Below are 72,089 nucleotides of genomic sequence, written 5' to 3' on the forward strand. Positions count from 1 at the left end.
GTGTGTGTGTGTGTGTGTGTGTGTGTGTGTGGAGTAATTCCAATTTTCAATCTTTTCCAATTTTACTTCTATTCCACTACATCTCAAAGGCAAATATTGTACTTTTACTCCAATATTATTATTTGAAGTTACTTTGTAGATTTTGATTATTATTACAAAACCACTTCAGACCTATATATATATACACTTTGGCAATTTGAAAATAGCCGATTTACAAGCATGTGACACGTTGTGAGCTTGTGAGATTTGTATACATTTGAAAACTTGTGAAATGGGACCTTCTGCATAATGAGTACTTTTACTTTTGGTACTTTAAGTATATTTTGATGCAGATACTTTTGTACTTTTACGCAATGTACATTTTGAATACCGGACTTGTACTTGTAAAAGACTATTTCAGGGTATTGATACTTTTACTTAAGTAAAACACGTGAGTACTTCTTCCATCACTGTGTGTGTGACCCACAGCAGTGCTTATATCGCCACGTCACATGGTCTACCTGATCAATCCTGCTGCCGTGGCGGCTGGTCTGGAGGATACATCGCCGTGGTAACAGAGTTGTCTGTCTGCGCACTGGACGACAGCCGAGGGGAAAGAGTGACTCATCAAGGGCAATAAAACAAAGAGCAAACATGACTGCGTCAGTCAGGGACGGACGGACGGACGGACGGATGGACGGATCGGATGGATAGATGCTCTGCTGCTGCTGCTGCTATAAATGTAAAAAAAAAACATAATTTCCCACAGAGCGGGACAGTCCGGTCTGATCACAACAGAACAGTGGTGGAAAAAGTACTCGAATGTTTTACTTAAGTAAAAGTATCAATACTGCAATGTAGAAATACCCTTTTACAAGTAAAAGGCCTGTGTTCAAAATGTTACTTGAGTGAAAGTACAAAAGTATTGGTATCAAAATGTACTTAAAGTACCAAAAGTAAAAGAACTAAAATGTTTGAAAATAGCAGATCTACAAGCTCACAACGATTCGCGATGCGACATGTTGTGAGCTTGTAGATCGGCTATTTTCAAATAGGTATAAAATAGGGCTAAGTGGTTAATGTATGTTTTATAATGTAATAATTTATATCTGCAAAGTAACTAGTAACTAAAGTTTTCAAATAATTGTAGTGGAGTAAAAGTACATGACAATTAAATACCTAAAAAACACCACTGCAACAGAACAGAACCATCTAGGAGGCAGGTTCATGAAGACATGACATACATCATGTCCATTTCACCTGAAAACATGTCCATCCACTGGAGCAAGAGCAGGTGGATGGAAAGAGGATCTTGCCACTTACTAGTCTGTGTGCCACACAGTTTATATATCGCTGCTGTCGGCCAGAAACCGGGCAGAAACCTCCAGTTGCAACAATGTTTACCAAATTACCTATCAATTTCTTGACAACTTCATTATATCACTGCGTAGCCCTGGAGCAGTGAACCAAATAAACTGCTAATCTTCCAGAATAAACTTTGACAGATAAGTAAAATGGTCTAACCATCTTCAAAACCATTACATATATATATATATATATATATATATATATATATATATATATATATGTATATTATACATATAATAATTCATATTCACTGTGGCTGGATAGACTATCACTAGACATGTACATGTATCCATCCAGATACTCACTTTTGAAGGCCTGTTGACACTGTACAGTACATATCGTCTCTGTCGGGTGGAAACTTGTCCAAAACTGTTACTTTTCAGGATTCTAATAAAAAAAATCATACCCAGTGTGAAGTGAGTGGTGTCTTCGCTCCTGTTTGTGTTTAATTAGTGTAACTGGTTGCATCTTTGTGTTGCAATCAGCTGCAGCTGTTGAGGCCATGCTCAAACATACGGACACCCGGACGGACGGACCGACAGACACACACACAGTCAGTCCTCCAAAATAGCAGATCTGCTACTTTTGCTGCTTTTGTGTGACGCTGTAGTATGATCAAGTAGGGCGTTAATTTACGTAAAAATACACAAAAAGTATGGAGATGAGAGGTTTTTGCACCGACAGCGACGATATACTACATTCATTCTCATATTCACTGTTGATAATAATCCAGGACAGGAATTTCAAGGAGAATATGAAGGCAATGGCTGCCGTGCCTCTTCAGTTTGACCTTACGACTTTTTAAAAAAACGATCTCCCCTGAGGCCACGGTGGCCTTGATGCTCTGCCTGCACCGTCCCAGATGATTTAAACGTCTTATCCTCTGTACAGAATCCGGTTCAACTGGATCGTTTTCAGAGCATTGACTTACACCAGGGGTCTTCAACGTTTTTCAGCCCAAGGACCTCTTAGCTGACAGAGAGATGAAGCAGGGACCCCCCCCTCTACATATTGTATAAAGTTGTGTTGCAGATGAAACTTTTTCATAGATTTCATAGTTGGCTTCATAGACTTGTTTGACAGCACTGTCCTTGTGTAGCGTTGTGTTGGATTCATGTTTGTGTATTTTCAGACAGTTAACCACTTAAACCCTCAATACTTGTACTTCTCTGCTCTGCTCTTTCCTCTACACCGAACCTTTTTGCAGAAAATAGCCGATCTACAAGCTCACAACGCCTGGCAGCGCGAGGCGTTGTGAGCTTGTAGATCTGCTATTTTAGGCTAATGTTCCCCTCAGAAAAGGGATGTTAGGGTTCAAGTGGTTAATACAAAAGAAAGTCCCTATCGCAAAAAGATTTGGCGGCCCCCCTGTAGTAACGCTGAGGACCCCGTAGGAGTCCCGGACCCCCGGTTGAAGACCACTGGACTACACTGTTTGTAACAAGCACTAATATGGCACTGTGGAAAAATAACATAAACTAACCTCGAGGTTAATGTGCAGATGATCGTGTCAATAGGCCTATGTGAAAAATGGAGATAGCTTGTATTATGATTTTATTTTATTTATCTTGGTTTGGTTATTACAGTACCAGTTACCTCTCCTGTATTTCATTGGCTGTTGCTGCTACTGAATTTCCCCCCGGGGATCAGTAAAGGTGTATCTTATCTCATTCTAAGTCTGTTTAACTCTCTTAATGTGATCTCTTCCTTCCTCTTTTGGGTTTTGGTAGATAGAGGGAGCTGCTCTCCTGTTAGTGTAGCGTAGTAGTCTTTGAAATAAACCGTTTCACAAGTGACAGCAGCCTGGGTGAATTGTCACAGAGCCGCCCACATTAAAGGCTGGACAAACCTCACTCACCTTTGAACCGTGTGACACTGTAGGAGAAATGGTTTCTCGGTCTAGAGATCAGGGATCTTCAAAGTTTTTCAGGCCAAGGACCCCTATAGCTGAGAGAGAGATGAAGCAGGGACCCCCCACAACACTAAAATTGTGTTGCAGATTAAACAGTTTAATAGATTTCATAGATAGCTTCATAGACTTGTTTGACAGCACTGTCATCAGTGTATGTAAATGTGTATTTTCAGACATTTAACCATTTAAACCGTCAATAGTGTACTTAGTAACACACTCTACACCAAACCTCTGAAAATAGCCGATCTACAAGCTCACAAGTGCGAGGCGTTGTGAGCTTGTAGATCAGCTATTTTTGGCCAATGTTCTCCTCAGAATAGGGATGCTAGGGTTCAAGTATGTTTTATTTGTTTTCAAGATATCCTATCACACAAAGATTTGACGGCCCCCCTGTAGTAACTCTGACGACCCCTTAGGGGTCACAGACCCCCTGTGGAAGACCCCTGGTCTAGATTGCTCATTTAACACCCCTACATTACATTGGAAATACTGGCATTATTCCAGATGTCGAACTGGGTTTGATCATGCTCAATGATTTATCTTTAAAAAACAAAAAATCTATTTCAGGGATGTATAATGGCAGAGCATAGTGGGTGGGTGGGCAACCCCCAAGGTCTCGCGCAGCAGCCTCTCCAATTACTACAAGTTTACTCCTGTGCCCTGCATTCATACTGCAATGCCAGATGATCACAAGAGCTATCAGCTATCACACTCCCTTCCTTGGGCACCGCCATCATAACAACTATGACTCACGACCGCCACCAGTGTTACCGGGTTCACCACATACATGACTGGATGATGATGGTTCAAATTTATGTTTCTGCACTGCACTCTGAATGGCCATCTGGTCCACAACCTTGTTCCATTGACCATAAACAGGGCCCGGGCTCCGTCATGAAGAGAAAAAAAAAAGGGGAAAAAAAGGTCTTGGCCAAATATTTGCTGCTCTTCGACCCCATTTGGTTTAGTGTGTTCTGTGTTTGCGTATCAATGACCCGCGGTCAGTGTCAGCGCGGTGTGGCACGTGTGTCCCTGACGAGAGCCGTCCCAATCCTGATAAGGCGGAAGAGAAGAGAGAGAGGCGGCAAGGCCTTTTAGTGGGATAAGAGAACTAAGGTTGAAGGATGGAGCAGATGCACACAGAGTTGCCGGTTCACACACTCACCGACCTCCCCCCCCCTCCTCCCCCCTCTTCCGCTTCTCTGGTATCAATCTTCCACACACAGACACACCAACACATTCTCCTTCAAGTACAAAAAAAACAAACAACAAACAAACATTGCGTCACCTTGCTAAAATAATGGCCTGTGTTATTTAAAACAGAAAAAAATGAACCAAAACAAACTACAGTATATGATATTTCTTAATCATTTCACCCAAAAGGTTTATAACAATATATGACTATTGACATACAAATTACGCTGTCTGTCAGTTATGTAACATGAGAGGATTAAATGACAATTTGTGTTTTGACTTAAGCAATGGCTTTTTCTGGAGTAAGTGACTTTTTTTGTGCCTAAGTCACGTGTGTCTTTGATTAGGCAACATAAAATGGCCTAGGTTATTTAAGCAAAAATAACATTTCCACAAAAAATGACTGTCCATGCAAATCAACCATTGTGCTTCCCAGATTTTAACAGCTGGTATATACTCTGTTGGAGTTTCAAGGAAATTAGCTGGTGAACAGTTTATTGCTTTATTATCCAACGGCTGCTCTGTATTTAAAGCAATGCTTCCTGCTAGTCCTCTTCAGTAAAACATATTGCCCTTAACCTCCTAATTAGCCTCCAGAGATCAATGCCCTCACAGAATATTTATAGAGAGCGGGGGAGGGGTATTTGGGAGATGATGAGGGAGTGTGTAAAGTTTGTGTTTCGCCTAAATGTGGCATTGTAATGTACAGCGTGTGTGAGTGTGAGTGTGAGTGTGTGTGAGAGAGAGAGAGAGAGAGAGAGAGAGAGAGAGAGAGAGAGAGAGAGAGAGAGAGAGAGAGAGAGAGAGAGAGAGAGAGAATTGTGTCTGCTAAATGTGTCTGAGCCTCAGATCGTTGCTGTCAGGGAGAAACCGTGTATGTCCATATTTCAACTTTTAAATTTTTTTTCATAAATGAATGCCTTAAAAAAGGGTGGCAAAGTACTGTGCTGTCTCTGTAATAATGCTGTTACTTATACCCATATAGAGTACTGACTGAACTTACTGTATCATGAAGACATATGCCATGATTTTTTGAATGTAACCTTAACTGCACCTATAATATTTGTGTCCTTGTATGCTCTCCTTTATGTGGACATGAATAAATTGTTAAGTGTGTGTGTGTGTGTGTGTGTGTGTGTGTGTGTGTGTGTGTGTGTGTGTGTGTGTGTGTGTGTGTGTGGGGGTGTGTGTGTGTGTGTGTGTGTGTGTGTTTGCGTGCATAGTATACATGGCCTAGTGTCTGGGTTTGCTTTGACACAGTCTGGGTTGGCATTGACACTTTTCTGAATTTCTGCAGATATGGAATTAGTCGAGGCGGATGGGGACAGTGTGCATTAGAGCCCGGAGAGATGTAAGATCCTATAATGCGGACCCTGCTCCTATGTGTGTAATTCTCTTTGGTGTCCTTGAGAATGAGGTCTCTATACTGTGAGAAATTCACCAGCTGCACCGAAAGTCCCCAAATAGGCAGAAATCGGCATGCACAATCCTCCCCCTGGCTGTATATCTATGAAACAAGATTGCATGGGAGGTGGTGAGGAGTGTTATATTGTTGCTGTCGGCCAGAAACCTCTTATCTCCATATTTTAACTTGCTGTGTTTTTTTTGGGTAAATGAACGCCCTACAAGCTCAAAACGTGGTGCTAAGTGGCCCATTTTGAGATTGTAGATCTGATACTTTTGCCTTTTTTTTTTTGGAATCCTGAAAAGTAACAGTTTTGGACATATGAGGTTTCCACTCGACAGAGACGATATGCAGTGGCTTGTTGGGTGTTATAAATGTTGCTGCTACCCAAAATGATTGGGTATGTGGTTGGTAGGCTATACGTCAGGGTACGATATGTCCTCCATCCACCCCGGCTGCTCTCTCTCCTATAAAACTGTGTGAGTGTATTATAAAGCGCCGGTTCTCAAAGTGGGGTCCGGGGACCCCCAGGGGTCCTTGAAGCGGTTCCAGGGGGGTCCCCAGCAAAATTTGCATCACAATCAGTTTGACCAGTTTAACCCTATTTTATACTTTGGATATCATTTTTTTTTGCAAATCAACGACACGATGCAATGCGTTAGTGAGCTTGTAGATCAATCAATCAATCAAACAAACTGTAATAATAACTATACAGGTACATCTAAAAAAAACATTGTGGAAAAGTTCTGATATATAATGTGAAAAGTGAAACTTTTATACATTCTAGATTCAGTGTTCATAAAGTGAAATATTTCAATCCTTTTTTGTTTTAATCTTGATGATTACGGCATACAGCCCATGGAATCAGAGATTCAGTATCTCAAAATATTAGAATAGAACAAAAAAAAAAAGATTTATAATACAGAAATATCGACCATCTGAAAAGTATGTTAATTAATGCTACTCAATATTTGGCCTGGGCTACTTAGATTCTCTATGGGGTTCAGGTCTGGCCAGTAGGCTGCCTGCTCAGTCATGCACAGTAATACCATGGCCAGTACACCAGTTACTAGCAGTTTTGGCACTGTGGGCAGGTGCCAAATCCTGCTGGAAAAGGATATCAGCATCTCCATAAAGCTTGTCAACATACGGAAACTCAAAGTGCTCTATAATATCCCGGTAGATTGCTGTGTTGACTCTGGACTTGATAAAACACAGTGGACCGTGCACTACCAGCAGATGACATGGCACCCCATATCATCACTGACTGTGGAAACGTCACACTGGACTTCAAGCAGCTCTGACTCGGTGCCTCTCACTCGTCCTCCAGACACTCTGGGACCTGGATTTTCAAATGAAATGCAGAATCCAAGTAGCTTGCAGTTGTCATGGATGCCATCCATAATAACAGTTAAAACACAAGAAAACCTTTGATGAAACAAGGCTCATAGTGGCTCACTGTGTTAAGAGGCTCGCTACATGTTCCCAAGATCCCGGGTTGAAATCTCACCACGGGTAATCTTGGGGTATGTTCTAGGCATGGAGGGAGGGGGGAGGTGCGATGCCCCAATAAATGGCATGACTGCCCCACCAAGCCAACATTCAAACATTTCTAACTCCAAAAGGAACTATTTGAAATGCTACAACTACCGCACCAAACCGACATTGCTTCATCCCAAAATTCTGAGGAACATGCCTGTATGTATTTCAGTCCCGCCCCAGTGTGTGTGTGTGTGTGTGTGTGTGTGTGTGTGTGTGTGTGTGTGTGTGTGTGTGTGTGTGTGTGTGTGTGTGTGTGTGTGTGTCAGTAATGTAAGTCAACTACGGTAACTGAATTCTCAAGGTGGTGTAACCACCATTCAAGGAGCCATTTTTTATATTGTGCAAGAAGACCATGGTTGCGTCCGAAACCACATACTAACGTACTACATTGCTACACAGTACAGTATACTATTTTCGGCCTACAGTTTAGTATCTGTCAGGTGTCCATAAAACTGTTTGTACGCTTGTAAAGCATCCATGCACTGTAGTTAAAAAGTCAGGGTTCTGTTGCCTCCCAGCCCAAAGGCCGCAAGGAATTTCAGTAAACATTTTCTTCTCATACCTGGTACGGATTCTTGAGATCTTGACAGGTTGACATGGAGGGCCCCCTCTCTCTCACACACTCACTCACTCACACACTCACACAGTCACACACTCACACACTCACACACTCACACACAATGGTCTCAACCACTAAGCATTACAGAGGGTCGTGTGGATAGCTGAGTGCATCCTGGACACTTACAATGGACGGATATTTTCAGACCCCATTCTGAACATATTTTGTAACAGGGACCCCCATACAAGATTTGTGTAAAATTTAAAACAGATATATTCCACATTTTTCAAAACATTTCAAGATGTCATGCATATAGGGTTGTGGTTAACCAAATTTCACTGGGGACCGCCTGGAACCATGATACTGATACTGACAATGATACTGTCATGATACTGACCATGATACTGATACTGACAATGATACTGACCATGATACTGACAATGGTACTGTCACGATACTGACATGATACTGACCATGATACTGACACAATACTGACCATGATACTGACATCCTTAGTATCATGTCAGTATCGTGAGTTAGGATCAAATGAGGAAATGTGCACTTGAATATATTCAGCCCCCCCCGCCCCCCCAGTACCCTCCAAGCCTCTCTGTAAGCCTCCTGGGGGGCTGTACCACCCCCGTTGAGAATCGCTACAGTCTTAGACATGGAATTCTAGTGGGTTCAACAACCACTGTGAACATGGCATCCCTGTTTAGGGCATGTCATTATAGGAGAACTTTTTTTTACCCGCTTAGCGAAAGCTGCGGGTCTATGAAGAGGCAGACCTACGACTCATCATTCGACAAATTTGCATTCGACAGATTCATTTGCATTCGACAGATTTGTTCGACAGATTTGCGTCATTGGCTGTCGTTTAAGCCAATGGGATACTTTCCCATACTCTGAACGGGCGGCCTCGTCCTCCCAAGCTATGGGACTATGCAGTCCTCCGAGCGCTAGCCGAATTTGGCTAATAGTTAGCTTGTATTATGTTACTAACTAACTGTTTTTAGCCAAGCGCGCTAATGTCCGCTCCCCATTAGTTATCGACGCAATTCGCGTTATTACTCTCGTAATTTTCATGTATTGTACATCCCAAAATAAAATGTATTAACCATGTTATGGTGCTGTAATGACTTTATATTTTCTCAACATAATACTGTCTTTCACACGGGCCTTGTAAAAGAGGATCACTTCCGCCATTTTCTTCTTCGTTGGTCTAAACAATGACACGGTTGCCAGATTTTGAGAGAAAAATAAGCAACCAGGTCAATGAAAACAAGCCCAAAGACTTAAGTGACTATTAGGCTACATGAGCACTTTAAACCTATATGCATCGGCTATTTGATAATAGACGACTTGGCAATAGCCGATCTACAAGCTCACAACAAAATAATAACAAATAACAAGCAACTACCTACATTTACAAGCAACTTCACAGAAAACAAGGTCGCTTGTAATTAGTATACATGGCAACACTAGTACGAGTACTTTTCCCACCACTGTTGCTGTTTTTAACATGACTGCCCTGTTTACAAATGAATGAATACACACTACAACCAAGGTTACTGTAGCAACATTTTTCATGTAAGGTATGACGCTAAAATCAGCTGCATTTTATCAGAAAAAAGCAGATCTACAAGCTCACAACGCATCGCCGCCTTGTGAGCTTGTAGATCTGCTATTTTTTATTATGACGTTTTATTGAATACTTCATTTACAAAAGACATTAATGAAACCAAATGGACCCATTTGGGTTTTTCTTTCATGTAAGCCAGTAGTGAAAAGGGCAAACTTGCAGTTATGCATTACAACTCAAGCCTAGCTGTTTCAAACAGTGAAATCAAAAGACAAGTTGTGAGCTTCACTTTTATAAAGGGTTAGGGTTACATTACCGTATTGATACTTTCACTTAAGTAAAACATTACAGTACTTTTTCCACCACTGTTGATGTTTTTAACATGACTGCCCTTACGCTACCTGTATTCTATGGACTCACTTCGTTTATTGTGAAAATAGTTTATTTCTTTCATACATAAATGAATACTAACTGGTCACCACCGGTCTTTTGTCCAGGAACAATGCATACAACACTATCAACCAGTCCTCCTGGGTGTGTGTGTGTGTGTGTCTTCATTTTTGTTGTTCATATATTTCTAAGTGAAACACTGTAGTTTTGACTTGGGTAAGGGTAGGCTACATTATGAAGTAACTATATCAGCTGGTGAAAATAGCAGATCTGTGAGATTGTAGATCAATTATTTTCACTATCATTGAAATTGTACACACACACACACACACACACACACACACACACACACACACACACACACACACACACACACACACACACACACACACACACACACACACACACACACACACACTTTATATTGGTAGCCAACCAATGAACCTCTGTGGAGTTATTTTTGTTGCATTCGAATGGCTGAGATTTTATTTTAATGACAACTTTTACATTTTGTGCTGCAGATTGGGGCAAAAATAGCCTGCCGCAAGCGGGTATATTATGACTTTGTCATTTCTTGTTTTTTAATCAAAGAATGTCAATTTTGTATTTATTTTTATAAATAAATAAACGTTTTATTTAAAAAAGAATAGTGAAAACAGCAGATCTACAATCTCACAGCTCTTTTCACCATCATACGTTAACGTATAAAATAGTGGTTAATCAATAACGACAAAGCAATCACCTGTCTCACACCTGGGGGGAATGCGTTCTGTAATTTGTTCGAAAACGCCCACCAACCTGGACGTCAGTCACGCATCGTTCTGTTTTTGTGTGTGTGATAAAACTCAGCAGATGTCACAGCATAAAATACAGGATCAATTTAATAGCCATACCATAATACAATGACGCCAAGGGCCAGGAGTGAGCTCTCTGAGAAGCACAGTAAAACACTGATTGATTGCATTAGATGTTTTCTATTGTTGGGAGCAGTGGGTTTAGGAGGTTTAGTGTTGAGGTTATTAACTAATGGACGGGAGGATAATCCCAGGTGAGAGTCCGCACCCAGGGACCGCAATGTACAATGCCTTCACTTAACCTTAGCAAAACGCTGAGATCGCAAACCCCAGGCATTAGTCACTGGGTAGACTTCATTCCTAAGTGCCATCTGTGCTTAAAGGGGAAACGCATTTGCACGAAGGGTCGCGCTAAGTGTCTTCCTTCGTGCAAGCTGTTTCGGGGTCACAAGATCAAGGTGGGCCAATGAGGATGACGTTGGTTTTAACTTGTTGTGTTTGTGATTAGCAACACAGTAGCTGCGTACACAGTAGCTTTGTAGCTAGCTGTGGCTCATCAGTCACAAATAATCACCCGGAGAGTTGACTTACTTGACTACAATTACTTTGTCATATGTTGGAAAGCCGAAAGTGCCGATCTACAAACCCGTCGCAATGTGCTGAAAATTACGACTTAAATTTGTATTTTTATTATGAACATTTTATATTAACATTTTTCAACAGCCAGGTCTTAAAAGTGGTTAGTTTTAGTTAACAAAAAGCGAGGTGAGCTGACCACTGTGCTTCGCTGTGGTGCCGTGCCGTAGTATCCGACTGCAGGCCATGAATGGTACGGACGGAAGTCCAATAATGGCCAGAGGGCAACGCTTTATAACCAGCAGAGGAAGACCCCAGCGAGAGAACAACAAATGGCCGTGACGGCTTTATGGGACACCTTTGCTCGACACCATATGGTCCTTTGTCCCCTGGCGGGCTGTTTGTCAACGCAGTGACACCCAAATAGCCAAGGAATGACACCAAGCAATCTCAGCCAGCATGTCTGGAAGCTCCCGCCACCGCCCCCCATCCCCCCCTATCCCCGCCCCCCTGCCCCACAGTATAGAGAGGATTTGAACCTGTGACGTAATCACCCGTATAGCTGCGTAGTGATGGACTTCAGCATTCTCACTTGGTGGGTGGGGGGGTTGGGGGGCTGGGTGGGGGGCTGGGTGGGGGGTGGGGGTGTGAGGTCACCATGGGGTGAGACAGTGGGCTTGGACAGTGACATCATCAGGGTCTGTCCCATATAATCCTCTTACTGCACTCTGTACATTGTATATTATAATGGCCGCAGCCACGGTAGGCTTCGGTTACATGTCTGCCAGCTCACTGTAGGCCCTGTGGGGGGCTACAGTAAATGGATACGGGGGGTCTCCACTCCCCACAAAGACAAAAGAGGGATGGATGGAAGGGTTCGTATACCCCTGGTAGTAAGTAGCGCTCCAGAGTTTAAACACATCACGTCGTAGGCCATTTTTATGTCTTTATTGAATGGATGGCAGCAGCTGGTAGGTTTATGATCCCCTTCACCAAGCATGGCGGTCCACTCCGAGACACTTTGACTTATATGCCCGGTGCCATGCCTATCCATCTGGTTGTGTGTGTGTGTGTGTGTGTGTGTGTGTGTGTGTGTGTGTGTGTGTGTGTGTGTGTGTGTGTGTGTGTGTGTGTGTGTACTGTAGGCAGGCTTGTCACGATTGTGAAATTTGACATGTAATTGTCACACAAATAATTGTGATTCACAACGTGTTTTTATCGTTGAACACTGGAACATGAGAATAACAACAAAAAAATACATTTCTGTTTGTCTTTTATAGTTGCACAGGGCAGATATGACGAATAACCAAAATATACAAAGAAATTACAAATTAGAAATTACAAACTTTAAAAAAACTAAAACATTATAGTGGATATAGCCAATCTACAACAGCCGCAACGCGTTGTAGATCTGCTATTCCACAATTCTTTGAAAATGTTATTTATTTTTCAATTATGTCAATTATGCAAAATAATTGCGATTATCTCAAAAAATTGCACTAAGCCGATTATTATATATTATTATTATATATATTATATATACATATATATATATATATATATATATATATATATATATAAATATATATATATATATACATAAATATATATATATATATATATATATATATATATATATATATATATATATATATATATATATATATATAATTGACAAAAGCTCGGAAAGTTCGTCCGGGATTCGCAAGCACAGGATCACTCCACATGCCTCCAAGACCCGCCACAGACTGTTGATCAGAGCTATGGCTATGATTTAGGCATCTTACCCCACCTCGATCAGTTATCAGACTCTCGGCTTGATTGATTCTCTGATTTGCCTATCAGACCCTCAGCCTGATCTGGCAGGTTGCCATAGCAACCAGATACAGGAAATCTGACCTCTTTATCACATGACCGAGGTTGGGAGGTTGGGACTAGAGGTTAGGGGCCGCAAAGCAAAGCGGGGAGGGAGGAGATGAGAGGAGAGGAGAGGCCAGAGGGGCCGGACTTCGCATGACATGTGTGCAGAGTGACTAGGCCAGTGCTGTCTGGATCAACCTCGGATCGGGCCTAGATGTGAGGGCCGCGAAGCGGCCCTGACATCTAGCTATGTAATAATTGTGACAGGCCTGTGTGTGTGTGTGTGTGTGTGTGTGTGTGTGTGTGTGTGTGTGTGTGTGTGTGTGTGTGTGTGTGTGTGTGTGTGTGTGTGTGTGTGTGTGTGTGCTCAGGATTTAAGATTAAAGATTTGTATTGGTCTCGCTTGTGAATGACACCTCAGGTCTCAATGAGATTACATGTATAAATGGTCAGTATCATGGTCAGTATCATGTCAGTATCATGTCAGTATCATGTCAGTATCATGGTCAGTATCATGGTCAGTATCGTGTCAGTATCATGTCAGTATCATGGTCAGTATCATGGTCAGTATCATGTCAGTATCATGTCAGTATCATGTCAGTATCATGGTCAGTATCATGGTCAGTATCATGTCAGTATCATGGTCAGTATCATGGTCAGTATCATGTCAGTATCATGGTCAGTATCATGTCACAGGGCTGTCAGGCCCTGTCACAGTCATATCAGGTCCTGTCATGGCACTGTCATAGCCCTGTCACAGGAATATCAGTCCCTGTCACATCAGGCCCCTCTCACAACACTGTGTGACAGGGATGTCAGGCCCTTACATCCCTGTGACAGGGCTGGTAACACGTTACCATGTTACCATAGTAACATGATACCATGGTAACATGACAGGACTGGACCATGACAGTTTAACCACTTAAACCCCATATGGTTGAGCGGAGTCCCTCAGGGCTCTATGCTAGTGACTTTTCTGTTTTCTGTTACCTGTATATTGGGGAAAGGTTAAGTAATCCTGCTTCAACCAGCCATGACATATTGTCATTCGTTTTCACAACATCCAGGCCAGCTGGTCATACTGACCATTACTAGACAAACATTAGGGACAAATAATGACAGCAAAATTTTGGAAACTACCCATCACAGTGTGAGCTCATCTGATTGAGCAATATGATTATAAAGAACACTGTTCAAATACAGTGCTGGAAGAAGTACTCAGATTTTTACTTAAGTAAAAGTAGCAATACCACAATGTAGTACAAGACCTCTGTTAAAGTAAAAGTCTGGTGTTCAAAATTTACTTGAGTAAAAGTACAAAAGTATTGGCATCAAAATATACTTAAAGTACCAAAGTAAAATGCGCTGAATGTCCCATTTTTACAAAATGTATAGATTTTTTTGGAAAATAGCCGAAGTATATGCAGTGCTGAAGTGGTTAACGTATGTTTTGTAATAATACCGGTAATCAAAATCTGCAAAGTAACCAGTAACTTAAGTTTTCAAAGAAATGTAGTGGAGTACAATATTTGGATGTGAGATGTAGCCTATAGTAGTGGAGTAGAAGAAAAAAGTATTGAAAATTGGAAGTAGCCCTACTCCAGAAAAGTAAAAGAATACTTATAAAATGTACTTAAGTACAGTACTTGAGTAGATGTACTTAGTTACTTTCCACCACTGTTCAAATATTATGATAGGGTCACCGTAGCACTGACAGAAGACACGATAGCGGCACGGCTCAAAGGATGACATGATGTCAATCAATCCAACTGTTTGATCAGAAAACAAGATATCTCTAAATCTCTTGACTTGATTTGCTTTGTGCACATGCACCCAGGAAACTGAATCATGATTTAAGTGACCTTTCCTCTAGTGCCATCAGCCTTAGGCAAAATGTTCACATATTTTCAGTTTTTAAAGGCATTTTCAATGCTTTTTGCTGTTGCTTTTTGCTGTGTTAATCCTTCAGTGAATATACAACCCTAGGTGGGGTTGGCGAAAGGGCCTACTCTGTGTGGAGTTTGCATGTTCTCCCGTGTCTCCTAGGGTAGTTAATACCCTCACAAAAACATGTAGTAATCCTGGTCGCTATACCGCCTCCCCCATGACAGCCGGGGCGCCTGATGGAGGGGAAGGGAACTGGTTGGAATAACGTGTTCCTTCCACGCGCTACGTCCTACCAGGGAAACTCCCCCCTGTCAGGTGACAAGAAGGTCAGTTGGCTCTCATGCCTGAAGGAAGCATGAGCTCGGCCCTGTCCTCCCTACTGTGGGGCACTGGTGTAGTGCTGGTGTAGGGCTGGTGTAGCGCCCAAGATCACTTAGGAAATTGGCACCGGGTGAAAAAAATGGGTTACAAAAATCGTGGGATAAAAAAAATTTAGAAAAAAAAAGCATCAAAAGTAGCCACTCATGCTTTTGTGTGACGCTGTAGTATCAAGTGATCAATTTAAAAGTTTGAATATGGAGATAAGAGGTTTCTGCCCGACAGCAACGTTATATTATATTTAGATTGCAGGGCTCTAAGGTGTGGCAATGTCGGTTGATGCAAATACTTTATTCCTGTTGGATCTAAGGAGCAGCACTGGAGCTTTTAGTCCATGAGCCAGAGCCCCAAAATTGAGCATTTATTATCGAAAGAGTGGGCAAAACCAAACCTATATTAAATTGTTCAGAGGGTCAATACGAGTAAATAAATGTATGATAACCTCACCACAGGAGCAGCTTTTTCATGGTTATCACACATTCTGTAATTTTCCCCATACGTACATGACAGGTAAAAAAAATGACAAAATTTAAAAAATAGTTATCATAATGAAACTTCCTGAGTTGATTACTTACATGAAGACAATGATTTATCGTATTACAAGTTTTCTGAAATTGTAGATTTAAATATGCAAATTAGGCATTAGGAAAATATGCCCACATTTGCATAACTTTCCAGAATCAACATTGGAACATTGGACAAAGCCAGAGTCAACATACTTATTTAATTTTGTTAAGATGTTGGAGTCAAAGGTTTTTAACGAGGGAATATTCAATATCTGGCTCAATTTTGGGGCTCTGGCTCATGGACTAAATGCCTAATTTGCATATTTAAATATACAATTTGAGAAAACTTGTAATACGATAAATCATCGTCTTCATGTAAGTAATCAACTCAGAAAGTTTCATTATGATAACTCTTTTTTAAATTTTGTAATTTTTTGACCTGTCGTGTACGTATGGGGAAAATTACAAAATGTGTGATAACCATGAAAAAGCTGCTCCTGTGGTGAGGTTATCATACATTTATTTACTCGTATTGACCCTCCGAACAATTTAATATAGGTTTGGTTTTGCCCACTCTTTCGATAATAATTGCTCAATTTTGGGGCTCTGGCTCATGGACTATTTGAGAGACCATTTCCACAGAAAACATTTTAAATATTTTAGCTGCCATCACCTTTCTTCCATGCATAGAGGGCTCCTTTTTTTCCAGTGCTTCCCACATCTATATTTACTTTGTTTTCCACAGCAGATAGGTCATCCTATGTTAAAATTGCCTTGTGGGTGGACGGTGGGCATCACAAACGTAAGATGCCCATATATGGAGACTATTCTGGCACGCAGACAGTAATATAAACCTTGCCATTGTGTCACTGATGATGTCACGCTCTGACATCGCTTTGTGACATCACAAGCCCACAGATCGACTTCAAACTCGGGCGTGTTGCCGAGGACCCGAGGGAGTGCAGTGCCCGGCGTGAAGTCAGTCGGATCGACAGACACCCGCCCCCCCCCCCCCCCCCCACGACCGATATGGGCATTCCATATACTGGTGACATCAGGAATAACCATATATGCATAAAAGGGACAAGGACAGACAGACGGGTACAACAGGGACAATGGGTACAACGGGTATTGCACAACCGGGTGGCCATGCATTCCCTACTTGCATCATTCCCAACTTGCATGGTCCTTGCAAGTAGGCCGGTGCGGTCTAGTAATATGAGATGTACATTTTGTGTGACAGCACAGCACCACAAAAAACAAACAAACAAACAGTTGTAGTGTTAAAGCTGTAACTTTCCTCTTCTACCCCAGATTTGAACCCGGTTTCCTGCGCAAGTGCTGACATTTTTACCATTGAGCTAATAGAGCCGGCCTGCTTGCTCAGGGGATAAATTGAAACTTGACCATCAGGTAAAAATCCTTGTCAGATCCTGTGTCTAGGTGAGACATGACCTTTGACACGATCTAAATGTCTCAAGACCCTAACCCAATTGTAAAAGTTATATTGTATTAACATACTCTATCAAATAGATTGGACAACATTACATTTTATTAATTAAAAAAAGTTACATAGTGCCGCTTTAAATTGAACCAAAACACTTCCTGCTATAGAAACTCACTAAAGATTAAGAATCTGCTCCTGTTGGCACATTTTTATTTCCTCACTGTAGAGCCCCCCTCGCTCTCTCCCTCCTTCCCACCCTCCCACCCTAAGTGAGAAAAAACGAGCATTGGAGAGAGAACGTTAACCGTCTTTCTGTAAGAGCCATTCATAGCGCTGCTGCCTCTGGAAACGCTGGTGAGGAATTCGGGGAATGCGACTTCTCGGCAGAGATCAAAAGGATTGAACATTAACTGTGCTGAACTCCCCAGCCCCGGAGCGCGGCTCCCACAGAACCGCCTCTTAAGTTCAAGGGTCCCGCAGGAGCCAGTGAACGCTCTCCGTGTCAATAACAGGTACGTCACATGGAGCGGTTACACGTGAACGCATGGTGGGTCACCCTGCTCCCTGCTATACCCTCACTATCACCCCGTCCCACCACATGCCAACTACACGCACACGCACGCACGCACGCATGCACGCACGCACGCACGCACGCACACGCACACACACACCTGCCACTATGCAGTGTTTTTTAGCGGTAACTGTTGACACTCTCAGAGCCATAGAGGCAAATGCATGTGTACACAAACACAAACACACCCACGCACCTACCTGCGCACACGCACTCACACGCACGCACGCACGCACGCAGACACACAAACTAAAAGATGGCAGTGATTACAAATGTGAATTATCATGTACTACAGTTTAACGACTACACACTTTTTAGTTTTCGGGGATTTCCTAAACCTATTCACGCTGCAATCGCAGGAATTCTACAACAGGGCAGAGTCTATCCCGAGGTGACAACTGTTCCCCAGATGAGCCTCTCAACGTTCGCCTCAACACCTGCAGTATAGACACCCCAGGGGCCCGTGTGCCCTACTGGGCTTATTGGGTTGAAACATTCTGCCTCTTTTCCCATCATTTGCCTACACTCGACTCGGACGCTTGGGAAAAACCCCACGAGGGTGCCCCTCATATCTAAGAACTGTCAGTGCATGATGCAAACGAGCAGGTCTAAAGATAAATCATCCAGATATAGGAGCCATAAGTAGTGGTCTTTGTACCCAGATGCCCCCGGCCTTTTTTTTCCTCCTTTTCTTTCTGGTTCACCTGCCTCTGGCTGTAAAAGAGCCGTCATTCAATCATCATTAGTTAATGAGCAAATCAGCAGGGAAAAAAGCGGGTGACTGATTGATTGCGGTATAAGATAGTCTGAACTAAGTGGTGCATGTGCGTACAATGAACACGGCGGACTCACATGCATGTAAAACACGCACACGCATACACACACACACAAAGTGGTTCACAAACCTTTTCACTCCAGACCCAAAAGAGAAATCTGATGTCTCCCGGGGCCCAAACTAGCGGCACGTTGTGAGCTTGTAGATCAGCTATTTTCAGTCATTCTTAAACGTTTTTTTTGTGTTTATTTTGTATCGTTTTGAATTCATGAAATTCTCTTAACACATTCCATGCCAGAGTTTAATCTCATAATGTACTCACCAGTGCCAGCGTTTTATTGTTGTTTTTTTGTTTTTATCATGTCGCCACAGACCTCGCTAAATAAGTTAAAAGTGCGCGTTCATTTGGTTCTAAACACACAGCGGATCCGTGAGAAACGTCCAGCGAAAACAGTTTCCAAATGCGAGCCGCCATCTTGAAGCTACAGCCGATACACGCTAAACAGTGATCAGCGAGGAGAAAAACAACAACCAGAGAAAATCGAGTTTTAAACAGGATCCCAGACAGGAAGCGGATACGATCGAAAAAACCGGAACCCGAATAATTCCGTTTCCGACCGAAAACCGGAAACGGAAATGGATCAAAAAAAATCGGAAAGTGCACCTTGGGCGATTAACATGGGAATCGGCGGTTCGCGTAGATCTACGCGACTGGCACGCTGCGGCTTTAAATAGGTTCGCGTAGATCTACGCGATTGGCATTCAATGTGTTAATCTTTGAAATTTCTTTACATTTCTGAAAATGTTGCATTTTTGTATTTTTTTTATTACTTTTTGAAGTAAATCAAATAAAAAATATTTTAAAAATATATTTTCTCGTGACCACTGCGACCACATACCGTATCTCTTAGCTGATGCCTTGGCAGACAGCCCAGGTAGTGGTGGTGGTACTCAGCTACCACTGAGCGGGGGGTGGGGGGGGGGCGGGGGGGTTGGGTGGGTGCCATGTTTTGACAGTGAGGGATGGGGACAACCAAGCAGCAGCTGTGGGTCTCTGTCACAGGGATGCAATGGGAGGTAAAAGAGTTCAAGGGGTGGTGGTGTTGCCAGTGCAGTGGGGGCAGCAGCCACCCCCTTTTCCTTGTAAGAGGCTGAACCGGCTTCCTGACCTGCTGGGGGTCCGGGCAGATTTATGAACCGGCAATGAAATGCAGCAAAGACCCCATGCCAGGATGTTCCCAGAAACCGGAAGAACGAATAGGTCTGGGGTGTCATGTCTCAGCGTGCATGTGTGTGTGCGTGTGCGTGCATAATGTATGTATATCGTTACCTACTTGATCATACTACAGCGTCACACAAAATCATCAAAAATAGCAGATCTACAAGCGAAGCGACACGTTTTGATCTGCTACTTTTGCTAGTTTTGAGTTTTAATCCTGAGAAGTAACAGTTTTGGACATATGAGGTTTCCACCCGACAGAGACAATATGTGAGTAGCCTACAGTATGTAAAAGTTTTCCTCCATCTGTATGTCCACTTGATAACAGGTTAAATGCCCCATAATGCTGATGCTGCAGAAACATTTGAAAGTCAGCTGTAGTCAGATGTGTTCTGTGATCAGATGAAAATATAAAAACCTTTACTGATCCCCAGGAAATTCAGGTGTCGTGGTGGCAACAGCAGATGAATGAAACAGGAGGTACAGCCTGGTGAAAGTCAAGAACCAAACCAAGATAGATAAGAATAAAAAGTAAAACATAAAATACATAGATAACTGCACTGGATCCCTGAATGATTGAATGACTGAACCTATGTAGTCTATCAAGAAATGTAAATGTACAGTAATATATTAATATACATCTATCAACACTGAGAATCTTAATGAATATATAGCCTATCAACAAGGAATATATGAACAGTGAATATGAGCATAATATACTGTGTATGTACTGTATAATTCATATTTACATTATATAAAGTTCAAGTTGTGTGTGCGTCTTTTTTTCTCCTTTTATTGAGTGGATCTGTGAGGTTGCGGTATACATGCATAGGACCCTGGATCCCTTTACTATGTATCTTTAACAATTCCCTGCCACCAAAATGTGGAATGCCCTGACACCATCCATTCAAAGATGTGAATCACTGGTTGTCCTATCTATCAGGAAACCTCAAGGGGAGGTAAATGTATATTCCCATCGAAAGGAGGGGTCATTTACTGCCACCTTTTCCCCTTTTTCTCCTTTGTACATATAGTGTTTGTATTGGTTGATGACATGTATTATTGTGTTAATTTGTTATGCTATGTTGATGAATTGAATACATAGGACCACAATGGAAACAAAGTCCCCAGGACTTTTTTGTGTTATCCTTTTAGCCTTAATGTTTGACTGTACCACATTACATTTCCGACTAATAAAGTATTCAATCAATCAATCAATTCCATTTGTGACTTACTCCTTATAAACAGGTTAATTATAAGGTTAGGGTTTGAAGAAGGGGATCCACACAATGGGGCGGTCATAGCTGAATCAGCGGGGAATCAGATCCCCGGTTCGCCCCATAGGCCCCTGTAGTGTCGAAATAGTCTCTGGGCAATACACTTAACGCCTTACTGCACCCCGGGTGCTGTATTAATAGCGCCAACTGCTCCTAATAGTTAGGATGGGTGGATGCAGAGGACAAATTTGATGTATGAGTGAATGTACTGTGATACAATTACCCCAAAGGAGTGGGGATCATGTTATTATTATTATTACTGTTACTAGACTGATGCCCTTTGGGCACCGGCCTATACTCGGGGACGATTCGGTGCATCCTCCACAGACAATGCAAGGGTCTTTCGATTCTGGACAACCACTTTGTACGACCAAATTCCCACTCTGCACGAACCGTCCCCGCCGGGTCATCGGCGACACACGCGCCAAGTTTGAAGTCGGCCCGACCGATTTCACATCATAACCCTGTCCTCTTGTGCTACAGTGTATGCATGTCATACAAGACAATAGGACAATTTGCTAGGACTATATGGCTTCCCATGTACTCACCACCTCTAGGGTTTTTAATTTCTTTATTCTCAAGCACCTGACATTTTGCCAAATAGTGGACATACTGTATGATGTTTCAGTTTTTACGGCGTGATGACAGGGTGTGTGTGTGTGTGTGTGTGTGTGTGTGTGTGTGTGTGTGTGTGTGTGTGTGTGTGTGTGTGTGTGTGTGTGTGTGTGTGTGTGCGTGGGTGTGTGTCCAGAACTAATCTCACAAACCGCTGGAGTGATTACCACCAAACTTCTTGTGCACACTGCCACTAAGCAAACCACATTGTTATTGCTCCCAGTTATTGTTTCGCACTGTAGCGCTCAAGGGCAGGATTGGTCCGTCTGTACTCTGAGACCCCACCATATTGCAAATGCCTGGTCCCATTATTTCTTCTTGGGTGCATTTGGTGTGTTGAATTTGAAATTGATAATGTCTCCATCCTCCACAGTGTAGTTCCTGCCCTGTTGTCTGTATTTCCCAGCAGCCTTCACCGCATTCTCACCGCCCTCCTCTTTGAAGTCGTCGTACTTCATCACCTCGGCCATGATGAAGCCTTTCTCAAAGTCGGTGTGGATCTTTCCTGCAGCCTGGGGGGCCTTGCTGCCTGTCCTGACGGTCCACGCTCGCACTTCATCTGGTCCTGCTGTGAAGAAGTATTCCAGCTGCAACGCTGCATAGCCGGCCTTTATGATCTTAGTCAGCATGCTCGCTGTCTTCTGCTCCTCGCAGTATTCGTTCCTCTCCTCCTCGGACATGTCCTGCAGTTTAGACTCCACCGCTCCACTCAGAGGAATGACCAGTGCGCCGGGGTCGTGGGCATCTACCCACTCCTTGATCTTCACCAGCCACTTGTTCTTTTTCCGGACAAAGTCTTTCTCAGAGAGATTGACCAGGTAGACCATGGGCTTTGAGGTCAAGAACAGATATTTGTTCAAAACGTCAATCTCTTTCTCGTTCCAGTCGTGGTTAAATCGGACGTGTTTCTTTTCCTCTGTCACCCAGTTCTTTATCTTCGACATGACCTCGTGTTCGGGGTTGAGTTTCTTGTCCGATCCCCTGACGGCCTTCTCCAGTTTGTCCATGATGGGAGCGATCGCCTCCTTGTCCTTCAGCCTCAACTCCTCGTGGATGATCTCGATGTCCCTCACCGGGTCGACGTGACCCTCCACGTGCTCAATGTCCTCGTCGTCGAACGCGCGGGTCATGTGAAAGATGCCGTCGCAGGCGCTGATGTGAGAGAGGAAGGAGTTTCCCAGTCCCTGTCCCGCGTGGGCTCCCTTCACCAGGCCAGCGATGTCCACAACATTTAGAAAGGCTGGCACCTTACTGAGCGGTTTGTGGAACTGGCATAAATAGTCGTAGCGCTCATCGGGGATGGGCACCCTGCTCTCATTTGGATCGATTGTGCAGAATGGGTAATTCTCCGCGGCAGCCTGGCTCTTGGTGAGCACATTGAAGAATGTGGATTTCCCAACATTAGGCAATCCCACGATTCCTATTTTGAGAGAAGTTCCAAACCGTCCGATTGGTGGAGGTTGTTTTGGTGCTTCTACCTTCTTTGGAGGCATCTTTGTATCGCTTGGTGTCTGTGATCTACGTGGTCGACGTTTACTCACCGGTGGTACTGTTTCTCTGCGGCAGGCGGACGGATTATGGCCAAATATATGGACATGCTCGATGCTAGCACAAATCGGTGGTCGGAATATGCCCAAATATGGACATGCCAAACTCAGCACAAATTGGGGTTGTAAGGAAACGGGGCGTTCATTCAGCAAGAGAAAGTCAGAGGACAAAGTACAGTCTTTCAACAGTTATCCTTAAAGGGGAATTTCGCCCCACGTTATTCTTACCGTATGACATTATGATATCCTAGGACGAGTGGTACAGTACAGAAATTCCATAACTCCGTAACGGATCCACCACAGTTAAAAACACGTGCCTATTGTTCTTGCTTTTAATTGCGTATTTTAATAGCTTTTTCTTTTGTTTTTTCTGCAGAGATCTGATGTTTACAGTGAGAGAACACTATGCAACTCGTTGTTCTTGAACACTCCGAGCTTTCACGACACTTCCGGTCAGGCGCCGGAAGTGTCATGAAAGCTCGGCTTAAAAAATACGCCTTTAATTCATGTCAGTATCATGGTCCATATACATGTCAGTATCATAGTCCGTATACTGTACATGTCAATATCATGGTCAGTATCATGTCAGTATTATGGTCAGTATCATGTCAGAATCATGGTTAGTATCATGTCAGTTATGGTCAGTATCATGTCAGTTATGGTCAGTATCATGTCAGTTATGGTCAGTATCATGTCAGTTATGGTCAGTATCATGTCCACCCTTTTCCGCTTACAGATGGTTCAAAATGTAGCCGCTAGACTGTTAACTGGATCAAAGAAAAGACAACACATCAATCCTGTTTTGGCTCAATTGCTTTGGCTACCAGTGAAATATATAGAATTTATTCTAAAATGTTATTTTTTGTTTTTAAATCCCTAAATGGATTAGCCACACATAAAATAAATCTGCTAACTCCACATTCTGCCCCCAGGTCACTGAGGTCATCCTCTCAACAGCTCCTTTCAGTTACCCTAACTCGTCTAAAAGCAAAGGTGACCGGGCACTAATAGTCTCCCATATCTCCCATATCTCCCACATCAAGTTCTGCCCCTTTTAAATCAAATCTAAAGACCCGTATTATTTCTCTTGCTTTTAGCTCAATTTGAAGATGCCCCATGGTTTATGTTTCTGTCAAATCCACTACATGCATTTAATTAATTTTAATATCCATTACTGCTTCCCTTAACGTTATGATTTTATAGCTTTACTGTGATTTATTTGTTTTAAACTTGCTTTTGTGGATTATTGATTATAATGGCCACTATGTCCCTTGACAAGATGACTCCACAGCCACCTCCAGATTGTCCATTTCAACTCCAACTGTGGAGCTAGCAGCTTGTTCAGTTTGTTGGTATCGCCTGTGTTGATGTTTCCTTTTATGCAAACTGCAGGGTGTCCGGGGAGTCAGAGAGGAGAGATGTGATGAGTGGTGTGAATGGGGTGCAGGTGAGTGGGGACTCAGGCTGCCCTGCTGAGCATTTTAACAGCAGGTCCAGAGTCTTCTTACAGGTCACATACTGGGTGAAGTCCCTGAACATTTCCATTGAGCATCATTAATGTGTTGGGGTAGTATTACTACTACTACCATGTGGAGCCTAGCTCCTGTTTCTGTAGCGTGAGGCAGCTTTATGTACAAGCACACCGCTTGGCCATGGCGCTAGTATGTCACAGGGACTTACCCCCAATCTGACCCTTGATGCTGAGTGCCAAGCAGGGAGGCATTAGGTCCCATTTTTTAAATCTTTGGTATGACCCCGCCGGGGATTGAACCCCGACCTTTCAATCCCAGGACGGACACTCTAACCACAAGGCCACTGAGCTGGTTAATGTGTCTGGGTGCTTTGTCTGTAATCCTGTGACAGTGGAGTGGGATGATGTACGTCACAGCACGCGGTGGACACGTAAACAACAACAGCAATGGTGTGTGAGAAGTTTTATAGTATATCGTTGCTGTTGGGCAGAAACCTCTTATCTCCATATTCTAACTTTTTGTGTTTTTCTTTCGTAAATACTACTAATAATAATCTAATAATAGTAATACTACCCTACTTGATCATACTACAGCGTCACACAAAAGCATAAAAAGTAGCAGATCCGCAAGCTCGAAAAGCGTCTCGAAAAGCGTCTCGAAAAGCGGCTCGAAAAGCGGCTCGAAAAGCGGCGCGAAAAGCGGCGCGAAACGCAGCGTTTCGAGCTTGTTGATCTGCTGCTTTTGCAATTTTTTTCATTTGAATCCTGAAAAGTTACAGTTTTGGACATATGAGGTTTCCACCCGACAGAGACAATTTCCTAATGACCGTGGTTACATCATCTGGTGTTAACAAAGACCCTCACACCTTTCTTCTATTATACCCCCCCCCCCCCCCCCCCCGTTTATCCCTGTCGGCTCACACTACCGCGTTCACTACCGTGTTCTTGTTCAACTAAACAGTCTGGTGTTTATTCCCATTCAGCATACATACTGCACTCCCGCCTACTGTTGGGTCTTTCTCCATGGGGCTGCTGGCTTGTCTGTCTTGTTGGCCAACGATCTCACATTCCCCAGGACTAACAGAGAGGGCAGGTATAGGGAAACTTATTGACCAGTTTCTTTGACACTATCCAGAAAGAGGCCACCTCTGCACTCTGGATGGGCATTGGAAAAAACTGTCCAACATGATGGTGGAGGGTCAGGTTTACAGACAGGGGGGGGGGGGGGGTGTCAGTGCTCAGCTGAGGTGGCCTTAGGCTCTTGGAGTGAAAGAGTTATTTCGGGCCAAAAGTTTGTAATGAGATGCATACTTGCGTGCACGGCCAGAGACACAGAAGGGTCCTTCATGTACACAGCATCCATGGAGTCTCCTCCTCAATGAGCTAACAGAACCGTCCATTCAGGGCCGCAAGAGCCCCGGCATTCACTGTCTGTCCGTCACACTGTAGCACATGATTCTCACACCCCAGCAGCCCTCCCTAATCGGTCTATTTATGAACGCGGTGACATATAAAACAGACATTTTAATGTCAGGCGGTCTTTTTGACTCGCACACAAAGACAATAATTGATTTACACAGCTCTCAATAATAAGGAGCCTTTTCATGAGGTCAGTGAAGTCGTCATACCCCCACAAGTCATCATCATTCCGGAGGAAGTGGTTTTTCTAAAGCTCTCTCTGTTGAATCATCATCAGGCGAGCCCTCTTGTACTGGACTGTTTTTAGGACTACTGTACAGTACTGGTTGATGTTTCTCCATCGTCCCATCATGTGATAACAAAATGGTTACGGGGAATTGTACACTGTCATTGTAAAATACCACACTGAGGCAGAGCAGTGAATTGCTTTCTGGTCTCTGGCGGTGAGGTAAAACTGTCCTTGGTGAACTTTTGCAGAAGCGTGTGGTGGCTCTTTCTTTGAGTTATAACTATCATTTGTGGGATGCACATGATTCTACGCTACTCCTCCAAAAGTATACGCGTCCCAAACAACAGGCACCATATTAGATGGGAGATGCCTAACGCCAGCGCGCTGCAAATTATAAGCCTTGATCCAATTGTGTTTTTTCCGACTGTGAAAGAAAGGGTTTGAGGTGCAGGGAGCTGTTCTGGGGGGCTTGCGTAAAAAAAAAGGTCTCCCATAATGAACCCACACTGCTATGTCACTATACCCCACAGTGCACGGTGGGTGGGTGGAAAGTGCAGCTGGATTTTCTGTATACTTCTTGGCTCTGCAGTGCCTCGTACTCCCGGAGTCATACGGGAATGCCTCTTTTAATCCCAGAATAATCATATTTGACCCCCCCCCCCCACACACACACACACACACACACACACACACACACACACACACACACACACCCTGACAAGCACTTGGAATTGTAGGAATTGAGGTGTTACATTTAGTTTGACTCGGTTCCACAGATAGATATTGTGAAAATAGCCGATTTACACCTATTTTCACTCTTTCTTATATTATTTGACAATTGGGCCAATGTTTCACCAGTTTTTATAGTATAGTTTGTTGATTACTTTTGATTAGAGTACGTTAATAGAATATAACATATACAATTGGGGTCGTCGTATTTTGGCTCCCTGCTCTTCTATTGAGACATTTAGATCGTGTCAAAGGTCATGTCTCACCTAGACACAGGATCTGACACGGATTTTGACCTGAAAGATTCAATTTATCCCCTGAGCAAGCAGTCTGGCTCTATTAGCTCAATGGCAATCTGGGAACCCAAAGCCAAATGAGAATGAAAAACAGCGCCCTCTGCTGTTTGTACTATCTCATCTTGGCTCTGGGACAATGACAACGTAGCACCCGTGCGCAAAGGAAACCGGGGTTTTGGTCTGCCTTCAGCTTTCACTTCCGGTGGTGCCACTATGTTCTCATTCCCACTAACAATATTTCTACACGGAACACTAACACCACTTCTCCCAGAGAACATGGATCGTTTTGGTTATAAGCCCACTTGTTTCTATGATGAAAGAGTAAGTTAAAATGTGAATATCTTTCCGTGGTTTTGTCTGCTCCGCGGACGCTATTGTTAAATTAGTTTGGGTTTGTTTCGAAGGGGAAAGATCGACGGACACGTGAATCCCGCCCACTACATTTGATTGGGTAAAGCGCGGCCTGCTTCCTGATCTGAAGGCACGCCCACTTGTAGCCCAGTGCGTACATGTTATGACGAGCCTTCACGACAGATTCCAACGCAGAGCAGAATCTGTTCTTGAGAGATTAGCTCAATGGTAAAAAAAGATTCTGCGCTTAAGCAGGAAACTCGGTTCAAATCCAGAGTAGAAGAGGAAAGTTACATGCTGCTTTAAGTCATGGGCCATTTTTTTTTAATGGCCACGGATCTATCAGTGAATGATGGTATTATTGAATCAGGAAGCCATCATGTCGGCCGGAAAAAAGTTCTTTGAAAGGGGATGTCTATGAACGTCTGGCCTAGTCATTCAGCATTGTTGGGTCATGAATGCATGTTAAGAAACCTTAATAGATGGTTTATTAATTTAGTTTAGATATGCTGTGTGAATCACAGAAAAGCTCTTACTCAGAGGAGAAGTGAAGAATGTGTCATGGCCGTAGAGTCCACACACAGTGAGAAAAAGAAATGAAACAGAATGATGAGAAACAGGTTACTGATTTGCATTGAGGGAGAAGAAATCCCCTGAGGTGCTTATATAAACAACAAGCCAAAGAAAGGGGAAAAAAAGGAAAAAAAAGATAACAACAGCATTCAAGTCTAGTCAAGTCACCTCTATTTGTATAGCACGCTTAAAAACAACAGCAGTTGATCCAAAGTGCTTTCCAGTCAAGAGAAGACAACATCAATGACACATTACAGCGTTCAGACTCTGAGAGCTCAAAACATGATAAGACACAAATAGCCAAAAATATTATAAACAGAGAACACATTGATGGAAGCAAACACATTAACAGAAACAAATATCAAAAGCAAACAGATTAAAACAAAAATAAGTGTTTTTAAAAGAATTAAAAGAAAAATAAATACATTCAGGATGAACGTCAAATTAAATGAGCAGCAGGCATTGGGCATAAGAAAGATGTATAAACTGTACAAGGACATCATGCAACTGAAATGGCTCTGTGCACTGAAAACAAAATTGGGGTTCTCCCAAAACTCAACTCGCACCCTGTACATTCATCTGAAAAGTGAAGACTAAAATCTAAATGTCTTTGAAGCACAATATGTTGTCCAAGCTGTCCTAACACTGAAGTGAGGCTCACACAGCCTTAATAGTCCCATGTAAGTCTTTGAAGACAGCCCTTCCAGACAAATCTCATGCAGCTTGTCCATTAATAATTCTGATTTAGAAAGGTGTCCGTGGCGTATGCCATTTGTTATTCTAATAGCCAATAAAACTGAAGCAGTGATCAGGAGTTGAGTCCCCACTCCTTTGACATGAAAATGTTTGAGAACCACTGTGTTATATCACATGGTTAATGATCTCTCTAACCTTCGGCTTGTTAATTTAAGACTGGCTGATCTGGAGATATACAAGCAATGGTGTCTTCAAAACCTCCAAGCGTTAAAACAATTAAGTCAGAGGAAACCGTCAGTTTATTTTAGGAGCACTTCACAAAGCACATACTCTACATTCTATGAAGAGGTGACAGCCCCATCATTCCTAGAAACCTCAGTAAGGTGCTATACGTGCAACTGCAACAGGCTCTGACAAGCAGTGTTGCCATGTCCACTTATTATAAGCGACATTGGGCTTGTTTTTCTGTAAAGTTGCTTATAAATATTGGTAGTTGGTGGACATGTCACAACATTTTCATGTCAAGGACCCCCAAATGAATATGCAATTGTCCGCGTATCCCCATCTGAAAACATTGTGTGCCAGGGACCCCTGTACCAGATATGCGTTGTTAAAATGTTTTAAAAATATTCAAAATTTTGCATTTTTTCCCCCCCAAGATGTTTTTGAAAAAAGCAGCTCCGCAAGTTCACAACACGTTGCGACGCGTTGTGAGCTTGTAGATCTGCTATTTTCAAATAGCCGATGCGTATAGGTTTAAAGTGCTCATGTGTTAGTCGCTTCTTTCGGGCTTAATTGTTTTCATAGACCTGGTCGCTTATTATTTCCCTTGCAAAATCTGGCAACACTGATGAAAAAATGTGTCCATCATTGAAGCTGCAGACTTTTAAGGTTTGGTTTGGTTTACCACAATGCAGAGAGAACACACACAGGCTGATTTCCCTTACACTTCAATCTCTCATTGTGCAATTTTAACATCAAAGCTTGTCACACTTTGCTCTTTTTAGCGATAAACACAGAACAGAAAGCCAAGAATAGGATGTATGCACATTCTCTGTGATGGTACAGTAAGTGCTTTTCACGAAGGCTCATCAAGCTATACTTTTATGATTATTGTACATTTTCCATTGCTGCGTTCACACATGGCAGCTACAAAAAATACAAAGCTTGACAGCATTCTTTGTATCTTAAGTTGAAACCAGCTCAACTTTTTTGTAGCTTTGTAGCTGTCGTAGCTTTTGTAGCAGCTACAAACGTTGGATTTTATCTTCATGTTGCTGGCTGGCTTACATTGAAAATGAATGGTAGCCTGTTACTTTGTATATAGCAGTGTGAATGCAGCATCAGTGTACAAAATGCCATCATCTGCGCGTATGGTTTCAAAAGCCATGCACCTACGAGTGGTGTCACGTTTGCTTAACCAACGTTCACACACCGAGTGCTCGGTCATTAAAGGGGGAGACCCCTGGGGTGCAAAGAGCAACACAAACCCCGGTAGGCAAACCAAACGTACAGGGTGACAGGCCCTGCAACTCCTGTAGCCATTATACTGGCCTTGACGACACATTTTTTACTACAAACACAAGACAATTTCAGACATAAAGCTATAGGTTTCCCTGTTGAAACTTGATCTCCCTGTCTTGGCCCTTTCTCATGGCCCTGTCTAAATGTAAGCATCTGTGTAAATGGGAGGGCGTTTCACTTGTTGACTCTCCTCCTTGCTTTGGGAAGGAAGGGGACCATAGGGAGGGTGAAGCACTGATGTGATCGCACTCCTCCTGGGCATCAGGCAGCACTTCAAACTGGTTCTCTTCCTGTTTATCTCCACCAGGACGGAACGGCCGGAAGAACCTTCACCCAAAAGTTTTCAAATCGTCCTCATGGTGGCGCTATAACAGGCTGCTTCCAGGCAGAAAGGAAGCTCTGCTGGATTTGAAGCCCAGGAAGCGATTCTTTTAAGGGTGCAGTTCCCATTAATGGCCCAGCAGATGAATTCACCGAAAAAGTGTCTTTGTCTGTAGAAACCAATGGGTGACGTCATCGTTCCTTTTGTCCATATTTTCTACAGTCTATGCCTTCACCCAAAAGTTTTCAATGGTAGTGCTTTAACAGGTTGCTTCACACTGATACGAACTACCCCTAATTTTAATCACGCTTTGAGGTGCCTCTCTAAAAACAAAGCCAAATGCAATTTCACTTAGACCCATAGAGGGCACCACAAATGCAACATCACTGTTTGTTGCAGTTATTATTCATCTTAAAGCGGCACAATGTAACCCTGTTTGGGGTAAATTAATAAAATTATAATTATATAATTTTGTCCAATCTGTATGGTAGTGTGCTAAATATACAATATAACTTATACAATTGGGGTGGTGGTATTTTGTCTCCCTGCTATTCTATTGAGACATGGGATTGTGTCAAAGGTCATGTCTCACCTGACACAAATTTTTACCTGATATAGTCAAGATTAAATTTATCCCCTGAGCAAAAATGTCAGCATGTAAGCAGGAAACCAGTTTCAAATCGAAAGCTGCGTTAGTGTTGCTTTAAGTAAAGGTACCTGTGAAAAATAAACCATAACATTGATGGTTGGTTTGTGTGTACATTTTCGGCACACTTCAGCAGTCTGAGAATGAGATGTGAATGACAACTTCCCCTAAAGTAGTACAGGAAGTGCACTGAGGTTATAATGGTAAGATGGCGAGTAGATACAGTACGTGCTGTGCTGCTCAGCAGAAGTGAGAGTCCATCTGATGTGGGGACGCCCCCAAAAAGGAGAAAGTAATCGTTTTCACAAGCTGTCGGTATGCATATAGGGAGCACCAATTTCCCCTGACAAGTGACTCAGAATGAACACACCTACAAAAACACTTTCAGGTGAAATTTTTATCAAATACAAATAATGTCATGTACATTTTCCACTGGGGACAACCCTTTGTGATTCAAAAATAGCTTTGTTTCAGTAACAGAGTCATTGAGGGTTGTTTTGAAGTTCCACACAATTTTCACATACATTTGAGAGTTTATCTTTAAACTTGATTGATGGTCTCAAATGGGTTTGAGGTATGTGGGCAATCAAATATATAAAAAAAGAAATAAAAGCAAATAAAAATAAAGAAATATTCCATGAGATTCTGTTTGAACAGAACTAATAATTACAATCAATTTAGTCCGAGAAGGGAGAGAAGGATGATGCTGAGCCCACTGACACTGTGGGAGCCAACCCACCCCACGGTACAGCTAAGAGCGGAAGGGGGTGCACCACCGTCCTACATGGACACACAGTAGTAGAGGGTGTGGCGATCCAGGCGACCCGAGTTGGTATCGGCTAGTCCGCACCCTCATATTGCTTCGCACCGTATCGCATAGTCAGTGCAATCAATCATTAGTTTGGATGCAATGGACAACTATTGTATCATTTTACAGATAAAAAGTATGCTAAAGCAGGGGTCTTCAATGTTTTTCAGGCCAAGGACCCCCTACCTGAGAGAGAAATGAAGCAGGGACCCCTACTACTTATTGTACAAAACTGTGTTGAAGATTTTAAAAAGTACAATATTTCCTTCTGAGATGTAGTGGAGTAGAAGTAAAAGTATTGAAAATGGGAAATACTCCAGTAAAGTAAAAGTACCTCCAAATTGTACTTAAGTACAGTACTTGAGTAAATGTACTTAGTTACTTTCCACCACTGGAAGCGAGGGATGCAAGCAGATCCCTGAGGTCATCACTATGACATCATCATAGCACTGATGTCATAGACTAGCCTCCACATATACTATGGTAACTGGGTAACAGGGTGGGGTATATGCATTCCCAACTTGCACTATTCTTTACTTCCATGTAGCCTGGTCAACTCGCCATGATGTGTATCCATCATGTACCACGTGCTGCTCTCCATAGAAAATGAATCTGGATCTGTCTACTTGACATCTATATGCAGAGTTTCCTCATTCCAAACACGGTCTCACTCTGCAGAGAAAACCTCCCAAAAAGTTATTTTGCTATCACCACCGTACACAGTACATGCCGCTTTACTGGCAGTGCTCTGGGATAAATTCCATCTCATACTCCGTCATAATTCCAACGTTTAAATTCAACCTCACTGAAAACCTCAGCAGTCGGTTGGTGCAGAGCCAGAGAGCCTGATGTGTGTGGATGCCAGGAATGGCCTGGTGGCCAAAACAGCGAGGCCTTTTGATATATATCGTGCATTGAAAATGCACAGTGGCAACTGTCTATACAACCTCTGACAGCTCAGTACACTGTGGCCGCGTTGGCAGTATATAGGGTGCACTGGCAGAGCTGACATTACTTTAGGTTTGCATCATTATTTGGGACTCCAGAGCCAAGCCTTTGATTAAAGACTTTTGTCTAAATGTACATTGGAACTTTATAGCCTTTTACTGCGCCTTCCTTTATACAGAATGTTATTTTAAGGAATCTCTCTAACCCAAACAACGTGATGGGTTTAAATGAAATTAAAAAAAGTGCCTGACTGGCTGGGCTGGCAGAGAGGGAGAGCACTGGAGCGTGATTCCTGGAAAGTGCTTATCCACATGTGGGCGGTGCTTATCCACATGTGGGCGGGGCCAGCGGGAGGATCACTGGGACACCAGCAAGTTGCAGCCCGTGAGACCGTTTGACTCAGGAGAGGGCACACTACTACGGTATGCACCACTGCTAAGTACTGTCCCTGTAAAGCCTAATGTATACTTTGCTGCGCAACAGTGTAGCTCACCGTAAATAATGGATTTTCAAGCGATAAATGCGACGCATCAATTAGTCTTAAAAGACTTCTTACACCGGCCCTTTTTTTTATATGGTGACTCAAACCCTTCACCTCCAGGGTGAAGGGTTTGAGTATGGAAGATTTGGGACTGGGAATCAAACTAAAAAAAAAAAAAACGAAAAACAACAACATTTCAGTTGAGATAGTGTGTTGTATAATATTAACTACTTGATAATGGAAATACAGTATGTCTACAAATTCTGTGCACACACACACACACACCTGCACTTAATCCATTATTACATTACAGGAACAGTGATTTAAATTGAAGATTAGCTGATGAAAACACATTGAAGCTTAATGCTCCTCTTCTATTTATAATTCTCTGCATAACATAACCTCAGCGGCCATGAGTTCTAATTGTAGTAGACATGAAGCCTGACAGACCTGTCTAGCCTACCACTCCTTCAAATAACAACTACCTTAGGTTTAATTATTCCAAGTCATTTACTCACACACACACACACACACACACACACACACACACACACACACACACACACACACACACACACAAGCGCCTTCATCCAAAACTCTTTACTACGTGTATCACATTCACCCATTCTCACTCCAACAGTAGAGGCAACCATGCAAGGCAGTTAGGGGTTACGTGTCTTGCTCAAGGACACTTCGAAATTAACCAAGGGGGAGCCAGGGATCAAACGGGAACCTTCTGATTCCCAAGGGGAAAATTCTAAATAGATTGATTGATTGAATACTTTATTTTATTAACATGTTTGATAACAGTACAGCAGTCGGTACAGCATCTGCTTCCAAATGTACTTAATGATACAATTAACAACTTAACGTTCTATCATGCCCAACCCTCTTGGTTTCTGGACCATGTATGCATAATCACAGGCAATGTGTGCAATTGTGGGCAATTTGTGAGAGGGATAGTGTCTTTCGCAGTAAAAATGTTCTATCACACATTTTACAGCTCTGTTCTTCTTGACATTTACAGCGAGAGTCATAACAAACATTTGGTATGTGAATTATGCTAATCCTTGAGCAGCCTTCTCCAGATAAAAGGTCCCTTACTTTAGATAGGTCTCTGAGGGCAAATACATACTTTTATAGACACCATATTTGCTTTACCACCAGTTTTAAATGTTCTAATCACTCAATTACATCAGGTGATGAATAAAATATGTAGTAGTCTGTGTAGTGATCAAGTTGAATGGTGAGAAATAAGCTAATATTTAAGTATTTCTCTAGAGTCCTATGTCAGCCACTGTAGGTCATGTAATATGTATAAAACTATGTCTTTGGTAATAGAGTCCTATGTCAGCCACTGTAGGTCATGTAATATGTATAAAACTATGTCTTTGGTAATAGACCTATAGCACACATAGCAGCCACTGTAGGTCATGTAATGTGTGTGCAACTATGTCTTTTGTAATAGAGTCCTATTATAGCAGCCACTGTAGGTCATGTAATGTGTGTAAAACTATGTCTTTGGTAATAGAGTAGCAGCCACTGTAGGTCATGTAATGTGTGTAAAACTATGTCTTTGGTAATAGACCCATAGCAGCCACTGTAGGTCATGTAATGTGTGTAAAACTATGTCTTTGGTAACAGACCCATAGCAGCCACTGTAGGTCATGTAATGTGTGTAAAACTATGTCTTTGGTAACAGACCCATAGCAGCCACTGTAGGTCATGTAATGTGTGTAAAACTATGTCTTTGGTAAAAGAGTCCTATAGCAGCTACTGTGTAAAACAGTGGTTCTCCAACTTTTTCGTTCCAAGGACCCCCAAATTGATATATATTTGGCCGTGGACCCCCATCTGAAAAGGTTTTGTGCCAGGGACCCCCCCGAAGAGAAGATTTGTGTTTAAAAAAATCAAAATTATTAAAATGTTTCCGAACATTTTTGATATTTTTCAAATATCTTCAAAAATAGCAGGTATACAAGCTGTGAGCTTGTAGATCTGTTATTTTTGGATAGACAACGCATAAATGGATAGATGAATGGACTGACAGATACAGAGATATCCATATATGGACATAAAAAGGGTCAGGTAGACAGACATATATATATGTACACACACACACACATTTTTATATATATATATATATATATATATATATATATATATATATATATATATATATATATATATATATATATATATATATGTGTGTGTGTGTGTGTGTGTGTGTGTGTGTGTGTCTACACACACACACACACACACACACACACACACACACATATATATATATATACACACACACACACACACACACACACACACAATTCTTTACAAAAGCCCAACTCAGTATTTTCCTTTCCCATTCCTTATCCTGACTTGTACAGTGAAGTAGATAGAGAACATGCAGCACAAGCGCTCCGCCTCCCCTTGAAGACTCATGCATGCATGTCACTGACAGCGCCGTTTGCCATGCCCTTTTGAAGGGCTTCTGAAACAAGCATTTCAGCGGGTTCCGTGCCGTCTCAGGTTCAGAGTACAGATTTGTGAATGAAACCGCCTTCCATTTATGGTGTTAGAGCGGTGTTATCAAGGCGGGAGGAGGTACTGAAGTAAAGTGTTACTTTCCCCCTGGCCTGCACTTTCAGGACTAATTCAGAGTCATCATAGTGAAAATGTAAATCATTAGGTTGTATATCGCTTGGTTGAACTTCACCAAGTTGCTTGTTGTAGTGAAGGAAACAATTTTCTCTGTACATTTTTAATAATGACATTTTCAACTGAGGTGTTGCCATGGAGTCTGGCACCATTATAATAGAGTGATAAAACAATGCCACAGCTACAGTATCTACTGTTGTACCATTCACCAGTGATTCATGCGGGAGTCATTTTAGTTTTGGGCATTTTACTGACTGTTGTGTTGACTCTTAATCATTAGTCTACTTACGTTTCTAGAAGTGACTTGGTCATGCTGCACCACTTATCACGAAGCTGCGATAACTACAGCTTGTTTTGTTTTACTGTGAAGTGAATGATTTAAAAACTAGACCCAGTTGTAGTATTAGTTTATGAATCTCGGTTTCGGGTGGCAAGATGATGAAGCTTGGCAACGAACGGAGTGCTGGCTGGCTGGCTGTGTTATCGAAGAGAGAGAGAGAGAGAGAGAGAGAGAGAGAGAGAGAGGGCCGTGTCGAATCGCAGGTGTCAAGTCATACCTGCCTTTCTTGGTTTGAGCAGAATGGACCCCAGCAGCAGCAGCAGCAGCAGCAGGGGCTGTGGTTTGTGAGCTGTGAATGAGACTGCATGCTTTACACCTCCCTAGTGTAAAAAAGAAAAACGCAAACAATGGCACTGCAGCCAGGCCAGGGCTGAGGGATTTAGGCCGTGCTACGCTGCTGAATGGGAAAGAGCAGACCTCTGGCGCTGGTGAACAAACACATCAGCCACATCAAAAGGCAGAGGGCGTGAACCAGGCCTGGACCACTGGCTGGAAGGTCACACAAGTCATGCCCGCTTTTTGCCTGAACAGAGGCAGCTCCGCGCTAGTTTTTAGAGTATGTGGAAATGAACATTTAAGCTTGTTTTATACTTAGTTTGACGCTGGTGTTGCATGCAGTAAATAGCAGATATACATACTGTACACAACGCATTCGTGACGCGTTGTGAGCTTGTACATCTGCTATTTACTGAGCATGACACCGGCACACAACTAAGTATAACTGAGGCTTTAGACTCATTATAATGCACTTCAGCTGGGCTGCTTATCTAGTGTTAATACATTATTAAACATCCATTGTAAAATCCTTGGCTTTCTATTTTGTGTTTTTCCACTTGCTGTATACATTCAAATATGAACAAGACACTGCGATGTAACTGGAGACTGAATTTTCTTTTTGGCTCAAAGTAATTATATTTTAAGTCACAAAGTAATTTAATTTGAAGTTAACTGCCCACTTATGCAATTGCACTTACTGTACATAAGGGTCAGGAGATTGTCTATGCAAGAGGTCTTTGATGTTTTTATTGTTAAAAGGTTATTAAACTCTCTATTCTCTTCCTGACCGGGGAAAAGGCATTAAAGAAACATGAGATGTGAGAGGCCACTATTCATTCAGTCATGATGCCCAGCAGCAAACCCCATTGTAGGACAGTGCTAAAAGCATTAATGTACAGAAAGAACCGTACATAAAGAGAACATCCTACTATAGTTTGAAAAGAACAGCGGTGTATTCCATTGTGGCAAAGCTTTTTTCAGCAATTAGCTCTCTGCTGTACAACGCTAAGTGGTTGAAAAGGGACATTAAAACAGGTTATACGAGACTATAAAGCGTGGCTGCACAATTTAAGAGCAGCAAAGGATGCAACTGAACATTTCTTCAGGTTGCTTCCCCTCTACTACACCACATAAAGGGCATAAAGCATTTGGAATATTCAATTTCTTTTGATCTTACTTTAGTTTAAACCACTGCGTGGAAGAACAAGTGAGTCAGAAGCTCAAGGTTGTTTTCTACATTACCAATTATTAAAATGTACCATTGCTAGCTTGACACATGAGTATGATGACATGAACAAGATAAAATAATGATGAATAGATCAAATTTAACAGTGATGCATAAAAAAACTACTGAGGAATAGTTAGTTAAACAGAATAATGAATAGCCATGTCTTAATGATTGATAGATTGATTGTAATGATGAACAGATAAACTAATGATCAGTATCTAAACGGCAGCTATGTATAATGGTGCCAAAAGCAAGGCTCTCCTGGGGCTACAGAAAAGTCCCTGAAATCTATACCACTGTAACAAAGAATCAATGCTTTGCTACTGGATGCATTGCAGGGAGAATCTGCAGCATTTACAGTGCACTTCTAACCATGCTGTATATGCAAGCATGTGGGGCAGCCTGCCTGCGGTGTTATGTTTGTGTGTGTGTGTCAAACCATCTGTGGCTACCTCCGGAATGATGATACAGGACGATGGTGGGAAACTCAGTCATCCTTCACCAAATCGGGTGTCGGGTTCTCTAAGGTTTCCAGTTTTTTCTTTCTTTCTTTCTTTTTTTGTTTCCCGGTTTTGCTGGGTGGTGAACAGACAGACATGGCAGTTCATTCATTTACCCAAAAAGTCCCCGGCAAACGCTGAATGTGTGTGTGTGTGTGTGTGTGTGTGTGTGTGGGAGTGATGGCAACAAGTGATGCATGGCTGTACGGTGCATTCCTGTACTTCAGAGAAACAGGGAGTGGGAGTTGAAAAGAGGTTTTTTTCCTTCAAATGAGGTTTCTGTTTATTTAACCTTCAGAACTTAACCAAGCTTCAAATGAGAGTGAACATGAACAATGAGAGAATAAATGAGGCATCTTAGCCCGGTGTTATTTGTGGTCGCTCGCCAAGTGTTTGTTCGCTCTCACTGATAACGAGGTGCTCTTAAAAACCGCGCTGCGCCAACACTTTTTTAAGTGGAAGCGGAAACGGAGCAGGTGTAATGACAGATGGGAGGAACAAATATTGCGTTTTGTCAATGATTTGACAATGTTGTCATCAGAACATGTAACCACTGCACAGTAAAATCCTGAATTTTACTGTGCAGTGAAGTGCAGATTTTTTTTTTTGCCTCTTTCTTAGGTAATATTTGACAATTTGGCCAATGTTTGACAATTGTTTATAGTATGGGTTGTTGGTTACTTTTGACGTAGTAATGGTCTTATACATTTTTATTTTAGAGGTATTAAAAAGGTCTTAAAAGTCATTAAATTGTCACTTTAGAAATGTGTAGATACCCTGTATACACTTATACTGTATGTTGGTTTGTTTACTGTTGAGTGAGAAAACAATGTTGCACATTAAGCTAATCATCAGTGGTTCCCAGTTTGGGAACCACTGATCTAAAGGAGTCCCCCCTCAATCATAACACCCATCTGCACCAAGGCCTTGGGCTTGTGTGCTTCATCAGGACTTTGGTTGTGTGCAGATTAACCCATTCAACCCGGACATCTCAGTCATTTTATGTATTTGGCTATTCAAAAATAACAGATATACAAGCTCATAGTGCGGCACCGAGTGCCGCACTATGAGCGGCAACTCTGAACTTTGAATACATATTCTACAAAACCTAATCTTTTTTTTTTGAAAAAACATATGTACATCAGTGATTCTCAAACGTTTTCATATCAAGTATTCCCAAAATGATATGCATTTGGCCGCGGATCCCCCATCTCAAAATATTTAGTTCCAGGGACCCCCAGAATCAAAGATTTGAGTTAAAAATGTTCGCTTTAAAAATATATATATATTCAAATTTTCAATATTTTTCAATAATAGCAGATCTACAGTACAAGCTCATAGATATACAAGCCCATAGTGCGGCACTATGGGCTTGTATATCTGCTATTTTTGAATAGCCAAATAAATCTAAAATGACAGAGATGCGTACCCGGATTGAATGGGTTAAAGCAGGAGAGGCACTGAGGCAGAACACCAGCTCAGTTGGCGTTCGTTGTTGCGTGGGAGTGTAATGAACGCACTACACTTGACAAGAAAAAACCAACACATGCCAACATTGAACATAGATCTGCCAAAAACGAAACATATTGTGCAGCTTTTTCTGGGCACAGTCAATAGTGCAAAGTGCAAAAAGAAGTAAAATATGACCAGACGAACACATGTGTTCGTCTGGTCATTTCTGTACATGCATGTACAGAAAACACACACCCACCAAGTGTCCTCGAAATGCCAGACAGTGGCCCGGACGGTTGGCGTAACCGTCTGGGCACGTAGGCTGGTAATCCAGCCTCACAGCGTGTCGCGGGTTCGACTCCTGACGACCTTTGCTGCGTGTCATCCCCCCCCCCCCCTCCCACCCATCTCTCTCCCCATTTCCTGTCAGTCTACTGTTCCTATCAATAAAGGCAGAAAAAGTGAAAAAATGTAATGCCAGACAGTGACCTCCCTGTGGGTGGTACTGTAAGTCATGTGTACCTCTGAGAAAGGCAGTTCCAGCTATGCCAGTTTTGTGCCAGTCTTGTCAAAAAACGCTGTGCTGTTGACAAGAGGATGTCATATCATCTCTGTCGGACGGAAACCTCCATATCTCCATATTCAAACTAACTCCCAACCCTTTTTTCATAAATGAACGCCCTACTTGATCATACTACAGAAGTCACACAAAAGTATCAAAAGTGGCAGATCTAAAAGCTCGAAACACGGCGCGAAGCGACGCATTTCGAGCTTGTAGATCTGCTACTTTTTTATTTGAATCCTGAAAAGTAACAGTTTTGGACATAATGAGGTTTCCACCCGACAGAGACGATGTATTGTAATGTAAAGCCCCGCCAGAAGAATCAACATGGATCCAAGTAAATACAGTAAAGACCTTAGTCATCTATTAGATCATATCACTTATTGCTGAACTACCCCTAATATTTGCATGTTGATGATGTGCAAAGTACCATGTTAAGTCATCAACCTGTCCCATTCTGGGTTGTGTTAGCAGCATGTGTTACAACCTGTTCAGGCCGCGACCCCCCAAAAGAATCATATTTGAACTGGGGACCCCCCCCCCACCCTGACAAGCACTTGGAATTGTGGGCATTACATTTAGTTTGACTCAGTTCCACAGATAAATATTGTGAAAATAGTCGAACTACAAGCTGTAGTGCAGTGCGAGGCGTTGTGACTTGTGAGCTTGTAAATCAGCTATTTTCAAAATGTTTGCCTCTTTCTTACGTAATATTTGACAATTTGGTATTGAAAATGTTTTACTTTAGAAATGTGCAGCAGATACCCTGTATATACTTATACTGTATGTTGGTTTGTTTACTGTTGAGTGAGAAAACAATGTTGCACATTAAGCTAATCATCTGGGGACCCCACAAAATTATTTGGGGACCCCCCTGGAATCCCCAACCCTGAGTTTGGGAATCACTGGTGTAAGTAAGCCGTGTGTGTGTTGTGTGATCAGCATGCATACTGTAGTAGCATCAGTACTACTTTCACAATGTGTAAATGATACCAAGAGGCAGTGAGGCAGAACATCCAAGTTTGGGTTCAGACCGTGTTTGGCGGAGTGTTTGTCAGGTGACATGAAAACACACAGACACACTCCAACATCTGCCTGAATAAAACATTTATTCAGAACGCCTGACAGCTTACTGAGCACAATCACAACGGTGCGAAGTTCATGTTTGTATAGATTTGAGCCAAAATCAACATGGGACTGTCCAAGCAAGTGTAATACAGTAATAAGACCATTGTAATCATTGTAGACTAGAGCCTGCCTGACCGATGATGCCAGATTTTTTTTTGTTCTGTACGGATCCAAATTATTTGACCAATACTGATGTTTTGAACGATATTTTGTTGTTGGAATCATTAAAAAAAAATATATATATATATATATAGCCGATCTCCAAGCTCACACGTTGTGAGCTTGAGCATCATCTTTTTCAGCTTTATTTTTATTTTTTATTTTTTACTTTTGAAAAATGTCACCTATAGCGACCAAAATAGGGATGCCAGGTTGAAAATTGTTCGAATCGGGACACACAGGCTGCATAAATTGCAGATACCGATATTTGTCAGAGTCTAAAAATAATTAGCCGACATATTGGCTCATTAGTTCAACGCTGAAGAACATTTCTTTAAAGAAGGCAACACTGTACCTTTAAGTTGGTAGCATGACAGTTGTAACACTAGGTACTTCCCAACCACAGTGCACATCACCACCGGAGGCCCCTCTGAGAGAGAGAGGGGCTGTGTGTCCTTTCCAAGAAAAAAGGGAAGTATGTCAAATGCAAAGACCATTTGGGTTTGTACTGTATGTGGCTGGTGTTACAAAGGAGAACGTGCTTAATTGAAGACATTTCGCCTCACTTTTGTGCTATTACATTGGTTCAGGCCGCGACCCACAAAATAATCCTATTTGAACTGGGGACCCCCACCCTGACAAGCACTTGGAATTGTCACATTACATTGGCATTACATTTAGTTTGACTCAGTTCCACAGATAAATAGTGAAAATAGCCGAACTACAAGCTCACAACGCCTCACACTGCAAGGCATTGTGAGCTTGTAGGTCGGCTGTTTTCAATGTTTGCCTTCTTTCTTACGTAATATTTGACAATTTGGTATTAAAAAGGCCTTAAAAGTCATAAAATGTTTACTTTAGAAATGTGCAGATAGGATACCCTGTATATCACGTATACTGTATGTTGGTTTGTTTACTGTTCAGTGAGAAAACAATATTGCACATTAAGCAAATCATCTGGGGACCCCCTAAAATAATTTGGGGACCCCCTGGGGGTCCCGACCCCCAGTTTGGGAACCACTGGGTCAAAAATTAAGGTGAGTGCCAGGGATGGGAGAATGTAATAAATGGAACTCAATGGGCGGTGTGTGTGTGCATGTGTGCGTGTGTGTTCATTGAGGACATAAAATGTAAGTGGATCCAATGGCGTTTCCATCTTCCCATGCTTCCTGTCTAGATTAGATCCATATCTCCAATCTTCTACAGTTGCAGCAGGCGCCATCATGAGACCAGAACACAACACAACGTGAGGAGGGTCTTCAATGCCCCTGCAGACTGCAGAAGAGAAGAGGGGGGGGGGAGAAGAAAATGTGTCACAGTGCTGATATGACTGTTCACACATCATGCTCCACAGTGGGAAACCGTTTAACACAACTGCCTTGCTGTTTCATTCATACTCGAACGAGTTCTGGTGAATCCACTTCATAATCAGCTTCACACATATGAATCACTCCTTTCACTTCGATGTTAAGAGACATCGTAAAAATTAAGTTGTCACAAGCAGCGGAGATAAGCCTTTTTTTAAATCTTCCATTGAAATCCTGTTACATCCTTAAAGCCATTCAATCCGGGGAAGTGTCCGTTTCATTTTAGATTGTAGCTATATAAATGTATATAGCAACATAAGTTGCTATATACATATACATATATTATAAGATAATAACAGCTCACAGCGCGTCATCTGCTATTTTTGAATATTTTTGAAACACGGCGGCCATGTTGCTATTAAGTCAATGAAGTGCCACCCCGGTTGCCACGGCAACGGGTTGGCACTTTCAATGTTAAATTAAAAAATGGCCGCCGGGTGAAAATGGTCTATTCTAGGGGTCCCTGGCACAAAACATTTTCAGATGGGGGGGCCCACAGCCAAATATATATCAATTTGGGGGTCTTTGACACGAAAGCGTTTGAGAACTACTGACTTAGAAGGCATTTGTAGAATCGGCCTCAGGTCTTAATGGGTTAAATCATGTTCAGGTTTCCTGATCCAAGTCATGTGACAATTAATGACTGAAAAATGTTCAGCTCAAACACTAAACGTTTTTTTTATAAAGTGCCAAAGTAAGAGTGATGACATTCTTTGGTCTCTTTGAAGAGACAAGGACATCTGATCCGGAATGATCCTTAACTTTCTCTTTGACTGCTCAATTCCTTCATTTCCTTTTCATTTGACCTGATGCTGCTGAACAGCCAATGTACTGGCCTGAAGAAAAAAATGTTTTTCCCGCGCGTATTCTCATTGAAATACATTGACCAGACATCCCACTGTGGCCAGGTTTGGGCCCTAGTTTGGGCATTTCACTATAGTTGAATTTCTATTTATTTATGTTCCCCAAAATGTTCAAACATTTGTGAAAAGAATAGCTGATCTACAGCGTTGTGAGCTTGTAGCTCAGCTATTTTGGCAATTAAAACAGGTGTACCTTGAGATTTTGACTTGCCTTGGGCACAAGTACAGGGCAAACCGTTGCGCCCTTCTTTGTCCTTTGTTCAGGGTTGACTGCAGGTGCGATGGTCTCAAAAGCATAAAGGAAAACTTGCAGAAAAAGTCACAGGGCCTTCGTCAGTGCTGTATGAGTGGATCACAGACAGACACGTTGCTCTTATAGGGCTCTAGATCAGCTCAGGTGCTGAGGATCAGGGTCATCAAGGCCACTACTCAAAGACATCACCATAGCAATGGTTACCCTTCCTCTCTGCCTGACCTACTTGTTGTTAACTAGTTGTACGAACGCTTGTTTTCTATTGCTGTATTGTTTATTGGATTATTGGATTGTTTATTGGATCTTGTTTAGTCGATTCACTTATTTGTTTTAGCTCATGCTCATTTGATTTAGCTATTTTGTCTCATCTGTTTAAGGAAATAGGTAGCTGATATATTGCACTTTTACCTTAGCGCTAGGTATACTCTTGGTTGCTTGTTTTTGCAGATAATGCACTAAGGACTTCTGGTGATTAGTAGTTTTCGTTCCCTACCTATGTTGAATGCACTTATTGTAAGTCGCTTTGGATAAAAGCGTCTGCTAAATGACTGTAATGTAATGTTACACAGCATTACATAATGCTGTGTATAATGTATAATGTACATTGTACAGACACTGTCACATATAAACATTAAACATGTTAGCATTTTATTTATTTATTTTCTATTTATTTATTTTAATGATTTATGCCTTGGGCAAAAAAAGTAAAAAAAAAAAAAGATCTAAATGAAACCCTTCAGTGATGACAGCTCCCATCACATCGTTTTCCCGCCTGACGTATTGATTGCCTCCAATCATTGGAGGTGCTGTGTGCAGCCAGGGAATGGAGGTTCTGGAGAGTTCTGGGCAGCTGAGTAGTCAGTCAAAAATGTATTTCCAGGAGGGTGACACAGTATTGAAAGGAATGTGCTCGAGGAAGGGAGGGTCCTCCACTCGCGGAGAACAGGACCAAGCTGGCGTGGTGCCCCACGGGCAGCCTTCTCCTCACGTGATGTCACCCTATTTCTGGAGCGTTGGGTAACTGAGTGCGGCCGTGCTATAACTGGCTCTGAGGAGCTGAAATGTGCAAGGCAGCTCAAGGCTCAAGTCACATATCGCTGTTGTCGGGCAGAAACCTCCTATCTACCATATTCTAACGTTTTTTTTTTGCCGTAAATTAACGCCCTGCTTGATCATACAACAGCGTCACACACAAAAGTATCAAAAAGTAGCAGATCCGCAAGCTCGAAACGCGGCGCGAAGCGTCGCGTTTTGAGCTTGTCGGTCTGCTACTTTTGCTATTTTGGGAATTTGAATCCTGAAAAGTAACAGTTTTGGACATATGAGGTTTCCACCCGACAGGCGATATAGCAAGCATTAACACTCACAAGTGCATGACAGCAACAGGGCAGGCAGTGCACAGTCATATCCACACGCGTGGCATATTTCGCTCACTTGTATGCAGCATTACTACTACTACTCATTAAATATATCATACATTTCAACATCCCACTTCACACGCTCTGCCCGCAACTTTGCCCGCGTTCATTCACGCTCAGGGGCTCGGGTGTAACTTTGTCTGCTTGTCACTGGGCATTTAAAGTGCCATTCTCAAGGTTACCTCGACAGCATTTGATAAAAATAAACTTTACCCAGATTTTCCCCCTAGTCAGCCTGGACAAGGCTCACTGCTGACCTTGCAGTTACAAGCCCCCCTTCTCTAGCATCTAATGCAGGGGGCAGGAAACCTTAGGCACGGGTGCCACCATTGGCACAGGGGAGTGTGATCACTGGTATACATGGCATAAGTGTGTGAGAGAGGATTTTTATTTTAAAATAAAATATTTAAAAAATATTATATCCATCCAGCACATAATTCTACTACTCATTCAAACACTGAACTCTGACTGGGGAGGGAGTCTGGGAGGTAGGTGGGGTGGGTTATTGCTAATGATCATTATATCCTGATGTGAAAGAAAATATTTCAAAAGAAGAAGAAAAAAAAAAAAGTTGTATATGGACAATCACAATCTGTTGGAAATATTTTATTGTGATGTGGTGACATAATTAAACTAGAATTTAAACTAGAATTTTGCTATGGCTCAGCCGACAAGGTTTTTTTCCCCGTTTTTTTCACACAGAATCAGAGATAACGCGATCCGAAGATTTACTGCTCCATTCACTTCCTGGTTCATTTATTACTTAAAATCTTGTATCTCGGCTCCTGTGTACTTTTTTTTGGTGCGTTTTTTTTGCCGAAACATACTATTTTCAACGGCACATAACAAGCTAATGGGAGGTCGCGATGACATTTTCTTTTTTTTGCGAAAGCACAGTGAAACCCTCGTGATTAGCAACCATCAGGAGATCGATCATACTGGAGATAAATACTTGAAAAAGTAAAAAAATCGCAAAATCGCTGGCAGTGGGTGAGTTTTTTAATGTATACACTCTGGCAGTTAGAGTTAAAGGGATAGTTCACCCCCAAAATAGCTTTTTTTCTATGGATTAGTCACCTCATGGAGACTTGAATTCATTCATTCATATTTTTTGGTTTTTGTCCCATTCCTAAGCCAATAATTTGATGACCGGCAGCAGTTCCGGTAGGAGACACAAAGAGTCTCCTTTGTGTCTCCTACCGGAACCGCTGCCTACCGGTCCGCTGGTCATCAAATGATTGGCTTAGGAATGCGACAAAAACTAAAACATATCCATGAATTCAAGTCTCCATGGGGTGATAGAAACAAAAGTATGTTTTGGGGTGAACTATCCCTTTAATGTTGATATGGCGCACTGACTATCAAGAAAATAAAAACATGCCCTTCATGTCTTGCAGGCCCCTGATCAGCAACAGCACAGTCATTAGATTGTAATGCCTGTGCTGCCCACATTCCAAGCAGTGTGAATGTGGCCAAACTAACTAAGTCGCCAAACCATTAAGTTGCCAGTGATAAATGAGTGACTCTTCAAATCACTGTGGGAAATCCCATTTTGTGTGAAGTTGATTAAACCAGGTCAGTAACTGGATAACAACAATGCTGCAGGCAGAGTGTGTCGTACAGTAGGTCAGGGAACGGTTTAACTCTCAACTGTAAAGAGTGTGATATCTCCCTGTGGAGATCAGGCTTCCAGTGTCTGAGCCCTGGTTCAAATCTCTCCAGAAAACTCACTTTTATAAAGCTGCATTTATTCCCCAAATGGTTTAACTCATTGTATCCTACTGCATTTGCTGTGTCATGTTTTTTTTGGTTCCATTTCTTGTGTATCTTCTTCTTTTGTTGTGTAATTTTATATATATTTTTTATTATTTCATCTTGTGTGTTTTGATTATCTGTGAAGCACTTTGTGACTTTGTTTTGAAAGGTGCTATAAATAAAGCTTATAATAATAATTATTATATCTACAGGGCATCACAATATCCACTAGTGTGCAGGGGCATAAGGGAGACTGACCACCTGGTCTATCTTATCATATTGGTGATATTTAGCGATTAACATACAGTTGCAGTTCTGGGTTCTCAACCCAAGAGTGTCTGATCAGTGTTGTCTTGACAACGCTAGAACATAACTATTCTAAAAGCAGACTTTTCGATGACATGGGTATCTGCAGCCGATGTGCCCCAATATGTAACCACTTTCAATCTGGTGTCGCTATTTTGGACATTTGAGGAAATTCTCAAACGTTTTCAAAGATTTTCGAAAAATAGAGGAACTGTATGCTCACAATGCGTCGCAATGTGACGCATTGTTTGAATGCCAGAGTTATTTCAGATTTTTCAGCTGTTTTATGCCAGAGATTTTTCATTGAGAAAAAAAAAGTACTCAGGAGCCGAGATACAGAATTTTTAAGTTTTAAGTTAACAAGGAAGTGGATGGGAGTTTAAATCTTCAAAAAATCATATCTCCTTGGTCTTTGGGTCAAATTTTAAAAAGAAAATGTAAAAACGCATATATGCGTTCTTGGCACTCAAGTGATGGATTCAAAAGAACGCAAAGAACGCATATATGCGTTCTTGGCACTCAATGTTAACTTATAGATAGGCTATTTAAACACACAACAAATAATGTACAAATATATATATATATATATATACAAACCGTACAAAATAAGTTTGGACAAAATTATCAAAACATCTGTGGTGGTCTTGGACTCTCCAAAATTGGAATGAGCATCAGACCTAACAACCTGGCATCGATCAGGCTCTACATGTGAGCTAGGCTTCCAAGACAGTGTTAACATCACACTGTATATGGCGCAAGACACAGATTAATCATTTTCCGGGTTAATGCTAACTGTCTGCTACAAAAACCACCCCACTTACTCACAGGATTTATATTAAGGAAGGAATGCCACTTATTTCCCCTCTGGCCTAGCGTAACCTCACTCAGCGTCTAGTGGAGGAGATGGGCGTGGCATTGGTCGACAGCAATTGGCTCATAACTACTTTTAATAAAGCAACATCAGCTACTTTGTAAGTCATTGCTGACTAGGCTCGTCAAACTCCCAGGAGAATGGTATCTCTGTCGTAACATGATCCAGGTGGGTAGGTTAGGTATGTACAACACTGCAACAGTATCCAGTTAACAAGTGTGGGAAAACAGGCTGCTCCTAGAGGGGCGCCAGCACCACCCATGATCTGCTTCCCATCTTTCATCGATAACAAGCTCATTACCCTCAAGCCATTAGGCTAGATTAACACCCTTTGGGAGGAAGGGGGGGGGGGGTGATCCTGAGGGGAGGTTACAGGTCTGCCCAGTGCCCACCAACAACAAGCTGACCGCTGGGAAGTTATTTCATTTTAGTTCAGAGGATGAGGACCACAGAAGGAGATTTGATTTTAAGCATCAGTTTGCTCGGACAACATTAAAACAAATGTGTATTTCTGTTGCAGGTATAAAGTTATGGAATTCTGAAAGCAAGGAGTTGAAGAGTTTAAGAAGGTGTTTAAAAGGGGAAAATGTATAAATTATGAATTGGATAGTTAATTTCTTCCCCTCCCGTTTTATTTGATGAATCATGGTATGGCTTGTATGGTATACTGTATGTACAGTAGTGACAGAGACAGTATAGTCTCATCTACTGTGGCTCAGATGTAATTTGTACCGTGGCGTGAACGGTGAAGTGAGCAACGACCCCCAACTTCCAACTGCATTATTTCTAAAACGGCAAAAACCCAGGTCAAATTAACTCGTATAGTCTTTATGGAACTTAGACGTCAGCCCCAGCCCCCTCCCCTCCCCAGAAGCAGCGGGGGGAACCTCGTCAATTAGCACCGTTACGGAGGAGGGTTCAGAGCCAGGGTGTTCCTGAACAGCTCCGGACTAATTAGCGGCCTCTGTTTCAGGGATTAGCCGCTGACATGACTGACCAACAGCTGCTTCAGAGGAGAGAGAACCAGTGGGTTGAAGAGAGAAGATGCCGCTTGGGTTAATGGAGCACTTCCTTGAACCTGTGGTAACCCACCACCATGTTTTCTACACCATTGGTTCTCTAAGTGGGATACGGGGACCCCCAGGGGTCCTGGGGGGGGGGGGGGGGGGGGGTTCCAGGGGGTCCCTCCAGCAAAATGTGTTAATAGCCTCACAATCACTTTAACCATATTTTATACTTTGGCCATTCTTAAATTTAAAGTGGACATTTTTAACTGAAGTCTTTGCCTCTGGGGGTCCCTGGCACAATACATCTTCAGGTGGGGGTCCGCGGCCAAATAAATATAATTTTGGGGGTCCTTGACATGGAAAAAGTTTGAGAACCATTGTTCTACACCCACTGAGATGCAGTCAGTCTGTGTGTGTGTGTGTGTGTGTGTGTGTGTGTGTGTGTGTGTGTGTGTGTGTGTGTGTGTGTGTGTGTGTGTGTGTGTGTGTGTGTGTGTGTGTGTGTTACATTACATGGTCCTGTCAGTGCCAGACCAGAAAATAAATCGGCACAGAGGTTTCAGGCTACCCTTTGTAATGAGTCAGCGTTGCTAATGTTTCTCCTTCCACAGCTGCTAGCCTCATAAAAAAAACGATGCGAGGGACCACACATCTGAAGGACGCGGGGAGAATTTCAGCACTGTGCTTCACTATGACCGGGAAAACAATAGTTACGAGAACACAGGGCCATAAAAACAACAGCCCACAAGGAGAACCGAGATTCCGTCTGTTATTTTCTTTTGGAATCGACACGATCAGACAGAAAGAACACCAACAGCTGATGGAGGGAGCCGTGTCAAATCGAGCGGCTATCAAGTTCAAGGCACGGCGAGTTCCTAATCCTCCTCGACGTCTTTAACATCAGGGGCCGGTGGCGGTGACGGTACCACAGCTGTTGGAGCCATCCTACAGAGATAAGAGTGAAAGGTCGTCCCCCCGTCCAGCTGAGTGCCATAAATTCAAGAGAAGGACACACACTACTCTACTAAAAACAGGTGCAGATCCTAGAATGAATGGGTCACCCGTTTCTTTTTTTCCCCCCTTCGCCCCCTGAAGGAGTGACGTGAAAGAGGAGTAAGACAGGAGGCATTCAGCCTTGAGAACTTACGACGCTCAAATGGCTCTCAGCTGAATGTGGCGACCGCCGCTCCGCAAAAGAATACACGCTTTCTGAAAAGGCTTGCATGGGCTCAAGTCTCTGTTGTACAATACTCGCTTTTTAGTCGTTGCCGTCCACAAATATTATGCGATTATTAGGAGATGGTTCATGAGATAAGCAGTAAGTGGTACTATTTTGCTGGTCAGGTGAGAGGCATTTCGCTGCTGTCGGTGCAGAAACCTCTCATCTCCATATTGTAACTTTTTGTTTTTCGTAAATTAACACCCCTACTCGATCATACTACAGCATCACACAAAAGCATCAAGCAGATCCACAAGGTCGAAACACGTCTGATCTGTTACTTTTGCTAATTTTCCATTTGAATCCTGAAAAGTAACTGTTTTGGACATATGGAGGTTTCCACCCGACAAAGACGATATTATTAGACATTAATTATTATTAGACCGAAATTATTTGACGCTCTTTTGTCCAAAAGTTATATTTTACACACACTGCCTGGTTGCCCATTGGGCGGCACACTGAACTCCACCGATTGAGCAGAGGCTGTGAACAGTTTCTTTCAATCAGGCTGTCTGGAACTATATTCATGAACAACATTAAGTTACAAACATGCTTGAATTGGGTCGGTACTTACCAGTACAGTACCAGTTCTGCCGTATTCTGCCAACCTGAGCCCCCCCCCCCCCCCCAGTTATTATTTATAATGTGGGGAAGCCATGCACACCAGTGTGTGCAACGATGGCCATTGTTGCACTTTGACTGCCACAGTTACCTTTGACTGACAATAAAATCCCACAAAATTATCATGGACTTTATTTGGACCAAACTGTAACCCGAGTTTCAAAGTTGGATACGGTTATTAACTGACTTCTACATATGAGGACAAAAAGCATCACTAGAGGTATGCCCATATAGGGGATTATCGGTTGGATTGGCGGTGTGAGGTAGATATGTGATAGGAACATAATAAAAATGGATTGACCACTTGAACCCTAGCATCCCTATTCTGGGGGTACCATTTGCAGAAAATAGCAAGTTGTGAGCTTGTAGATCTAGCCTGGCATAGCCAGACTAATATCACTGCGTAGATATTAGTCTGGAATTTCTGTGTGGAACGTGCATTTCCAAGGGGTGGATTAAAAAAAATGCCTCTGGTGATAAACCCGCCCCACATTTGCATTCCGGGGCCTGATTGGTCCCTCACTACTTCGGAGGGAGTGAAATCCGATCACAACTGAGCGATACCAGACCAAATCTGCCGAGGGCAATAATTTTTTTGCAATGGCAGATTCGTCTGCTTTCCATAGATCGGCTATTTTTGGAGAAGAGGTTTGGCGTATACCTACTCTACAGGGGAAAAGAGTACAGAGCCAAAGGTCAAGTTATGTCTGATGAAAATACACATTAGCATGAATCCAACACTGATGGATGAAGCAAGTCTATGAAGCTATCTATGAAATCTATGAAAAAGGTTGAATCTGCAACACAATTTTATACAGTATGTATCTATTCATCTCTCTCTCTCAGCTAAGGGGTCTTTGGCCTGAAAAACTTTGAAGACCCCTGCTATACGGTATATATAGGTTTGTTAATGCAGTGACAGAGATTGCCCTCAGCACAACCACACAACCATTATTGTGTTCATTGGAGTGCCCGGCCAAGTTGGACGCACTGTGTGTGGAGGATTCAAACCCCAGTCTCCACAATGGTGGGCAGGAACTTAACCCCTGCGCCTCGCCCAGGCGCGTACAACACTAATTGTTCCCATTCTACTGCTCTGCCACCAAAATGTGGAATGCCCTGACCACCATCCATTAAAAGTATGTGTAACACTGGTTTCTTTAAAAATGTGCCTGAAAAAACATCTATCAGGAGACCACAAGGGGAGGTACATGCCATTTTCCCATCTCTTTTGTACATATAGTGTTTGCATGTGTTGATGACACGTATTATTCTGTTAATTGTGTATGCTATGTTGATGAATTGAATACATAGGACCACAATGGAAACAAGTCCCCAGGACTTGTCTGTGTAATCCTTTTAGCTTTAATGTCTTACTGTACCACGTGCTGTTTACATTTCTGACACAATCAATAAAAAAAAAGCAATAAAACAGGTTTGCGGAAATGTCAGCGCACGCTCATTTTAAGATCAAACTGGGTCATGAGCTTGCTTGATAAATGAGGGCCATTGTGCTCCGCCAAAATAGGCCAAGTCTGTCTTTGAGGAGTTTCTCTGAGAACCAATCAATTTATCTACTTTGGGTCATGTAATAAGCAAGGTATAAATAGTTAGGAAGAGGCGTATGATTTCTGTGTTTCCCGCTTAAGAGGCTCATTCATGTCGCGATGACATAATGTGTTCCTTTACCAGCGGTGGAAAAAGTACTCACATTTGTTACTTAAGTAAAAGTATCAATACTGCAATGTAGAAATACTGTTACAAGTGAAAGTCCGGTAATCAAAATGTAATTGAGTAAAAGTACAAAAGTATTGGCATCAAAATATACTTAAAGTACCAAGATTTTACCAATAAAGTACTCATTATGCAGAATGTCCCATTTCACAACTTATCATAAGTGTAATATTTATTACTTAGCTAAAGTTTTCATATAATTGCAGTGGAGTAAAAAGTACAATATTTGTCTCTGAGATGAAGTGGAGTAGAAGTAAAAGTATAGACAATTGTAAATACTCCAGTAACGTGAAAGTACCTCAAAATTGTACTTAATTACAGTACTTTGAGTACATGTACTTAGTTACTTTCCACCACTGTCCTTTACCAATTGTTCCATATCCAAAGGCAACATTAAAACCATTTTCTTCCTCGTTATGTTTCTTTCATCTTCACTTCCAGTCATTAAGATATCCCCCCACTCCTCGCATTACAATTTCAGTGGGAATGTTTTACTACTAGTTAAATGAATGACACTATTGTCAATCTCACAGAAGTGCACACTAACATTTTTATTACCATGTTTCCGTTTCTTATGCTTCTAACTTGAGAAAAGTATTGTAATGCTATTAAATATTGTGAAAAACTATTGTGTGTCATTCACTGTCTTCACATATCCATTATTGTGTTAATCTATTTTTATGGTGATGAATTGAAGTCCCCAGGACTGTTTTGTGTTACTGTTTTACATTTCTGTTTTACATTTCTGTTTTACATTTCTGAAGTATTCAATCAAGTTTTCAATCAATCGATCAAAAGGTTATTCTTCTCGTTTCACCCAGCGTTATAGAGAGAGAGAGTTGTGTCACTAGCATAGACTCCCATTGTAAGAATGGAACGCGGAAATGCTCAATGAGGAAGTTCCAATGTTTGGAACTACAGGAGGCAACATCCCGCTTTGCGGCGAGATCAAAGCGTGACGCAACTCTCTCTCTCTATATAACGCTGGGTTCACCTCCCCACATAACAGGCCCCCTGTAGGGGTCGCTATTGCAGCGACAGTGACCACCATCCCTGCCAAGCTTCCCTCCCTTTGAACACACAGCCAGTGGAGATAGAGAGCTGAGGAGGCAAGCTGGAGGCACTGTGGAGGCTTCGAACCAGAGATGCATCTATAGCATTTTTTCCTTCCCGATACCGATTCCGATACCCATAGCTTGCATAAAAGTCGATACAGAGTACCGATCCGAAAACAGAGTGTAATTTAAAAATAATCTAGGGCTGTGGCTCTCAAAGTGAGGTCCAGGCCCAGGGACCCTCAGGGTTCCTTGAGGGGGTTCCAAATGGACCCTTACAGGTCGGTAAATCAGAGCGTACAAATGAAACCAAATGGACCTGTGTACACTTTCAGAGTTGTGGGGGTCCTTGAAATTAAAAGCTTTGAGAACCACTGATCTAGGAATAAATCAAAAATCCATTAATAATAGTTAAAGTGCAGCTACAAGTTAGTAAAATAATAATGTAAATAGTACAGTAAGAGTATAAAACATGCAACATCAACTGAAGCATTCAAAATATGACTGTAAATGAAATACCATCATGTGATAAATGAATGGCACAGACTGGCATACTCCCCGATACCAATACCAATAACAGTATCGGCAGCTTTTCCGATACTGGTATCGGTAGCTTTTCCGATACTGGTATCGGTATCAGAACAACTCTAATTCGAACCCATTGACTCGAATAGTTTGACGTTTGAATAGGTTGAACATTTTCCCCGAGTTTCCCTTTCTCGTGATTAATGACCAGACAGTCGTCGTGATCCATCTACCACTGTAGACGATCATTATCGGCTCTGATTTATCAAAATGCCACAATTACTTGAATTTATTAATTCATAGATTCATTTAATTTATAAGCGGGCACCAGCTGTAATTCTGTGTATAGAAAGTCATGAGATGGAAACACTGTAGGTACAGTATGTGCGGTTCTATGCAACGCAGACATCAAGTGGACTTCTGTTGAATCTGTTCCATTAAGCGTGCATGCACGTAGACACACACACACACAATCTCCTCACACGGTTGCTGAACATCTAAGGATCACAAAGGTCTCGACAGGGTCAAGAACTTTATGACTGTGCCATTTGGATAGTAGACAGAAGTCAGCATCTGAACAACTGCATCGGGGCCCTGCGTGTCTGTCTGCCTTGACCTGTCCAGCCCCTGCAAGCCATGACCTCTCACACTGTGTGCCATATGTCTCCTCCAGCCATATCCCTTTCACTGAAACATACAAGCTTTTGTGCCTGTCATTTTGAGTAATCACCAATAACTAACCTACCTTTACGGGACAGTAGATCCTCTGGTTTAAATTTTAGGCCACAGCATTAATCAACAACTGCGGGTGGGTGCCGTCGTAGCTCAGGGGACAGACTACACTGGATGCTTCTGTGTGCCCTCTATTCTAACACTGAAGGCATGCGCTCCTGATTAATTGCCGCACTCTTCTTCACAATAGAACCGCGGCGAGTTAGGCAGAGAAATAAGTTCGGCACTTTAATGCCGAGGTGAAATTTTCCTCGCGGACATTCAATTGTGCCCCTTTTATCTGGGCTGAGATAAAAAAAAATAAAGTGGCACTGTAATGGGAAGTTGGAGAATGTCCCCCATTCATTTCTTCGGCCGCCTTTGAACTCTCTCAAACATGGAAAGGCTAAATATTTACACGTCGGGCCCTTGCTTGTTTAATGTTAAAGACACACTCACACAGTAGAGTAAATGAATGAAAAAGCTTTAGACAAAACACCTACAGCGACTGACAAGTACCAGGCCACTTTGGGGTTGTCGGTCCCCGCGGACTCAACCTCCTTTTCAGGGCATGATAGAGACAGGGACCGAGAGGGTCTTGCTAGGGGGCTCAGTGGAGAAGCACGGCCCTGCTGACATGGCTGTCTCTCTGAAAAGGGGAGATCAGTGCATTTAGAGTTGGCTTAGACCCAGAGAGATTAAAATGAGGTGGGCTGGAACACCATGTGAGGGCATTATGGACAAAGAAAACCATCCATCTGATCAGCTGCTGCAGCAGGCATACCATCCAGGACCACAATAGAATGAGGCGCTACAATATAGCATGTGCACGCAATAGTGAGTGTTTTAACCTGAACCGAGAGATGGATGAAGCGCTCCAAAGAACGCTCTTATCTTATCACACACACAATTATTGTTTGTCATGTTCAGTTTTATTTTCTTTTTCTTTTAATTCTTGGAAATGTTTCTATGTCCAACCACTTTCCAAACACATTACATTAAAGCAGCACAATGTAACTTTGTTTAATGAATAAAATGTAATTTTGTCTAATCTGTAATTCTGTATGGTAGAGTAGCCTACAGTATGTTAATACAATATAACTTAAACAATTCGGGTGGTTGTATTTTGTCTCCCTGCTCTTCTATTGAGACATTTTGTGTCAAAGGTCATGTGGTCACCTAGACACAGGATCTGACACGAATTTTGACCTGATGAGCAAGCAGGCAATGGTAAAAATGTCAGCACTTAAGCAAGAAACCAGGTTCAATCCGGGGTATATTAAGAGGAAAGTTACATAGTGCTGCTTGAACACAAATAAAAGCTGTTAAAATAGTGGTCTAGGTTAGAGATCTCCTGACCTAGACTATAGAAAGTCACCCTGTAGTAACATGAAGCAAGTTCATTCCTGTGACATTTTTCACCCTGTTCAACCTCTCAGACCAAAGAGTCCTGAGCTATAAGCCAGGTGGGACCAAGAGAGGAATGCCCTCTTAATTCAAATCCCCTGTAAAAGGAGCAGCACTGACAATACTGGCACGGTGGCCAATTAGCTCGTATACTTCATACACCGACAGGATGCTGGGAAAACCCTGCCCCACGCGAGTAGTATTGAGAGGCAAATAGCAAAGGATGAGGAGATTGATGTTATAGCTACTCTCTCACACTTAATCCATAAGCAGTTTACTTGCATTTCTAAATCTGGCTAATTCACCCAAATGGAGCATCTGTGTTGTTAGTGGCTAATGCTGAAAAGTGCCTACATCAGTACTCCCTTAAGCATACAAAGTGAAAGCCAGTTCAGCCTCCAGAGAAAATAATCTGACAATAAAATACGAATGTAATTTCAGCTGACCTTTCTTTTTTCTTTAGATACTATATTGAGGATGTTCTAGAATATATCTTAATTTATTACATCATACATAGTGTATGACCTTTACAGATGCATACGCGACAGTCTACAGTATTTCATTGGAATATAAAAAAGGCAAAAAGACATTTGTCATGTAGTGGCTAATATACTTCGTCACAGAACTGAACATTATGTAAAACTGAAAAGGGTTGAGTGACGACGTATAAAATGAAGCCTGATGTTGGAAGCCACTGATTAGACAGAAGTCTAATCAGTGGGTGGCAGGTATGGGCTTTATAAAAATGAATCAGCAGCAACTGAAACGGACCCCATTCCTGGCTGCATCCCTCTGATAATGAACAGAACAACGGCCAGCCGCTCACAAGAGGAGACATTGTCTAGTCACTACAGACTAGAAGATAAACAAGTATTTAACCCATTAAGACCTGAGGCCGATTCTACACAATGCCTTCTAAATCAATAGTTCTCAAACCTTTTCGTGCCACAAGGACCCTCAAAATGATATGTATTTGCCCCTCCCCACCCCCCCATTTGAAAATGTTTTTTTGCCAGGAATCCTCCAGAAGATAATATTTGTGTTAAAAAATGATATTCTCAAAAGTAGCAGATGTACACAAAGTGACGTGCTGTGAGCTTGTATAGCTGTTACTTTAGAGTAGCTAACGCTAAAATCTAAAATGACAGATGCTTTCCCGGTTTTAATGGGTTGACACACACACACACACACACACACACACACACACACACACACACACACACACACACACACACACACACACACACACACACACACACACACACACACACACACACACACACACACACACACACACACACACACACACACACGTCTGCAACGGTTATCATAAAACATGTCAGGATTGATGGAATAGTTTCAAGACCATCTTGATCCACAATGCTGAGTTTAACACAATACAATTCAAAGTCAATCTGATGCACGAATGAAGGGCTCATGACATGAGATTATCACTGCCAGTTCTGTCTTCATGGAATTTGTTTAAAATGACAGAACTGTATCAGATTCACAAGCAAAACTGTGTGAGTAATGCTAATGACTTTTGTTCCTTCCGGCTGAATCCTAAGTATAATAATAGATCATTCATTGTGATTCACACTCGACAATGACTGAAACAGAATAACCGTTAAACCTCCAGCCTGGGGGTTTTAGAATGGCACGAGAAAAACCCTCAGCTGCACTAAAAGTCTGGCCTTAAGGTCTGGTGTAGAATGTCCTATACAGTATGTTGCCTATAGTGTTCATAATAGCATAAAGCACGCTATTATCCACACTACCCAACTTACTGTAGGACATTCTACACTCTAAAACATGTCCCCTTTGTGGTCCTGAAACTTGATTTATTCTTTAAAGCATTGGTTCTCAAAGTGGGGTCTGGGGGTCCTTGAGGGTGGGGGGTTCCAGGGGGTCCCCAGCAAAAGTAGTTAACGTAGCATCACAATCAATTTAACCACTTTATCCATTTATACGTTGGCTATTCAAAAATAGCAGATCTACAAGCTCACAGCTTGTACATCTGCTATTTTTGAAAATATTTGAAAAATATCGAAAACTTTTGAATAATTTAGAAATTTCTAAAACATAAATCTTCTCTTCTGTTGTTCCACTCCCTGGCACAAAACCTTTTTGGATGGGGGTCCGCGGTCAAAAGTCTGTAAAGAGTATTGGTCAAAACCTTTTTCTCTGCAAGCAGCACTGTACTACTGTATAGTTTTGATGAGACATATTGTCCTAAATATGTCAACAGTGCCCTGATTATCTGGTGTGTGTGTGTGTGTGTGTGTGTGTGTGTGTGTGTGTGTGTGTGTGTGTGTGTGTGTGTGTGTGTGTGTGTGTGTGTGTGTGTGTGTGTGTGTGTGTGTGTGTGTGTGTGTGTGTGTGTGTGTATGTGTGTTGATATACTGCAGTAAACCACTGCACAAGCAGCAACACTGTAATGATACATTTGAGCGCCTGTGCTGTTGAAACACATCCTATGGGAGCGTACCAGAAACGTGTCACTCTAACCAGTTCCTACTGGGAGAAAGAGGAGAAAAGAGCACACACGCGCACACACACACACGCGCACACACACACACACAAACAAACAAAGGTGAAACGTGAAACAGTGTTTACCTGAGAATAAGCGGATAACAAGCCATCTATCTCAGGAGGATGTCGTCTAGCAAGTTGGGGAAGGTGTGTGCGTGTCGGTTAGAGGTGACCTAGGGGTCAGGCCACTGTGCTCATGGAACCTGTGCCGCTGATGAAGATGGAGGATGCTGAGTGCGGAAGGCAGGGGAGGTGCAAACGAGACAGAGGCCCCAGGGGGCCCATCTGTTGTGGGCAAATAAACGGGCCCTCCGTCAATGGGGGAAACAGCTCTGGCGCTTCTCCCCCTCAGAGGCATACCAGACAGCTCCATTAATCAGGGGCCAGGATGAGCCGGCTGGGCTCCTCACTGTGACAAGTCAGCAGTGGCTCAAACCCCCTCCTCTTCACACTGTATCTCCATTAGAGAGCTGAGGAGGTTGTCAGTGGGCTGGCACAGGCCTCCAGTCTGGTCCTATCGTCACCATGTTTTCACAACTGTTCGCCAAGGATAACAACAACAACAAAAACAAAAACAAAAAGGTGTTATAGGAGGAAGTGAGAAAATGATTCATGGGCTGTCATGGCTTTACATCACCAATAAACACTTGCTTGAGGTACAGTATGTTCTACTAAGAAATTACTTAGATTTAGATGTGGCCTGGGTTGCGTTATTAATTCAAATTCAAGTTTATTGTCAAGTTTACAACAGGTATATAAGAGGAGTGGATGAAATTATTTTGTGCAAGCCCATGAATTGCAGTTACATTGAATGAATATGAGAATAAGAGGCATTCTTTCAGAGGCAGTCTTAACATACCAGAGCAGTGAGAGCACAAAGAATTCAAATAGTGACTAGATCAAATTATTCAACTAATTGGTCGAAACTTAAGTCAGACAAAATTCATTTTGACTAACCAACTGTAACCCACTGGTATGAGGAGAACTCTAGAAAGACCAGACTGACCCTGGAGAGGTCATTCAGACAATGAGACCTGAATAACAGCAACACAGCTTCATCATACTGCACCACATCAGAAATGTGGTCCTAGTCTACGGGGACCTACCACGGGTCACAGACAAAGTCAGAGAGGGAAGAATGAGGCTGGCTGGGCACTGCGTCAGGCACCCGGAACTAGTGGTAAGCAAACTGACACTATGGTAGCCAACCCAGGGCAAAGCCAGGAAAGGCAAGATGCACTGTGGTGCTCAAGACCCTGATGCTAGATAGGAGAGAGTGTGGAGGGCGATGTGGTGTTGGCTAGACCGTGCTGTCGCATCGCATCATAATAGTAATCAAAGGAATAGCATAGGATAACCAACATAGCACATGCCAGTACCTTCAGCATAACACAAACTAAGTATCAAACTAAGTATGACTCTACTCCATAGTAAGAAGTAACAAATAATAGTGAAAAAACAAAACAACACATTCATTTAAAGACAATGCAATGTCAAGGACTGCAAATAATTCATATTTAAAAAATGACTTTAAAGCTGCACTATGTAACTTTCCTCTTCTACCCCGGATTTGAACCCGGGGTAGAAGAGCATTGAGCTAATAGAGCCTGCTGTGCTTGCTCAGGGGAAAGTTTTAATCTTGACCGTCAGCTCAAACTTGGTGTCAGATCCTGTGTCAATAGGTGAGACATGACCTTTAAAACTATCTAAATGTCTCAATAGAAGAGCAGGGAGACAAAATACAACCACCCCAATTGTATAAGTTACATTGTACTGTATTAACATACTCTACCATACAGATTGGACAAAATTACATTTGATTCATTAAAGAAAACCTCCAAAGTACCGCCTTAAATATTATTAGCCCCGTCAGTCGGCCAACATCTCCAACAGTGAGATAAGACTCTCCCACGTGAGAGCGTGGGTGCAGGGTGGGGTGGGGGGGGGGGGGGGGGGGGTGTTGGACAGGAAGATGGAGGATAACTAATAGTATGATTCAGCAGAGGTATCAATTCCCGCAGATGGCAGGCTCGCTCCTATTGCCTTACATAGGCGGGAGTAAAGAGGCGACCCCCCCCCCCCACTCCCCCCCCAGGGACACAGAGCCAGCAGTGAGCACATGAAAAGGGAAATAGATCGGTGTGTGCAGTGTTGCCATGTCTGCTTATAATAAGCTAATTCTTTGGGCTTGTTTTTTTGTAAAGTCGCTTGTAAATATATTGGTAGTTGTGGGTTGCGGTTTTTTGGACTTCTAAAAGTGTAGTTGCTTATTTGGGCTTGTTTCCATTTTTATGTATTGTTTTATTATGGTTGAAACCAGTGTGTCAAGGACCCCCAAATTAATATTTGTCCGCGGACCCCCCTTCTGAAAATATTTAGTTCCAGGGACCCTCATACCAGATATGTGTTGTCAAAAAGATTCCACACTTAGGAAATTGGCACCGGGTGAAAAAAATGGGTTACAAAAATCGCGGGATAAAAATGTAAGTAAAAAAAAAAAAAAAATCCACATTTTGCAGAGATTTTTTTTTTGCAAAATCTGGCAACACTGTCCACAGCTCTCCGTCACAGCCACACAGAGAGCATGGAGGTCGAGTATGTACATATATAGGCTCATCATGCTACTATCATGTGGATAGTCAAAGCGGGGTTCATTATCTGTGGGGGTTCGTCTGCCTCATAACCATCCAGACTCCTTCCCCTTCTGTTGGTTCAGTGTCCTGGATGGAGTCTACACAAGAATGCTACGAATGGCACTATAGGTGTCACATGGACGGAGAAGGATGAGGCTGGCAGGGCATTGCGTCAGGCACCCGGAACTAGTGGCAAGCAAACTGACACTATGGGAGCCAACCCAGGGCAAAGCCAGGAAAGGCAAGAAGCGCACCACCTACACCTGCACTGCGGCGCGACAGCTTAGCTAACAACACTGTAGAGCTCAAGACCCTGATGCTAGATAGGAGAGTGTGGAGGGCAGCGATTCAGGAGTCCCGAGTTCGTGTTTGCTAGACGGCGCTCTGGCATCGGTTCAGTGTCCAAGAGCAAAGGCAAACATGAAGAGTTTGATCGCAAAATATATGATATCCAACACATTACCTCTTCTTCTGGGCCATTACATTTTGCTCTCCTTTTTGTGTTTTGTTCATCAAGAAACAACATGAGACCTGAGTGAATTTACATTAGCAGCTCCCAAATTAACTTAGCCTGGCCACCCATTCTGAATATAGCCCAACATCTGGCATGAATTCAAGAATGCCTGACATCATAGAGTTAGCACAGGAGGAGGAAGGCACTCATTGGTTTTTGACCTGAGCCACTCAGAAGCACATGTACAGGTCATAGAGGAGGCCGTTTTTAACAACATGTCACAGTGACAGGCAACACAACTCTCTGACCTCAAACCTTTCACTGCCTGAGTCCCAGCCGGCCAGACGAGACAAGACAAATGACGACCCGAGGCTCCCTGGATGAAGACTGTGATAGGCTACAAGAAGAGTGGGCACCTCAATGTAAAATTGTCTGTTTTATTTTTCCCAAAATGTTTAAAAATATATATATTTGGAAAATGGCCTTAGGTAATATAAGGTATACATGATTTGAACATGCATGGTACATCATTATCAGACCTAAATTTTATCCTTCAACTTCTTGTTTGTGCCCAAAATGATTGATATACTGGTTTTGAAGCAATTGTAGAAATATTAGACCTTAATGGTCAAATGTCCAAGCAGTTTCTAATCATGTATACTTTACATTACTTGAGACCATTATCCAAATATTAACATTTTGAAAAAGAATGCCAATTTTACATCGAGGTGCCCACTCTTCCTTAGTGCCCACTCTTCCTGTTTCCCTGTGGGGACCGTGGCAGAGAGGAGACACCAAACAAGAGTCTATTCAACGTCTCTCTCTGCTGTGAGGGACCAATGGCTTCTATCACACTTGTTCGTCACTCCTTAAAAATAAACACAGAACAACTGAGGTTACAGGAAAGGAAAGATAAAGCTGTCTCTCCATAGTGGGAGTGGGGGGTGGGAGTGTGGGGTGGGAGTGTGGGGGGGGGGACGGGGGGGGGGGGGGGGACGGGGGGGGGGAGTAGTACAACAGCCGGCTGTGGCAATCCCATAATTTCATCATTTAACCTAAACGTTTCCTAGTTAAATGATCATTTGAAAAACACTGCCTAAGAGTCGACAGCGCCTTGATCTCGATCTCTCTCTCTGTCTCTCTCTCTCTCTCGCTCTCTCTCAAGCGACACCCCGGAGTGACACTGCATTAACCTTTCACGGAGACTGTTAATCAGTCTAATGAATTCTGCCAGACAGACAGCGGCCTGACCTCCGACCCCTGATGAGCGACTGATGGAGAGAGTTGCCACCGAGATGGGCGCTATTAATCTTTCATTAACATTGTTTTAATGATCATTAAATTGCACCATAAGCCGGGCCCCCCACACAGGGTGGCATGTGATCTCTCGCGGCGAAGGTTGAGTCGCTTGCACTCGCCCCGTTATACATCAGAAAATAATGGTAGCGGTCTTTCATTTGTGGGACCAACTGGCAAATGGCCTCGGTAGTCAAAAATCATTCCCGTCAAGTGCTAAGCGCCATTACGGAGCATACACTTCAATCGTGAGTCATCGTTCCTCAAAGCGAGGCTTTTAAATAGCTGAATTAGTCCTGTCATTGCTGTGTGCAAATATACATACACAGATGTCTATCCATCTCGCAGAGCCATGTCAGCACAACAATGGAATTCTAACACCACTCATTAAATGTTGTGGCCATGATGTTTCCTTTTAAACGCGACTCCTTGTGCTGCAGGAGTGGCAGGGCACTGTAAACACAGAATGTAGGTCAGTCAAAGCGTTCGCGTCTGCTCCCCCCCCCCCCCCCCTCTACGCCTGAGGTACTGACAGTAGAATCAAACACATTGTTTGTAGAGTGTGACTCATCTTATCCGCATGGGAAGTGGAACGAGATCTCCCTCCTGCCTCGTGTTGTCGTCCTCGACAACCAAACATTGCACATTGCCAATTCTGCTGGACACTTATCTGAAGTGCCTCACGGTGCAGAGAGTGTGTACACATTTTTTTTTTTAGCACAGGTCGGGTTGGTGGCGGCCACAACCGGAATGAAACTCAAACTTGTAATTACATTAACTACTCAAACTGTAATGACATTTCACTTACTTTTATCAAAGAATGTCATACATCAACGTTCACTTAAAGTTTCAAAATGAAAATAACTAATTAAGCACTGTGTGAGAGGTGTCTTCTGGATGAGGCAGATAATGAGTGCCGTGTTTGTTCCAATGGGAAATACCAGTGGTTCTTTTTCATGTACCCCCAAGGAAACACAAATTGATATGTATTTTGCAGAGAACCCCCATCTGAAAATGTTTTGTGCCAGGGACCCCCAGAAGACAAGATTTGTGTTAAAGAAATCTATATCTTTCCAACATTTGAGATTTTTCCTTTTTTTTCCTTCTAAAATAGCAGGTGTACAAGCCCGCAGCGCTGCACGAAGTGAAGAGCTGTGAGCTTGTATATCTGCTATTTTTAAATAGCCAACATATAAAAGACACAGGACTACTATCCACATGCCCTCACTCTAATGATCAGTATTCAAGATTGACACAAGAACCACAGTTAGTTTCTAGGGCAGGGGTGGGCAACTAGCGGCCCGGGGGCCACATGCGGCCCCCACCTTCACTTAATGCGGCCCACAGGTTAATATCGGAATACTGATATATTGATTCCAAACATGCAAACTTGACCCGCTTTAATTACTTCAGTCTATTAGTAGCTTAATGACTAGTATTGAAATTATATTGTCTTTTTTATGTCCAATGTTTTTGTATTTAAGTTCACAACATAAGTATATCTAAATGCATTTGAAATTAAATAAAAATGCGTTTTCAGGATTCCAATTCAAAAATAGCAAAAATAGCCGATCTACAAGCTCAAAACGCGACGTGCTTTGAGCTTGTAGATCTGCCATTTTTGCTACTTTTGTGTGACATAAAATGTCAGTATATGCAATGTGGCCCTCTGGAGTGAGTGAGGAAATATAGTGGCCCTCTCCATCCTCAAAGTTGCCCACCCCTGTTCTAGGGTAATCTGAGTTTCGCTCTCACATACGGGATCCTGGTACATTTTCCATACACATACTGTATGTATGAATGAATGAATGAATGATGATGAGAGACTGAGAACTGACATTCATGTCTTCAACTATAAGGAGAAAAAAAGTCAGTCTCTCATCATTCATTCATTCTTTCATTAATTCCTGTAGTAAATCCCCTCCTGCCCAGTCTTGGGTGGGAGGAGTCAGAGACTGGGCACTTGTCTAATGCAGTGGTTCTCAACCTGTGGGTCGGGACCCCCAGGGGGGTCCCCATATGATTTTGGGGTGTCCCCAGATGACAGTTAAGTGACAATATTAAGGACTTTTTAATACCTAAAAAAAAAGAAATGAAATGAAAAAATACTATTACTGCATCAAAAGTAATCAACAAACTATACTATAAAAACTGATCAAACATTGGTCAAATAATAATAATAATAATAATAATATTACTATTTGAAGATCCGGATCCAGTCCGGGTTTTCTTCCTAATAAAAATAGAGAAATCAACAGGAAGTTCACATTTTTATTAAAAGAACAAACAGTACTGGGTTTGGTGATGTTCTATATTGTCTGAATCAACTTTGTATACATTCGTTAACATGCTAAAAGAGTGACTTTGAGAGCTGTTTCACCGTATAATGTAAGTCAATGAGTGGCATATTTAGAATTATCAATTTCTAATCAATGGAGCATTTTTGGGGGGATTTCTTGTCCACCTTTGGACTTACATCATGGCAAGGTAACTACAGTACACAACCCAAACCTCTACCAAAGTGGTCTTGCCCTTTAAGTTGTCAATCATTACAACATCTGAACTATCTATCCATCTGGTCCACTGGTCTAACACTTTGACAGGTATCTGATGTCTGAGTATACTATTACCCAGCAAACGTAGTCAGCTATCTTTTACAATTCATTCAACATACTACGGTAGTTTGATATGATGTTACAGATCGGAAAACTGGGTGTCAAGTTTAAAAAATGTAACATAGAAGGGGGGGGACTTTTTTCTTATGTCCACACAACAGCTCTAAGGTGTATTAAAGACATAGTTCAATGTTGAAAACGAGTGGCATTCCCCTTTAAGGACTTTGCATTTGCTAAATAAATAAAGTAGGAATAAACACAGAGGCACCCGGGAGGAAGTAGACTAAGAAAGGGGAGGAGCCAAACCGAGTTCCTGTTTCTATACAAAAAAAGGAGGTGGTGCCCTCAGAGGCAAAAACAAAGGGGGGGGGGGGACCCATTCGGTAAAAGGAACCCATTCTTTTACCAAATGGGTTCCCAGATTGGTGTAGAACTGAAGTGAAGGGAGAGTCCGTCCGGGGACCAAGTGAGCCCCAAAGCTTTACACTGAAAGGTATTCCTCTTTAACATGTATACCCTGTCCCGTCCCGCCTGGCTGCCGGACGCAGTGAGTTCCTTTAACCTGAACACTACGCTATTGACTCAGTGGTACCGACAACAAGCCAATCTCACAGGAAAGCCAGTGTGCAGGGCACGCCGTATCCCGGGAAACTTATGCAAGAATTGCCTATATGCATAGCAGCCATATTGGAAAGAAATTGGTTCACTTCCTCACTTCCTTCACAGGTTTTTTTTAGCAATGCTGCTAATTAAGGTTGTGTTCCATTCTGGTCAAACAGAGTCAGGATGCTGATATTGTGCATCTTGGCTCACTGGAAACACTTTGCTACACCAGTGGGTCTCAAAGTGTGACCCTCATGGTTCTTTGAGGGGGTTCCAAATGGCACCTTCCGGGTGTGTAACTCTGAGAGTGTATAAATGGAACCAAATGGACCCGTAAGGGTCCATTTGTACACTCTCAGAGTTAAGGGGTCCTCAAAATTAAAAAGGTTTGAGAACCACTGTGTTACACTATATGGAACAGAGCCTTCATTAGAATCATTGGTAGTAGTAAGGAAGAGGCCCAATTTCTTTCCATTATGGCTGCTGTACATTAGTGCCCATTAGTTCTAATGCAACCGGTACACCAGGGGTCTTCAACAGGGGGTCCTGGACCCCTATAGGGGGTTCTCAGAGTTACTACAGGGGTGCCGCCAAATCATTCTTCTTTTATTTTTACATTAAAGTTTAATCTGCAACACAATTTTATACAACATGTCGTATAGTATGGGGGGTCCCTACTCCCTGCTTCATCTCTCTCTCAGTTAAGGGGTCCGTGGCCTGAAAAACTTTGAAGACCCCTGCGGTACACTGTGAAATTCTGTAAGGGTCCATTTTTATCTGTCTGGGTTAAATTAACACTCAGGATTTTGCGGTGTATGTACGTGGTGCGGTGCTGAGAACCGATACAATATAAACAGATGACACAATGCTTCTCCACGGTCTGCTAGGCATTGATGTTCAGTGTATACATACCAATACAAAGACAGCTGACTGACTCCAGCTATTCAGCAGCTTGTTTCTATCTGATTGCAGACAGAACCAAAAGGCCTCGAAAAGGCTGTTAAAGCGGGAGCTACACACCAAACTTTGTTGTCCAGACTACTACGGCAGTAAAGTCGACTGAAGTCAGGAGATAAGTCGGGTGAAAGGTGTGAAAAGGTTGCTGCATACAGATATCCACACACACACACACACACACACACACACACACACACACACACACACACACACACACACACACACACACACACACACACTTAACTGCGGGGCTTACAACATCGATATAGGCTACTGTACCTTCACATGAATTCAAAACATTTGAGAAATCAAAAACAAAAAGACCAAGACAACCCCTGCACAGCAGAGGCATTACAGGATACAGACACAAGGCCATACAAGGCTGTTCTTGATTAATTGAATACACAGGACCACAATGGAAACAAGCTCTTGGGGCTTTTTGCGTTATCCTTTTAGCATTATTGTATAACTGTACCTCTGTACTTTGTGCATACTGTTCATAAAGTATTCAATCAATCAATAACAAAATACTATTTGGTCTATTTTGGTTTAGGTGTCGTATTGCCCTTATTGAATGTGGCGATGGTTCATTAAAACGACAACAACACCGCGGCGTGTGCCTGCAGCCAGTGGCAGCGCAATGCACGCACACAGCCAGCATCATGAGCTTTTTTTTCAACTAATGAGCAAAAGCTATCATCAATATCAGGAATGATCAGGAAAAAAGGGGACTGCGGCCTGTCAGTTCTGTTCAATTTGGCTGCTCACCATTTGGGCATGAGCCTTGTGCTCCACGATGTCATCCAGTGATCCAACTTAATCATCATCATCACTTTCAATCATCACCACTATGAAAAGTGTCAGTCTAATGGCATTGGCTTGTTTCCTTCATAAATACTTCTTATATGTCATCATCTAGAGATTCTAGACATACGTTTCTTTGAGCTATAATGAACCATTATGAATACTAAACTGGTGCACCGGCCAACTTGGGAACGATGCAAGTCGAGAACGAAGCAAGTTGGAAATGCAAAGACACTTTCCAATCCTCAACGGTTCTGGACAACCGCCTATCCAACCGACTCGACGCCGGGCACGGTACTCCTTCGGGTCGTCTGCGATGCGCGCGCCGAGTTCGAAGTCGCTGGGTCGGATGGTTCGAGATACATGAACAACACACACACACACACTCAGAGTACAAACTTTGGTTACTTTATAAAAAGCTCTAAATCAAAAGCTGTTCCTTTGTGTGTGTAGTTTCAACACCTCAATCTGATTGGCCAAAGACACTTTACAATCCAAAACAATTCCCATGAAGCAACGCGACTATGGTTTTTCCAAGCTCTTTGCTCCTTCTACTTGGGGTTCCCCCTCCCATATCAAACTGTCTAAGCTTTAAATGTGTGTGTCTGGGGTGAGCTAATGACTTCATTCACCAGAGGGAACGGCATTGTTACATAACAGTAGACAGGGCTTTGACCACCCTATACAGCACAGCACAGCACAGCCCCGTGGTTTCTTTCATCCTATTGGGACTCGTCCAACTTTATTTTTCAGTCTAAAGCCTGATATAGACTTCGCCGTAGGATGGCACTGCACGTGGGAATTAGCCAATCTACAAGCTCACAACGCATCCCGGATGGGATGTGTTGTGAGCTTATAGATTGGATATTTAAGCATGATTTAAGTATAAATCATTCTTTGGCATCAACTAACCGTATAGGAAAATGCCACCCTCGATGCCATGGCTGTCTATATTCAACTCATGGTACTGTGCCAGCAATGTCAAGATTGTTTAATGGATTAGAGGTTATTTTCATGTCAAGGACCCCAAACTGATACGTGTTAGTTAGGCCATTGACTCCCATTTGAAAAGATTGTGAGCCAGGGACCCCCAGAGAAGATTTTCTGTTGTTAAGATTCGATTTAGTACAAAATTCTACAACTGTCACAACTAGGTGGGGAGCTACTGTAACAGTTGACAGAATGAAACCTATGATCTGAATTGTCTTTGTATACATTCTCTCTTCTAGTCTGTTAATAGTAAAAATAAACTATTTATCATTTTGCTCGGGACCCCCTGGAAAGAACCTCGACAAGGACCCCCGGACCTCACTATGAGAACTACTTTATTAGAGAACTTACAGAGTTACATGGTGTACGTGTACCCATGCCAACAGTAAGGTGAAATGGTAATGCATAAGGAATTGTACAGTGGATACTTCTAAGAATAGAATAGCCATAATCGGGTGATGACAAATCGTAGAATATTAAGGGAAACCCGTGCTGGAAAAAAGACGGAGTGGGATCCCATCCCTACTGAATTGTGGTGTGTTCTTTACTTTCAGGAGCGCAATCACTCTTATTTCCCGACAGCGTATTCCTAAAACTGTGCCTCTCATGGTCAAACTTTGCACACTGAAAACATTGTGCAGGCAAGAAGTTGGCAGCCAAACATAGGTCCCTCCGCTGCCAATGAAAACACTGTCTGACGCCGACAGAGAGCGAGAGAGACACACACAGAGAGAGAGAGAGAGAGTGAGAGAGAGAGAGAGAATGTAAAATAAAGTAGTGGATCCCCAATGAGGAAAGTGATGATGTCATCTGACAATAACGATTCTGTGAAATGAGATCCAGGCTGCCGGAGAAAAAGATTTCTCTGGCGAGCTTCTCTCCCAGCTCCACTCCAGGAGTATTACTGCTTAATCTATCCCAGCTTCAAACTCTGAGAAAAAAGAAAACAGCCAACTCCACCAAATTACATAACAGCAGCGCTCCCTGTATTCCTGGGCCTCAAAAGTATGTGTGCAGCGCTTGTGGTGAGGTAAAGCTAGTTTGGTACTGGTCTGAACAGACAGTCCTCCGGGTTGCACTCTGGCCTACATAGTGTTTTACATCCTATATTGTGAAATAAACTAACTTTATTTTCTATTTTCTTATCTTTGTATCTTGGTTTGGCTCTTGACTCTCACCTCCTGGACCTACCTGCGGATTATACCAGTGTCTGTTACCTTATGTGGACTATGTGGTCGATGCGCGCTGACACTTTGCACCTTAATCCCATGTACAACGCACTTTGTTTTTGTTTTTTCTCGCACCTTAACTAACGTCCATAGCATATCATGTACAGTATATATCTGCTGCTAGCTATGCTCACGCACCTTTACGTCTTACCTCAGGTACTTATCGCACCTTTATGTCTTACCACACCTTATGTCTTATCTCAGGAACTTACCGCACCTTTATGTCTTACGTCAGGAACTTACCGCACCGGATAGATTTTTTTTTGTTTTTTATTGATGATCTCACTCCCTCTCTTCCCCCCCTCCCCCCTTCTTCTTCTTCCCTTTCTCTTGTGGAAATAATGAAAACGATGTACTGTAGCTTGCACAAAAACTAATTTCACCCACTGTTTTACACCTGTAAACCTATGATGTGACAATAAAGTTGATTCTAATTCAAACTACACCTATCCTGTGTTTCACTGCTGCTGATGCTACTGTATGACACCTGGGACCAGTTAAAGGTTTATCTTATCTTATCTTAAACATCCTGAGACTGATCTCACTGGGCCCCAGTTTGCAATGTCACACTGCATCTAGTAGTGTAGCCAAAACATAAATGACAATACTGGATGGGATCACAACCCCCCCCCCCATCCACAAAAAAGGGATACTGTACTTGTATATGAGCAGTGCATGGTCTGACTGC

The 72,089-nt window shown here is 42.5% G+C and overlaps 1 protein-coding gene across 2 annotated transcripts; it reads right to left on the reverse strand.

The window, feature by feature from the left end:
* Positions 1 to 22,144: 22,144 nt before the first annotated feature.
* Positions 22,145 to 23,329, reverse strand: LOC308077677 (obg-like ATPase 1; the record flags this gene model as incomplete). Of its 2 annotated transcripts, XM_080418531.1 has the most annotated exons (2): positions 22,145 to 23,083; positions 23,228 to 23,329. In XM_080418531.1, the coding sequence occupies 2 exons, from the start codon at positions 23,327 to 23,329 to the stop codon at positions 22,145 to 22,147; spliced, it is 1,041 nt and encodes a 346-aa protein (XP_080274657.1). The 2 variants fall into 2 exon arrangements, with proteins under 2 accessions (XP_080274657.1, XP_080274656.1); XM_080418530.1 differs by having other exon boundaries at positions 22,145 to 23,329.
* Positions 23,330 to 72,089: the final 48,760 nt, after the last annotated feature.

The sequence above is a fragment of the Gymnoscopelus braueri genome (assembly GCF_963280865.1).
Source record: "Gymnoscopelus braueri genome assembly, chromosome: 21".
Lineage (NCBI taxonomy): Eukaryota > Metazoa > Chordata > Actinopteri > Myctophiformes > Myctophidae > Gymnoscopelus > Gymnoscopelus braueri.